We start from the raw sequence: 67,714 nt of genomic DNA on the forward strand, positions 1-67,714 counted from the left end.
ACACCACTGGTACTCATGTCCCAGTCACACTCCTCCATCTACAAGCCTCACCTGGTTGATGTGAGGCAGGACTGACAGGCACGTCCCAAGACAAAAGATCCACATTTGTTCTCTCCAGCGTTTCATCTGCTGCCCACTGACAGCATCATCGTCAGATGACTTTCAGGATCAGTTTCTCCAAGCATCTGCAGAGATCTGGAAGGAGGAGAAGTGGAGAGTGACGGAGATTCTCAAATCACAGAATCGTGGTATAGTTTGTGTTGGAAGGGACCCTAAAGATCACAGGGAAGCACTCCTAATATCTCACCGCAATCTCCCCTCTGTGAGCTTGAACACATTCCCCCTTATCCTGTCTTTACAGGCTCCAGCCAAAAGCCTTTGGGGTTGCCTCCCACCTTGTGGTACTTCCACTCCACTGCATCCTAAATCATCCTGGAGTTATAGAACAGGGCCTACTCAGGGTTCCTAGCTGTGTTCCTAGATTAGTGTTGCTGGCTTCAATTAGTTTAATAACTAATAATAAAAAAACTTTAATAACATTTTAAAAATAACTAATAATAATAAAAAGTTTAATAACTAATAATAAAATTAACAACTAATTATTAATCTTTACATTGGACTAGTGATTTTTGTTAGTTCTTGAGAGACAGGGAAGAGGGCTGAAAAATGTGTCACCGGAAGTGTTCAAAGTCAAAACAGTCACAAAAAGGTGAATAAGAGACAAACCCAGTGTAAGGTAACAGATGAGCATTTGAAATTACTTTTATTAGGATACATTTTTATAGCAAACTTCTGAAGGCAACAGCCTTTACTCAGTTTTTGTACCAGGGAAGGCTTGCAGGAACATGTGTATCTGGAAACAGACTTGGTGGAAAATAGTGGTGAAGAAAATCAGAGGAGATGAGGCCAGATGAGCTAAGAGAGAGCTGGCAGACATGATTTGCACGTTCACAGCAACTTCTGACAATATCCAAGAGCCATTTTGGTTTTATTTCACCTGGGGAATTAAGTCTAAAAGGTTATATTTTGCAAGACAAATTTACAGTTACGAAATTTGAGTTGTAAGTATCAGTGTCGGAGCAGATACTGCATTAATTAGACAAATTAGTCTGAAAATATTTGAAGACCATATAGTTAAAAGTATTTTCACTCTACAGAGGCCCTGGCAGCTTGTTAAATTTGTGTTGCAGTGACATGCACATGTGGGTGATTGAGGTAAGTTCCTGGAGAGAAAAAACATGAGGCACGAGGATTGGAGTGTCTTAGCTCTTTAACTACACAGACAATTGAGTTTGCTCTTAGTAATAAACAAAGAAAAGCAGACAAAGTGAGTTTAAATACAGCTTTTAAAATAGATATATATCATAATCTATTAAGTGTCAGTCCCAGACACTGTGGGAAGCAGAGTAGGAGCAGCTGTTACTCACAGTAGGTCTCTGGGGCACACATCATGCTGCAGCAGCTATCAGGGGCCAGTGCAAGGCCACCACACTGGGCTGTGGACTCCTAGAAGCCCAAAACCAGTCAGCACTAGCAGGCACCCTTCTCCAGTACCTCCCTGGTAGCAGTTTAGTCATTCACACGATTGATCATTCTCATCAATCATGTAAAAATGGTTGTTGATCTAATAGTCTTCAATTTCATGGGATTTAGAATCATAGAGTGCTAGACTCACAGAACAATTTGGATTGGAAGGGACCTTAAAGCTCACACAGTTCCAACTCTCTGCCACGGACAGGGACACCTTCCACTAGACTGGGTTGCTCAAAATCCCATCCAAACTGGCCTTGGTAGGGCTTTGAGCTATCTGTCTGACAGATACTCCTTAATTTTTTACACAGGTGTCTGAAATTCATCACTGTAAATGAAGGCTTGAACTCTCTATCAAGGGCTATAGTGATAGGACAAGGAGTGATGGGTTTAAACTTAGAGAGGGGAAGTTCAGGTTAGATGTAAGGAAGAAGTTCTTTACTGTGAGGGTGGTGAGGCCCTGGCACAGACTGCCCGAAGAAGCTGTGGCTGCCCTATCCTTGGCAGTGTTCAAGGCCAGGCTGGACAGAGCCTTGGGCAACATGTCTAGTGTGAGGTGTCCCTGCCCATGGCAGGGGTTGGAACTGGGTGATCTTAAGGTCCACCCAAACCATTCTGTGATTCTGTGATTCTATGAAATTCGGTGTGCCTTGCTCTGAATTTGCTGTAACAAGCAGCTTTTGCAGTGCTAGTAAGCTGACTACTGCAGAGCACACAGGGTCCAGTGAGGACCTATGCAGATACTAAGAACTCCAGGAGGGGACCATCCAGCTCCCTGTCCATATGCCTCCAGGAACAGCTGGACTTTTACTGCTCAGATGCAGTTCCTGTCTCCTCAATGACTTTTGCATAGCATTTCACACCTGGAATTACTCTCATTCCTGCACCAGTTATAACCTGTGCTCTCCACAGACCTGGGCCAGCACATTTTCCAGCCCACAGGCCAAAAGACAATCCTGTTCTTCTACAGCTCTTTAGCTGGTTAACCATTCTGGTTGACTGAATTCCTGCAGTGGGGATTGCCTCCCGCCAGCGTGGTACATTCCCAGTGATGTAGCATTTGGGACAATACCATTTCAGAGCATGAATTTGCATTTCCAGTGGGCAGCTTGTTCAGATTCTTCACTTGTAAGGACATGTGTAATGGCTAGAAGCAAGTTATCGCCCACAAGGCTGAGAATGACAGTTTCAGATGGATCAAATTCCAAACTGGAAGACACACCCTCCCAGCAACTGCACAGGGAAGAAGCTCTCTAGAATTTCAGCATCTTCTAAACAGCTATTCACTTTTTATGTTGCCTTAACAGGAACAGGCAGAGCTCATAGTCCAAATCAGATAGTGATTTTATATGCCACTGTGTTCCATATACCTCCATCCTCATCTGGCTTTGTTCATCCAAAGGCAGTCAGATGTCCTCAGCACTGAGATCAACTGTTAGCCTTGTTCATTCCCATGAACCCCAGAGTACATTGTAAATGTGTTAGCCAAGCACTGAGAGAAGGTTGAGCCTTTCAGTGTTAGAGAGGCTGTTGTTTTATCTGACACCACTGGAATGCCACTGCCTCTGCCACTGAGCTGACATGTAACTGCCATCGGCAGCATGCAGAGCTCACTGTGCTCTGGGACCCTACTCTGAAGAGTCTGGGTCTTGGATATCTGACTGGGAATAAATATGTGATCCCTACAATCAGACACTCATGAATAGAATATAAATATGACACAGTAAGTACACTGATGTATCTACTCTTGGTAAAATCAGCTTGACAGCTGAATGTCCAGAGGGGTTATTTGATGTTGTAATATGAAAGCAGCATTATGGAAGGATAGGGGCCACCCAGAGCAGTGATTTTCAGCAAGAAGATTAAGCAGAGTTGAGGAGGGTGTCTGTCAAAAGGTGAACTTTCTTAGAGACCCAAGGAGCCACAGAGATCTCTTCAGAGCATCTCAGGATCTGGAACTGTGTCAGTTTGCAGATGATGAAGTTCTGGGGCAAAAAAGGTAGTACCTTTGAAGGTCTGACTGGTAGGGTAGTAACCACTGACAGCATGACAGGGAACAGCCTCTCAAACCCCCTTGAACTCAGCCACACGTGGGCATGTTCAACAGGGAATAAGACAGTGCTTCAAGGCTGTATGGTAGAGATAATTCGTAAGTTCATGACACAATGCCATGTACTGCAACAAAGTCAAGGAAACAATGTATGATTTGCATTGTGTTCATCAGAAATTCAACTCAGACTGATTACTGGTAGACTCTTGTATAAGGTTTGGGTATTTCTGATTCTATTTTCTGTATTTCTAATGTGGGATTGCTGTTCAGTGGAGAAAAGACATTTCCCGTTTCTTCCTTTTGCTTGTGGAGAAAATATAAACTTGCATATGTATGTCTGTGATTCAAAATGTGTTAGAATTAGGTTATTGCTGAAGTCTGCTTTATTGTTTGGTACATCCTAGGATGAGGAGAATCATAGAATCACAGAATGGTTTGTGTTGGAAAGGACCTTAAGATCATCCAGTTCCAACCCCTTGTCATGAGCAGGGAGGCCTCACACTAAACCATGTCACCCAAGGCTCTGTCCAACCTGGACTTGAACACTGCCAGGGATGGAGCATTCACAGCATCCTTGGGCAATCTGTTCCAGTGCCTCACCACCCTCACAGTAACAAACTTCTTCCTTGTATGTAACCTGAACTTCCCCTCTCTAAGTTTAAACCCATTACCCCTTGTTGTGTTGCTGCAGTCCCTAATGAAAAGTCCCTCTCCAGCATCCTTGTAGGTCCCCTTCAGATATAATCTGAGGACAGTAATTCCCCCCCCACACACACACCTCAACTAATCATACAATGCTTTGCAGCTTGAATCTTCCCATTCATACACAACCTAAAGGCAAGTGTAGAAGTAGCAGAAAAATTAACTGGTTGTTTTGCCAGGGTAGCTCCAAATGTACCTTCACAGAATTATGGCAATAGCTTCAAGTCAGGATCAAGACCTGAAGCTTCTCAGAAACTGTAGGTTAGGACTTGTATGACCATTTAGTTGTAGAGAGGATTGGAGGGATGTTTTTAAGAGAAACAGAATATAGGAGACAGTCCATGTGATGACTCAGCTGCCTTAACAAAGAAGTAATTTAAGAAAAATTGTTAGCATGTTGGAAATGGGGCTTAGGTGCCACAGTCACATGAGCCTCAAGTGGCCCTTACAGTGCAGTGACCTGAGCATAAAAGGAGCCCATAGTACAAGATAGAAAAAGAATGGAGGTTTGGGGGGGGGGGGGGGAGCCTGATTTTTTTTGTGGTGTTACAGAAGCAAGGTGGAAAAGGGGGTTTGACTCTTGAAGGCAGAAGTGTACAGATGTAGAGTGGTACATAGAAAGGAATCTGTGAAAGTGGTGTTTTGTAGAATACCTTGGGGTTTGAGTGAAATCTGGGCCTGAAAATCTTAACTGTGGAAGACTTACAGCTGGTAAGTGCTGTGTAAATTGGCTGGGTGTGGTGAGATGGTGATTTTATGCTCTAATGGGAGTGAGGAGCTGCATGACTCTTTTAGACAGGGCAGTTCCCTTTGGTTCTGCCCTGTAAAATATTCCCTAGCTCCAGGCAATGAAAATTCTTGTATGCCTTTGTCATTTTCTGTAATATCAAATGGATGACTAAATGGGTGTGTATAATCAATGCAAAGCCATGGTGCATGACTAATGGTGCTACAGACCTGCTCCTCTGAAGGTGGTTCATGAGGGCAAAGAGAGTGAGATATGCAAGCAAAGTGCAGGTAGAAATCAGTAGCTGGGAAGTTCCAGCTCTTTAAGTGATGTCAAAACCCTATACCATTTAGCACATGTGCTGCTACAAGCATCAGCTCTGCTTCTTTACTGTACCTTAAAAAATTGTGGTCCCCAAAATTCAGAAGATGGTATGCGGGGGATTGTGGCACATAATAAATTGTAAGGCATAGCAGTGGATGTGTGCATTGTATATCTACTAAACTGAGATAATCTTCTGCTTCCTACTTTGTTTTCTGTCCTTATCAGGTGTGTCTCCAAACCATGTCCTGGCACACAAGTTGGCATCACACCTGTTGGCACTTTGGTGTGATGACAGAAAATCATCTTGCTGAAGAATGGGAGTTCCTTTGTGGGGGAAATGCAGTCCTAAATTCCTTGGTTTGTGGCTATTATCAGTGCAACCCCTTGGTAATGTTTGTAATACAAATGAAAGAATTGATCACTTGGTTAAGTTAGTTTCAGATCTTGCCTGATGGGGCTCTACCTTTGTATTACAGTAGCTGGCTCAAAGTCCATGATGGATTTTTTTTCTTTTTGGGGTTAATGAAGTTGGCCAGAAACAGCTGTTTGCAAACAACGTTATGGATTTTCCTTCTCACCGTAAAGCACAGCAATCTGTTGTGAGCTCATGTATCCTGTTGTGTTTATCAGAACACTTCCACTGGAGTCCAGCAGCCATGTAGGATCTCACAATGGCTAGACTGCTTCTTGTGACTGTGTACTACAAAAATAGAGCAGGAGTCTTAGTTTCACCCATTTGAGATCTTTTTAGCTCCAGCAGTCTGTTTGTTAATGATTTGAGGCCAAGTTATTAAACAGCTGACCTCAAACTTCCAATTCTTAATTAACTTAAAATGATTTGAATGTTCGTCATGCAAGGAGCCAGAAATCTAATACAGTCTATAAAGACTCAAAGCAGCATGTTCCCTGCCTGTGCTGAAGAAATCATTGTTACCCTTGCATTTGAAGGGGGAAACAGTATAGCCATGTTTTGGCTTGTTCTTAGATTTCCAGGAAATGTAAACTGTTATGCTAGATAAAAAACAAACAAAAAAAAAACAAACCACAAACCTCTGTGTGCATTGATTATTCCTTTCCTGTGAAAGGAATAGGAGCAGTCTCTTTCTTGGAGCTTACAGTGAACTAATTCCTGTATGTGTCCCTAAAGCTTTTTTCCCCTCACAACTAGACTGTTGGTGGGATTAGTTAAGTGGGAGAGAAACAAACAGCCATTTTTAATAAGCCTGGCTTAACTGGAAGTGTGAACTCTAGTCCTTTATTCAAATTAGGTTTTTAGTTGCTTTATTGTATTAATTTCTTACAGAGAGATCTTTGCATGTGTCAAAGTAATTTAAGTATTGGGTTTCCAAAACTTGCTTCTAAACTTGAAAATTTATTCAGAAAAACTTAAATGTATCTTAAAAAAAAAACAAAAAACAAAAAAACAAAAACCCAAATAAAACCTTACAAGCTGGGAGTCAGGATGAAGCCTGGGTTACACTGCAGGGTTAAGTGTCATTGCCCTGTTGTAAGCTAACATTATTGTCTTCAGATCTAGAAATACTTGGATACCTCCTGGTACCCAACAGTGGAAGTGTCTAGTGGCATGGCATGTGCCTGTCAGAGATCCAATGTTATCTTGCTTTGGAGACTTGCAGGTGCCAGGCTGTGCTTGCTCTCTGATCCCAAGAGGATCAGGCAGAGTCTGAAGCTGTGCCAGAAGAAAATCAAACCTCTGGTTTTAAGCAAGTTGGGGTGTTGTATGGATTTCTGTTAAACAACTGCACAAGAGATGGGGCAGCTCCAGGGGTTGAGCTTGGTGTGAAGTTCCAAGTCTACCACAACATGGAGCTTCTGTGCTGTTGTGAATTGAGCAAAAATCTGGTGTGTTGGCTCCTTCCTGTGGTGTGAGAGACTTTTCAATGCTATATATACACCAGTGAAACCCTTGTTTGACTATTTTTCAGGTGCTGAGCTAGAAAATGCAGCATAAACTATAATCTCAAATACCAAGTATGTTGTGTTGTGTGCACAAGCTCTGGAAAGGAGTGCCCGGGGGGGTACAGATGTGAGCAGGAATCAAACTTTCATGAGTCTGTTCTGCCTCTCTAACATACAATCATTGAATCAACTGGGTTGGAAAAGACCTGTAAGATCATCAAATCCAACCATTCCCCCAGGACTGCCAAGTCCACCACTATATAAAGGCAGAAGTACTTGATCTAAATCCCAGAGCCGTAAGATGAGTATGAAGGCTATTCGGGGCTCAGGATTTTTTGTGCTCTTCTCTCTGTGGCCCAGTGACTTCCAGTTTTAGGCTTGATCTTGTGAATAAATCTCTTGCTATAAATGGATGGGCAAACAGAATTTGCTCAGAAGGTGTGTGTTGGTTCAAATTTTTTTTTACGGCTTAAACATCTGTTTATACAATTAGCTGCTGAGCATCAGTGTGTTCTCTTACAGACACAGCTCTTGCCCACAGAGTAATATCCATAAGGCTATTTTACAGTTAAGCAAAGATTTGATTATTCAGCTGGATGTGATTAAATGATGAAGCTGTGTTGTCACCATTTCTATTACGTTATAAATCCATAGGTCTCTACTTGAGCATGATGTGATTGTGTGGCTTGGCTATTCCACCAAAGATTAGCATTTATCTGGAGAAGGAAATTGACTTTATCGTATGGATTGCTAAACAGAGAAGAGGTTAAAGCCTAACAGTGCTTCTTCCAGCACAGGATGTTTCAGGGTACGCCCTGTTGGCAAATAATTACCAGGAGTCAGCAGGTTGCCGCTCACTATGAAGTTAGAGATTAAAGTGTTAACCAGAGCCTCTTCATAGGTGTAACCATGACTAAGAGAGCTCCTGTCGGCTGCGTGGTGGAGGGAGAGGGAGGCAGGTGGGTAGGTAAATATTCCCGACATGCTCTGAGGTGCGGGGAGTGTCTTGGGTTCCCAGCACTCCCAGTTTGTGAAGCAAAACAGTAATTGAGAGCTCTGTGGGTTTCCTGAAGTGGCAGAGGTAGCTGTCAGCAGTGTGCTGCTGTCATGCCTCTCCAGAGCTCAGTGCAAGGTATGTGAAACTCCTCCTCTGCTTCTGCTCTGACCCTGTGTGCAGGTAAGTGCTGTGTAACGCTGGAGCTGTTCTGCTTGCTGCGCAAAGTGCGGTGTCAGTGGGAAGTAAGGTCCTTTGCAGTCACCCAGAACTCCAGCTGAATTCATTCTGGGTGGTTGGGGTGCTGGAGGGAGGGAGAAATATTTGGTCAGAAGCTGTTGAAGTTGAGGTGGTTTGTGTGAATCAGTTGTGATTGAAACAGGAATAGGAAGTGCTGCCGCTGTTGATCAGCGTGTTCATGGGCACAAGCCTCTGCTGCTCCTCATTCAGTGTGATTGCAAAGGTTACATTACTGACCTTGTCTGCCCTTTTTGGCAAGTAAAAACCATTGTTCCTGAGGGACCTGGAAAAAAAAATAAAAGTAACTTCTCTTCATAATTGTGGATTACTTAGTGTTGGGAATAGACTTGGTACAATCCCTGCTTTCTTCTTGTGTGAAGGGAGGGAGCTTGTGTGTCTTGTCCCTCCACTCAGTTAGGGGGCCGTCTTCACTGATTAACGCTGACTTACTTCTGGTTTCAGCCACCAAAGCCTGTTCTGATCCTGCCTGAGCAGGGGGACAGCTGTGTTTTGTACTCAAGCCACGCTGTTACTCCTCTGTACTGCAGCAATTAGTTTTTAACAGTAAAGGAGTCTGCAAGACAAAAAACCCAAAGAAACCCTTGTTTTCAGTAAGGAAAAATGCAAGTGTTTGGACTAAGTGCTTTCTTTTGGTTAGACCTTTGCTTTTACTGGTGTGGACACGGACGGAACTTAAAAAAGAAACAACATGAAGGCTAATACAATGTGTGACTAGGTAAAGATGAGGAAGAATATTCTGCTGATGCTTCATTTCTCATGTGTGTGAATAAATCCTTAACTTGGTTTTATCTGGTCCAAAATTTGGCTGAATACCAGACGCTTCTGAGCCCGAAACATGACTTGGGTATAGGTGCTATTGTGACTACAGTGCCAAGCTCACTATGCTGTACATGTGTATGTATGAGTAAAGAAAACTGAGCCTTGGGGTTTCTACACACAAAAGGGAGAAGGTTCACCCTATTCTGACTTCCTGTGGTTTTATGACAGCTTGGGGAAGCACTGGGTCAATATGCCTAGGGATCTTTGGGGGAGATTTGTGCATTTAGTTGTTGTTAAGACTGGTGTGAGCTGTGTGTAGTTCACTGCTTGCTTGGCAATAATATAGTATAGAGATGTGCCAAAAAGCACATCCAGGCTCTTATGTACAAATTAAAGTGTTGCTTTCCTGCTCCTGCTGGGCTCAGCTCTGGATGTAGGGTGTCCCTCTCCTTCCAGCCCTCCTCTCTACAGTTGCTTCCTTCTGTCATTGTGTAAAAATCAGTGTGGCAGTTTGCTGTTACCTTTACTTTGTCATTCCTTGGTTGTCCTGTCCCTCTGCTGTCCCCTTAAGCAAATAACTTCAAGATCACTGTACTTACTGAAATGAAACAAGTCCTCTCATCTGCCTCTCCACTAACAGTCTTCCTCTGGAATTGCTCATTTTCTATCTGCCCCACTTCTCATTTACTCCTGTCTTTCCCTTCTGCTTCTTTCTCTCCTTTCAAAAGTATTTTAGGCTTCACTCTTCCCTGGAGCTTTAAGTTTCTTAGTGAAGTCTCAGGCCAGGAGGTTAGTCTTAGCTTCTTTAAGTTCTTGCCTATCTGAGGGGGGATTCTGTGGTTCTAGTCCAGTTTAATATAATGATGAAGACACTTGTCTAACACTAAGCAAGGTAGGAGACTGCTTTGAATAGACAAATAGGTGGCCTGAACCATGTATCATTGGAAGAACTGGAAAATCAGCCTATTTTTGTTAGTTTAAATGATAGAGAGCAGTGGAAAAAAAAAACCATTTCACTTCTGTTTGCTTCATCAAAAGAATCGCAGGAGAGTAACATGGAAGACAAGAAAATGCCAGGAGGTGATAGAATATGTGACAGGAATTTAAAGAGCACTAATGTAAATATACTGTCATTTGTGGTGTCCAGTAGTTGTGCTGGGGAAGTCGCTGCATGTTCCCAACCTGCAGGTTTCTGGGTTAACCAAAAATGAGGGCTGTGAGATGTGTGAGCTTCTAGGAAGGGTACATAGAGTGTTTTATCTCTAGGGTGAGCTGGTGGTGTGGAAATGTTTTGTACAACTCTGAGCAGAACTGGTCACGTCACTGTAATGAGCTTTTTGTGCTTTGCACCAGCTATAGAAGAGGCCACTCTTTGTCTGGGCACTGATGGAAGGAAAAGGGGGAGGCATGGTGAGGAATTGTTCCCATCACCAACTACTGTTCCAGTTTGTTTTAGTGTCAGCATTTTAATGGCGGCTTTTAAGCCATTTTAAAGCTGATTTAAGATATGCCCAAGTTTAAGGCAAATAATTTAGCGAAAGTCATTCCCTGCAATAAAACAGGTCAGTGATTATCATCTTTTGTGTAAAGGTCACCTCTCAGTCTGAGCTTTTCTTTCATATGAATCTGTTGAAGGTCAGACTGTACTGAAAACAATGCTACCACCAGCGATGAAGTAGTGCAGGAGGTTGCTGGAGTTGCTGCTCTACCAGTGGTACTGGTAACTTGATTATTGCTGTTCTTAACATGTTGATTCCTGATGGATGGTAGGAAGCTAAAGTGTACATCCAGTTGTCCAGGTGCCAATGTACATCAGTTCCTCTGCATCATTTAAATTTGGTCTGAAATACTGTGTCATAGGCAGTTGATTCAGATGGAGGTATTTGTAAATTACCTAAAAACAGATTTCAAGAGGTGTCCAGTGGTTTCTGAACTCAGCTTACTTCAGAGGCAAAGAAAGAGCAAGCTTATATTGATTATATACAGTGTTCTCTTCTTTCTGTACAAACTCTTGGCTGTACAGAAGTCCCTGGGGTTATCTGGCCTCTAGGTGTGTTTCTGCTGTGATGGATGTCACCCAAAGGACAATGAGATGTGGGATCCCTCCTGCTTCTGTTGGTGAGCTACTGATACAGTGCTGCTAGAAACCCCAGCTGCTCGCATAAAGCTCAGTTTGCTAGTGCACTCTGGGTTTAGAGGTTGTGAAAAGATGTCCTAGATGTTGTGTAGGGTGACGGTACTGTGTTTTTACACAATTTCTTGTTTGTCCACATTTATTTTAGAAGTTATTCTTGTATGACTATGAAAACTTCAGGGAACTTCTAAACCAGGAGCTCAGTAATGTAGGATCACTTGAATAGAAGCTAGGCACTTACTCTTTAGCTAGCAATGAGACTTCCAAGCTTGGATTTCTTTTCTAAATTGATTTCCCAAAGGCTACTTGGTATTACTACTGTAGACAATAAACTGCTTTTCAGAGGTGTTACACCAGACTCTGTCCACACAGTCTGAAATTGGGCTCAAGTCCAGAGCATGAGGGAGAAAGGACATCAACTGCGGTTAAGTGAATTTTGAATGCAAGTATTTCTTGCATTAAGAAATACAATTAATATCGAGAAATGAAAGATCTACTTCCAGTGCAGCCTTTAGAGATGTTGCTGTTTTCCATGGAGTCCATTTCTTTCCCCTCCCCACCCTCCAGCCTTTCTGTGTGATGCCATGTCTTGGGCTGAGACTAAGTTTTTTAGTGCAGTATCTGTTGCCAGTCTTAAGTCTGAGTCTCTTCAGTTACTTTCTTCAGTCAGCCTTTTCTTCTAGTACCTGAGGGGGAATAAAGGCAGCCAAGACTCCGTAATTAAGCTTATTGAAGAATGCATTGTTGGAGTCTCAAGGGGCTGGCTCACTGCCTACACAATGTGCTGGAATTGCAACATGGAGATCTGTAGATTATATTGCTACATCACTTTAATTATAGCCTTATGCTCTCTTTAATCTCTCAGCTGCTTTCTTTGTGTGCTACCGGACACTGCTGACGATCAGCACTTCTTCTCTTGTCTAGCTCTACAGCCCTGGTTAAGGACTGGTTTGCTGACTCACTTAGGGTTTTTTTGGTGACCCTGGGCAATGCTTTATCTGTAACTAACTACTGAATTATGCCCAGTAGTTGGAGCCCATCTGCTAACGAGTGAAGTGTCATCATGGAGTTGTGGAGTGGTCCTAAAACTACTTGAGAAAGTCCTGGCATATGTAGTACTTGGATAAAGTCTTTCCCTGTGAGGCACTGGCACAGGTTGCCCAGAGGAGCTGTGGCTGCCCCATCCCTGGCAGTGTTCAAGGCTAGTCTAGTGGAAAGTGTCCCTCCCTGTGGCAGGGAGTTGGAACTATATGAGTTTTAAGGTTCTTTCCAACCCAAGCCAGTCTGGGATTACATGGTTTAAGGTGCTGTAATGTACTTGGTGAGGATGGCCTATGGCTTTTTTTACTAGGAGTGGGATATATGTGTATTAGGGCTGAGCACAAAGAGGTCAAAATACGGTGTAGTTAACCCTTAGCTTGAGTGTCTGATCCTGTTTCACTTGGCAAACTAAGGCTTTGTGGTTGTGTTTGCCACTTGATCTTTCTTAGTGGCATTAGTGGCTATAATTATTATTTTAACCTTTTGTTTAGATTCATCTCCTTGGAATAAATGAAGAAAGTGACTATGAAAGCACAGCATCTACCTTCTGTTTCCATCAATGAGGAGAAGTTCATAACCAGGTAAACTATTAAAAAAAAAAAACAAAACCATTTAATGATTTGGCTGCTTTCTTTCAAATCACTCTGTATTTCTTCATTAACAGGGAATCCTCTAGAGAGCTGAGCCTGTAGTGGTAGCAATTCCTAGAACTTGCATTCTGTCAAGTGTCTCCAGAACAAAGTTGCCCTATATAAGGATTTTCAAGAATTGAGCATTAAACCTCTTGGTCTATAGATTTTTTTTTTTTATGTAGAACAGCACATTTAGAGGATATTGAAGTAAAATTCCAAATTAACGAGGATGACCTTCCTATTTTTGGAATCTGTTAGAACTGAACATGAGTTCCAGAGTTTCACTTGAGCTCTACTTGTTTGAGGCACATGGTTTAGTCTGTGGCTACAGATGAGGGATTTCTTGGCAAAAGATCTGCCAGGCTCCCAGCTCTATTCTGTGTGAAGTGGTTCTTTAACCTCCTTGTACAAAGCTTGGAATTGCATTCAAACAGTTTTTCATGGGATGCTTTCCCTTGGTTAAGTCTGGATGGCATGAATTTTTCCTAATGCTGCCATGAGCCCAGAGCTCTCTGCTGTATAGGTCCATCCCGTTTGTAGGGAAATAGCTTTTCCCCTGTTGACCAGAGCATAGGAGCTGATGAGGGGGCTGTTCTCTTACTTCATTTCCACCTCTCCTAATATTCCTGCACAAAGAAGCGAAGTACACACGCACCTGGGGATGAGGCCTGTAATAGATATTCTCACAGTGTAATAGGTATTTGCATCTGAATCCTGACACTTCTGTATGTGGCATAAGTAGTGCTGTGAATTTCTCCCTTTTTAAGTGTGTCAGAGCTTTGCCCAAAGCATGCATACAGTAAATGCATCCTCCTCCTCCTCTTAAAGCGTTGTTGGGACATAGTGACTTTGTGTTAAAGGTAATTAATCTGTGTGAACTTTTATATACTTGGCATATAAAATCATTTGGAAATGTGCCAGGTGAACCAATGTGCTTGAGTTGTTACTGCCTGTTCAAGTAATGATACGTGAATCATGGCTGAGACCCTTCTGTTAGTCATGGTTTAAAGTGTGGCTGAAGCTGCTTTGCCTTGGAAAAAAAAGCAAACCAGACCAAACCCACCAAATAACAAGTGTTTCCAGAATCATTGACATATTCGGTATGCACTTGAGCATACAGTTCCAATGCTGTTTCCAAACTATCATCCCTCATCTGTACCTTTGGTTGGCTGTTACATCAAGCCTCTTCCAGTTGAATTGTGTGAATCTTGCTGATGTGGCAAGCTTGCTGTTTGGGAATTGCACAAGGGCTGGATCAAAAAGGTGGCCAGGGCATTTGGCTGGCTGAACTACTATCTTTCTGAATAACTGCCATAAATATCCATGGATAAGTGTCTAGGAACTGAGAGAGAAGGCACAGGTGAACTGTCCTGTGTTGGCATTTCAAGCAAAAATAATCTGGGCTATATTGTGGTTTTACCACTAGGGCTCTTGACTTTACAGCTCCTTTGTATCCTGCCTTCGTTACTGAACCAAGTGATGATTCTGCAGTAAATGTTACCTTTTTGGGTTTGTCTCTAGGTAGTTCTACCAGTTACTTAGCTCAGGCTTCCAGAAATGGCTGGATTTGGCTGCTGTCCCAGAGCTGTGCTATGAGGAACAGTCTTGCAACACAGAGCCCTTGGCTTTCTGGCAAGCTTAACTCTTCAGAGATGACCACATGCCCCCTGGTTAGGGCAGTCTCTGGGCCTTTGTAATTAAAGATATGTTACAGAAAGGCTTCTGGAACTAATAGGGTGGTGCATGTGTTACTCATTTCTGGGGTTAAAAGAAGGAAAAATCTTTCCTTTCCTCCTGTCCCCACTACACAAGGTCAAACAAGTCAGTGAATCCTGTTAAATCTCTCCCTCAGGGCTTTTGTAATGGCTCATGTGGTTTGTCACTGTTGGGTGCACTAATGCAGGACTGAAACCTGAAAAATTTATCTGACCAAAATCCTGTGGCATTTAGTGGGAAGTTATTCTAGACAAGACCAGAAACTAAGGAAAAATCTTGAGAGAAACAGAAATCTGCTTCAGAGATAACTCTTACCACACCATTAAGTGCTTTTAGCCTGTGATTTTTTTATTTGCTTTAGGCTTTTTTTATTTGCATGGCTTACAAGTAATAAATGGGCCTCAGAGTATGATCTGGGTCTCCAGGAAACTGATCATCCCAACTTTCTACTTGGAAAAACCTTGGAAAATGACAACTTGGTAATCAATAAAATGATTGCCAAGCATACTAGGCTGCAAAGTATAAGATGACCTATGTTTCAAGCACTGCGCAAGCAGGATCAGCAGGTCTGTCACAACATCTGTCAAACAAAACTCCCTCTCTCCTACTTGCATGTTAATCTCACATAGCATCTGGATTTTGCCTGTGTATGAGGCAGAGACATGCTTAATCTTGTTTACCTTTAGCCAATATGATCCCAATTTTGCTTCTATCTGATTCATAGCTATGTCTATTAGAACTTTCCCTTTTGGTGGGATGACCTGAATACAATCCTCATAGTTCATGAGACAACCTGTAATGAGCTGTTCCAGCTCAAAGGAAGAAAGGCTTTCACCAGCTGTATTACTAGGGTTTAAGAGTTGAAGTAATTGTTGAAAATGCTGTTTTGGTGCCCCATGTCTGGTTGATAAAGCCACTGGAAAACATCTTTTGAGAGTCATGGTAAGTTCCAGTAAATAATTTACATCCAATGTGTTAGAAGGAAATGCAGTTAACCTTGTTGAGTTTCAAGGTGCAGCCTTTGTTCTAATGTTACCTGCTAAGTAAAAGTCCTGAGTATCTTTTCCCTTCTCACCATGGAAAAAGGCTCATCAGGCAGGAGGACACTGCCAAGTTCAGTTTAAGTGGAGCAAAGATAGGGAATGCAAGGGGAAACTTTAGACTGGCACACTCTGCCTACCCCTCCACCACAAGCATAGCCATGTCCATCTGAGCCACCTTGGCACTCTGCTTGGCTTTACGTTCATAAGTCCTGAAGGAAGAAGCAGGTGCTGCAGGTCCGTATCCTAAGTAAAGACATGCAGTGGTGAAGTTCTGCTTAGCATTATGCAGAGATACTGCATTGTCCAGGTGCTGTGGGTATGCATTTATGGTAAGAGGTGGCTGAGAAACACAGTCATAAAATACAGAAGAGGGTGTACACTGCTGGAGTAAGACAGTGATAGTCCTGAGAGAGCATACTTTCACTGGAACACTTAAAATCATACATAGCAGTTTCCAACCAAAATTACTTGTGTTTCTCTGTGTAATCCATCCTTCTGTTCTCTTGCACTGGTTTCATAGAATCCCAGACTGGTTTGGGATAGGAGGGTCATTAAAGCTCATCCAGTTCCAAGCCCCTGCCACAGGCAGGGACACCTTCCACTAGACCGGGTTGCTCCAAGCCCCATTCAACTTGTCCTTGAGCACTGCCAGGGATGGGGCAGCCACTGCTCCTCTGGGCACCCTGTGCCAGGGCCTCACCACCTTCACAGTAGAGAACTTCTTGCTAAGATCTCATCTCAATCTCCCCTCTGTCAATTTAAAGCCGTTTCTTGGTATCATAGTTGAGATCCCCTGACTCACTGACTTTGTTTGCTTGGTTGTTTGTTTGTTTTTTTTTTATTTGTTTGTTTTTAAGTTTACAGAGTCAACTGAAGAGCCATTTAAACAGTTTTACTAAATTGAGTCACTATCTGATCAGGGAGATGTGCTGGGCATTCATCCTTGAAGTTATCTTTCTGAACTGCTTGCTGTGATGGACAAACTGATTCCATTCCTAGGGGAGGGATCGCTCTTAGCTTTGTCATCTCTAATAAGGGTGCTGTTGTCACCATGGATCACTTCCTCATGTTTTGGGTGTGTTATGGCTGTTATAGGGAAACAGCTGTGAAAAATTCCTACACATACCACATTATTCCTTTGTTTGTGGTGATCTCTGACTGTTGAAGTAGTAAAATGCTTTTTCTACTGAGTATCCTTCTCGGGTGTGATTTGATTTTCAGTAATGGTGCTAGAAGTCAATTCTTGGGGTTGGTTTTGAGTGGTTTCGGGTTTTGTTTGTTTGTTTGTTTTTTTTACTGAAATTTTGTGTAGGAGCAGTAACAGCGCTTTTGATGGTACATGGATCTTGAACAGTTTCATTAGATCTCAGTGCAACTTGCTGTAAGAAGACTTTGCAAGTGCTGTCTGTTCTGCCGATGGTTCAGCCCTTGTATCTCATGCTAGACAAAAGCATGGAAAGAAGAGTCATTATTTGCAAACACACTCGGTGTTTTCACTCCCCACTGCAAGGCAGGATGTTAAACAGCTTTGTTGTTAGTCATATCAGTTGATGCTTGAAGATTGTCCATGAGGAAGAATTTGGATGCTTCCATGCAATTGTTTCCCAAGCTTACTTATCTCTGCTGGTAGAAGTTGCTTTCTTGAATTACAATCTAAATCATTTTTGCTGTTTAATTGGTGTAACAGTGTTTCATTCTCAATGGTCCTGAAATATGTAACCTGGGCTGCATCAAAAGGAGCGTGACCAGCAGGTCGAAGGAGGTGATCCTGGCCCTCTACTCTGCTCTCGTGAGACTCCACTTGGAGTACTGTGTACAGTTCTGGTGTCCTCAACATAAAAAGGACATGGAACTGTTGGAACAAGTCCAGAGAAGGGCCACGAGGATGATCAGGGGACTGGAGCACCTCCCGTATGAAGACAGGCTGAGAAATCTGGAGCTGTTCAACTTGGAGAAGAGAAGGCTGCATGGAGACCTCATAGCAGCCTTCCAGTATCTGAAGGGGGCCTATAGGGGTGCTGGGGAGGGACTCCTCATTAGGGACTGTAGTGATAGGACAAGGGGTAACGGGTTAAAACTTGAACAGGGGAAGTTTAGATTGGATATAAGGAAGAAGTTCTTTACTGTGAGGGTGGTGAGGCACTGGAATGGGTTGCCCAGGGAAGTTGTGAATGCTCCATCCCTGGCGGTTTTGAAGGCCAGGTTGGACAGAGCCTTGGGCGACATGGTTTAGTGTGAGGTGTCCCTGCCCGTGGCAGGGGGGTTGGAACTGAATGATCTTAAGGTCCTTTCCAACCCTAACTATTCTATGTTTCTGTATATTACTTAATTCTGCCTTGGTCCTCCCTAGCTCAAGTCGCAACTTGCTTTTTGCCTTTGTGGTTGATGCTACTTATCACTTCCACACTCTTTGGATACTGTCAACTTGGTGTTTATCTTTCACCAAAAGTAGTGTGAAGAAAGCAGAGTACTTTGACCAAAGCAGGCCTTGGGCTGTAATTCAAGCAGCCTTGCCCTGAAGAGGATATTCTCCTTGTGTGTTGGTTCCATCTCAGCATGGCACAGCTGGCTTGGGACCAGCAGCTGCTTAGTGGTAGCCAGAAGGTGCTTTTCCCCAGCATCAGTGCCAAAGCAATCACTCCGAGCCTGTATCTGTGCAACATGGCATTTATTGCCCCTTGCCTTGTTCACAAGGGCTATATGTGAGTTTGTCAATGGTGGAGACAGGCATAATTATCTCTGGTGGTTCTTAAATACTGAATTTTAAACACTGCTAGCACCAGTGTGCCTCATGTTGCCTTCCTGACTCAGTGCAGTACTTTCAAAGCAGGATGTTATTCTGCTTTTTGTAATTGCATCCTTAATCTCTGAAATAAAAGATGATGGGCAGGATTATAACCCTTGCTTGTTGGCAGAGGTTCTCTGCAACTCCATCCTTTCTCTTCTGAGCAAAGACTTAGTGCCAAGCTGTTATTTCTCAAGCAGAAGGAAACTGAAATGCTTTGTCTAGGCATATTAGAAGTATTTTGAAATAAGAAATGTATCTGAAAAAGATACAAAAACCTACTGAGAGCCCTCATACAGGGAAAACAACTGGTAACCTGACTGCAGTCATCTGCAATGCTGGTGCATGGGAGTGTTGCTACTGTTTGCTTCCCTCCATGACTGCAGCAGAAGTCCAAAGTACAAGTTATTCTGGGGCAGGGTTATGAACATCACAGCAGACCACAAGTGATTTATTTCCTCTGTGTATCTGGCCTGTAAAGAGGCAGGTTAAAAGTAACCCAGTGTCCTGACACAAATTTACTTCTGGAAAATGAAGTATTAATCATTAACAAAGAGGCAGTGGGTAAGAGATAGGGGGTTTTACAGTGATATGGATGTTAAAAACATGATTCTTTTCATTGTGATATTTTGTTTTAGAGAGCAACTCAGTTCACTTCTGAAGACTTATAACTCTTACTATTCTGACCAAGAAAACCTGCAACTGTCACGTACTCAGGTAAGCACAATGTAATAGCAGGAAAAACTCTAATGGGCACTGATATTGTAGGGAGTTGTACTGCAGATGTTGTGGGGTGCATTCCCCCACTCTTCCACTTTAACCCCTGGTGTATAGTGGTAGGATGACTGTCACCCTATCAAGGACAGACTAATGTTCTCTCCTGGAGTGTGAACCTTTAGTGCAGAAAAATGCTGGGAAGCTGAGCCCCAGAAATGCATCCTCTATGGAGCTGAAGGAGGGCTTGAAGCATGAATCATTTCTCATACCACAGAGTCTCTGTTTTAGTGGTCTGGACTTGCTTCTCCTCCACAAGCTGCATTCCTCTTGGTTTAATGATTTCACCATTTTTCTGTTAAGTTTGAGGGGAAATAAATGATTGTCACTTGATTATTATTATTACTCTTCTTCCCTTTTTTCTTTTCCCCAGCGAGAAGGAAGCAAACCATTTATTGAAGGAATCTTGTCAATATTTTGGGGCATCCGACATCCCATCCGATTAAAAATTCAGGATGAGAAGCAGATACCCTCATTTGTAACCCTAAAGTCTTTGGAGAATGTGGGTTTGTTCCCTAGTAAAAGGTAATGAATTAACCTCCATCAGAAAGAGGCATAGTAGTATTTAAAAACAGCTCATGTTCAATGGATGTGTCTGGCTGCGTATCCCAGGTTCCCCAAAGGTTGTGGTGGTCCTTCAGCAACTTCTGCTGGGCAGAAAGGTGCACCTTTTTTGCATTTTTGCCTGGCTTTTAGCTGAAGAGCAGTTGAGAAGGTGGAGGAAGTTACCTCAGGTGAGAAAGAGTTGCCTCTTAGGCCAAAGCTCTAGCCAGGGAATGAATACTGGCTTTGTCTGTGCAAAGTCTGATGTTAAACGTCCTCAGAAACACACACCACCAGCTGCTCCTTCAGGCTCCTACCTCTGGCATTGCCCATCAAGTCCATTGTACTGATGGGACTACTGCTACATTTGCTGTAGCTTTAAAAACTAATGTAGGTTCTCGGAGTATTTCTTCTTTCTGTTTTGAACAGTATTTCTCAAGCATTGGTTGGTGAGCTTTGAATTGTCTGATGAGCTGAAGCTGAGTAATGTATAATATGGAGGCTGGGCCAATGTTTACCCTGAGTAACTCCCTGATAAATTCTGTATTTCAGAGCTCATTTTCTTAATTATCCCTTGGTTTAGGTTCCATGTGGTACATGTTAGAACTGTGGATTTACTTCTGCCTTCTTTGCAGCTGTGGAGCTTCCAGTAAAGTCAGGGACAGTCTTGTTGCCTGTCTCTTGCTATGGAAGTTGAGGGATGTAAACTGGCAGAAGTAACCATTGAGGAACTCGAGTCTGAGGCAGTTCTGGTTCTCTTGGTTCCCCTTTACCAGGTCTACTGGGTCAGGGTGCATCTGGCCTGTAGAATGGGGTCAGTCTGGCATTTAGAGTTATGCTTTGCCTTTTATTTCTTAAAAATACTTCTGACTGGTGGAGATCTGAATCTTAAAGCAAATATTAATTCATGATCAGAACAACGTGAACCTGTCCTGACATGCTTGAAGGTATGCAGAGCAGCTTGGCTATTTGATCTTAAATGGACTCTTTAAATGCAGGGAACACAACTCACGTTGTTTCTTGGCATGTTCATTGGAGTTAGTTGAGTGTGTTTTAAATATATATATATATATAGGAAATGGATTTTTAATATTTTCCTATAAATTGGTTAATGAATAGTAATCTGTACTGCATAGATTACTACATAGTAAAACATACTATAAATGTATGTTTTGTATTTCAGGGGAATGACACGCTGGGGAGAATTTGATGACCTCCATCACATTAGTGGGGAGACGCTGAAATCTGCTGAAGAAAAGGCAAACCTTGAGGAAAGTTAGTGTTGGTGCTCTTATGTTCACTAAAAACTCTTTCTGTGGCTGCAAATATAATCTGACACATTAGGCCTTCCCTGCCAGCAAAGGGTTATCTTTGTCTCTGAACATCTATTCCATGCTAGTGAAACACTGATGTGTGACTGGTTAGTGAAAAGGTTGCTGTGCGAGTATCCTTTCAAATGGCCACTTCTAGTGGGCTGTGCTAATAATAATAAAGATGATGATGATAATAATGAAAACCTACCATCCAGAGGCTCCTAGCTGTGGGGTTCTGGCAGTGGGGATAAAGCAGCTCATCGGGTTTTTCTGTCCAGGTTATTCCTGTTATGAAAGCCGCACACTGACACCCAGGAGCCAGCAGGACCAGGACTGTGCCACCCTGTCCCGGGCTGGCAGCACCGTGGTGGCTCTGCGGAGCAGGACCTGGCTACCTGCGATTGCCAGGGCAGAAGCAGAAACTCACAGGTTTTCAATTAATGGCCACTTCTATAATCATGAGGTACAAATGCTTGCTGCCATCACCTGAGGTTGGGTACTGGGACAGCTCAAAATTCCCCGCAAGTGGCTGGAGCCCCCTAAGCTGATGGGCACCTCTCCAACGGCCCCATGTATGGCCAGGATGGTGTTGGTGGGCTCTGAACTCAACCCTGCATGATGGGGTCCACAGTAGTCCTGGTACCAAGGGTGCTCTCCTGAGCATGACCTGTGCTTTGTCATAGGATCACAGAGTGGTTGGAAGGGACCTTTAAACTCCCACAGTTCCAGCTCCTTGCCACAGGAGTTCCACTAGGTCTTCCACTAGACCAAGTTGCTCCAAACCCTGTCCAACCTGGCTTTGAGCACTGCCAGGGATGGGGCAGCCACAGCTTCTCTGGGCAACCTGTGCCAGGGCCTCACCACCCTCACAGGGAAGAGCTCCTTCCTAAGGTTTCATCTCAGTCTCCCCTCTGTCAGGTTAAAGCCATTCCCCCTTGTCCTGTCCCTACAGGCCCTTGTCCAAAGCCACTCTCCAGGTTTCTTGTAGCCCCTTTAGGCACTGGGAGCTGCTCTAAGTCTCCCCAGAGCCTTCTCTTCTCCAGGCTGAACAAGCCCAGCTCACTCAGCCACACTTGACAGCCTGCTTTGTCTTAGAGCTGTGCTGGTTCACATCCTTTGTGGTCCTTGCCGCTGTGTTCAGTGGACCTCATGCTCATGCCCTTTTGCTGCTGGTTTTGTTCCTAGACGTCAGTTTTTACTCCAGCTTTTGGATCAGAAACCAAAATAAGAATCAACAGCCAGATGAGAACAAGACAAGTAATAGAACAACTGCTTCAGAAGTTTAAGGTAAGAGCCACTTCTCTCTGAACTGAGGCCCAGGAGAGGAAAACCCAGCTGCACTTGGAGCCTTTCCTAGCACAGATGGGTTTGTGTAATGCCCATGGCCATGCTTCCCTCTAGTGACAGGCCCTGCCCATTGTGTTGTGCTCAAAACAGCTGGGAATTCTGCTCTAACCCCAAGGGTCTGAGAGATGGGCCCTGTTAGATCCGGGCACATGGAAAGCTCCAGACAGTCAGAGTTAAAAGTTGTGCTCAAGATCAGTGCCAGGCTGTCTGAAACTACCTTGTTTTATTATAACTTGCCTGAACACTTTGCTGTGACAGAATGGCTTCATACATTTAGTAAGACTTTGTGGTGTGATACTAAAAAGAGAAGTTGACTTCTCTGAATAACACAAGGAATGGAATTACAGAGCAGGTTGTGAAGTTAAGAGATTAGTTGAAAAGTAATTGTTCAAAAGGGCTGCCTTTTGCTGAATGTGGTTGTATGGGCAAGTGGATCCCAGGGTTTTGGTTTAAATACCTGAGTTGAGAAGCATAGAGTGTCTGCTGACAGTGAAATGGGTCAGTGTGAACACTGCCAGGGATGGGGCAGCCACAGCTTCTCTGGACAACCCGTGCCAGTGCCTCACCACACTCACAAGGAAGAACTTCCTAAGATCTCATCTCTTTCTGTTTCACAGATAGAAAACAGCCCCCATGAATTTGCACTTTATATTATCCACGCGTCTGGAGGTAAGATGGACACTGCTGCGCGATCCCTTCATCTCTAGTGACCCTTCGTGTGTGTGTGTGCAGATGACTGGACTTGGAGTAACAGGGTTCATCCCGGGCATCTGTCCTATTTTGGACAGTGTGAAAGCTGTGTGGCATCATGGCTCTTCTGGAGACCCCTTAGGGATGTGTGGCCTTCCGGTGGAGGGGAGAATCTGAGTAACTGTGGGCTGGTGTAGTTGGTTATGGAAGGCTAAACAGGCCTTTGGTGTTCTCAAGGCCATGTTAAAAAGCTTTGCTGCCGTGACCATTGTTCTGAACAGTGACAGCCATGGCATGCGGGATACTTTAGTGGATAGTTTTGGATGTCTAGTTAAAATGACCTTTTTTTTGGTGGAAAATGTTTACTTCTGCAACATACTCTTGCTTTAGGAAATTTGATCCTTATTAAAAGGAATACCTGAAAGAATGAGAGAGAGAACTGATGGGCATGTATCTTAGATGTCAGAATATGAAGCTGAAATTATGTTTGAAATATGTGAAGTCAGTTTTGTTTTAGGGAGTTTGGGTCAAGCTGGTGGGCCTGGATCATGCTTACGTGGCTACCTAAATCACAGGTCCTTTCTGTTGTATATCTACCTATTTCTTTGACCATGCATAGCATAAGTGAGGTGCCGCATCCGCCTCCTAACATGTGTTGGAGCCTTGTTTGTTATCTAATAATTGCACGTCGATTGAATTCAGGGCCTTTGTCAAGAAAAAAGGCTACTGGTTGTGTGAGGTGCTGTTGTGTGTTCTGTGCATCACCATGTTTCTCTCGAATCCCAGAAAAGAAGCAACTGAGGAGTGGGGATGTCCCCTTACTGCACAGACTGCTGCAGGGTCCCTCAGAGAAGATTGCCAAGTTCTTCCTCATGGACAGAGATGTAGAAGAGATCAGCAGTGATGTACGTATCCCACCACTTCTAGTAGCTCCCAGCATTTTTCCCAGTTAGTGTGGTTGCTAATGTGCATTTCTTGTCTTCTTGCTAGGTTGCTCAATATATTCAGTTTCATCTTCCCTTTTTGGAATCGATTCTGCATAGAATAAATGAAGAAGAACAACAGGAGATTCAACAGACAATTTCAAGGCAAATAGAAGGAAAAGTGGGGTCACTTTGAAGCTGGGAGAATATTCACAATTAGGGGTTGGCTCGAGAAGGGAATGGGTTTCTGTAGCAGAGTCACAGTGCTGCAATTACTTAAGTGAGGCTTGGTGGGATTTATCCTCTTTTACATATTCTTCATAACCAGATGAGATGCTGCTGTTAAAGACTGAAGAATAAATACTGACCACCCATTTAAGGGGTGATTGTTCCAGCAGATTCTGGCTTTCAGTGTCACTTTTATTTTTACTTGGTTTATTTTCTGAGCCTCACACTGGTTCCTTGGTTTCTACTTGCTGCTGTGTATTTCCCTGGACTTGGGCAGCACAGCATTTAAGGGAGCTTAGTGCTAATTTCTCAGTGTCTCTTTAAAACCTGACTTGTGATAAATGTTGCAAGTTCTTGTGGTCGTAGCTCGAAATGCACAACCAGTACACATTAGAAACACAGTGGTGTTTCTGAGCAGGTATATGGGTCTTGAGCACAAAAGCAGTGGGAGCCTGCACCAGCCATGGATCTGTTAGGAACTGACTATGTGATAACCTCTTTTTGAATCAAAGTGGCCAGGAAATATATAGAAAAAAAATAGAGAATGGCAGTTGCTATGGGAAAAGCTTTCGTGACAGTGTTTTTCAGCCATTCAACTTGCCTTGTTAGAGTTTGGATTGAAGTTTTGCAAGATTGTGTTGCTGAAATGCCTTTTCTCTCTCTTTCTCTCTCCATCTCAGGTACCTGAGAGAGAAGAGATTGATATGTCAGCACCTTCACAGTCGAAATGCTCAAAGAACAGAGACCACAGTTTGAGTTGAAGGGCCTGTTGTGAACACCCCACACTCCTGCCTAAGGAAGGTCAGCACACTGGAGTGAGCAGGATGGGACCTCAGAGCCCTGACAGTACAGGGGGGTTCTATGTGCTGAAGCTTCTCTTCATAATTATGCACCTGAAACTGAGCCTGCTCCCCTACAACTCTGGACACGAGTTGGGAACTACCCCAGAAGATGCAGTAGATCCCCCAAAAGACTTAATATAGCTTAAGATAGGGGGAAAATTGCTATGAAAAGCATAAGGCTTTAAAACCTACTAATTTATAGACCATTATGAAAAATCTGGCATCTGACAAAACCGCTTCAATAGCCAGTGTGTTAATTGTACAGGAAATAGGAGAATTATATATATGGGTTTCCTTCTATTAGAGAAATGTTGAATTACGTTAGAAGTAGAGGTAAATGGCAAATGATATTTATGTATCTAAGGTTGCAGTTAAGCTTCTCACTTAAATTAAAACCCCCCAAAATATCTCTGCAAGAGACTGAAATCCCTCCGGCTTCAGAACAGCAGATGTTCAACTTGGTTAAGCTTTGAGCTGTGATTAGAAAAATACAAATGGGAACCTTCCCACCTAATAGCTTCTCAGTTCCTCAACAAAACGATGAACTTATGTCTGCAATATCCCTTGAACTGCCAAGTAAGAGCTCAAACTAAACACTTGAATTTGCTTATGGGGTCCTGGGAGGCACCTCAGATTTTTTTGTTGCTGAAACAAAAGATTCCAAGTTAATTCCTTAGATTTTTTTTAATCTAAAGATGTAAATAAGTGGTCTGTGAGGGGTAGACTTCATGGCCTCAGTGCAGTGTCTGTGCAGTCTACCCTTGTGCAGAGTGCTGGGTCTTCTCCAAATGGGTCCTGCTTAATACTAAAGCTCAAACTGTAGTAATGTAAATAAAATCTGACTTGTGCCTGAGGAATTGCCCTCCTGTGTTAGTTTGTCTCTTTTACATGGTATCTGTGCTTTGCATCAGCTACCTGATGCAGATAGTGAGATAAACACTGTTAGAAGAAAAGAATCACCATACAAGAAATGGTGCCTCTGAATATTATAGAATAAATCAAACATGGAAAATGATATTGTCTGAGATGATGGTGATTTAAAAGTGACAATAACTGAAAGTCATAACTGAAGATATTGTGGTTTGGGCCAAGGGTTTTTTCGAATATGCAGTCTATTATAGTCTTGCCTAGAAAATAATTATGGGCAAGGGAGCACAGAGGGGAGAAATAAAGGTAATTCAGCAGTTAAGATGCATATTTTTAAGTAATAGTTGCCTTACAGGTGCAAATCTAAGTTCCTTGAAGCACCAGAAGCGTGTATGCAGGCATCATGGACATGTCCCCATGGCCCACTCAAGTACCTGTTACCCAAGCTGTTGAGGCGTGAAACTTACCCTAAACCATCAGAGGTCATGAAATGTCAGATCTCTGTGCAGTCTGAAGAAGACCATGGCCAAGTTCTCAGGCAAACCCAAGCAGAAGTGGCTGTTACAGCCATGTCATGGGTGGATGATTTTGTTCCTCTAAGGCCAGGTGAGATTTGAGCACCAGGTGCAATAGCAATGCACCATGGAAATGGTGCTAGAGCAGACATAGAACGTTGTGTGGATCTCTGTGCTTGGTTCTACCTAAATTTCTGTAAAGGCAAGTTGGAACCTGTTTGCAAAGCAATGTTCAGTTAGATCAAATTCAGGAGCAGGGACATAGCTTGTCTGACCTCGCTGAGAAAGGGCAAGTGCTACAGAGATCTTGGCCTGTGTTGTAGCATCTTTCTCATTTGAACTAGGAAAGGGTATTGGAGTATTTTCATGCAGAACAGGGTGTTTCTATTACATATTTATTTTCCTAAATGCTTGAGTAATTGTGTGAAGGTGAAGTTATGAGAACATTGGAATATGAAATATTAATAATTCCTTGGTCTGCAAGGAATTTAAAAGATAAATCAATACTCAGACCATATGGAAAAGAGAAAAAATGTTTTCAAGCAGGCTTTTCAGTCTTCTGTGCGTGAGCACAATTCCTAAACTGAGCCATTTGTGCCACCTTCTGGTGCTGAAATACTTTCATTTCACTTGTCCTGCTGGACAGGGACAGAAGTATGCTGGGAAATGACTATGGGATAATGCATTGACCAACTGGAGCCTGCTGGGTTTGAAGGGCTACTGCAATAAAGCTTTAGCCTTGCTCTGCTGGATACAAGGAATAATTTCTGACAAATACAGGTGAGAACAGGCAGAAAATTTATTCCAAAGGTTTACTGGATATTGCAGGTAACACAGCAGTGAAAAGCAGAGGGGACAGGGGCAAGGGGCCTTGCTTTTGGATGGGGAGCCTAAGCCATTAACCATACAGACAGCAGTGAGAATCTGTCTCTTACTTGTATTTGTATGACTGAGCTTCCCCTTGAGGAAAATCTCAAGTCATCACTGATTTAAAATAAGAAGAAGAGACAAAGCCCCCAAACCACCCCAGATTACAGAGGACTGATCTCAATCTGCATCTCTAAACTGCAGTGCTTGGAGAAGCCCAAGATGCCCATCTGATCATTGGTTGGATATCAAAACCACCACTGATACCTGAGTAAAGCCTTGTTCTGCTTTAGCTGTTGCTCTGCTTATGCCGCCAGTATATGAGCAATAAGTTAGACCTGAATCAGCAGCCAGCTGTTGATAGCTCTTGGCCTGTGGTTCATTATAACCGCATGGTGACCTGCACAGCTCCCCAGTGAGTACTTCTCCTGTAGTGAAATGGTACAGCTGCTTAATTGTTCCTGTGTCATGTGTGAAATGTGTCCTGGTAGAATAGAGTTGGTTTCCTCTTGGTTGTCTCTCTAATTTGCCAAGGTGATTTTGATATTTAAGAATTGTAAAGGGGTTTGCAACAGGTTGGCTCCACCTTGCTGTCAGCCACAAACCTAACAAATGGGTTTTGGTCTGATTTATGTTGTTAATGACAATTTCCATCCATTTAACTTATTCTTTCAGCAGATTTCCTCAAGGTGATGAGTCTTCTCTTTGCACTTAAGGCTTGTATGTTTAAGGATCCTGAACAACTAAGAAATTTAGCTGGCTTTAAGTTACTTGCTTTGGTTTAAATTTTACATCTCCTTGATAATTCTGAATCACTGTGACAGGAACCAGAGCTGAGGTTTGTATGTGGGTTCTTCCCCATATGACTGAAAAGCAGTTCCCCAGCCCAGCAGGTCCTATGGAAAATATGGTTTATTGAGATGCCTCTTGTCCCTTGTTTGCAGCAGCAGATGAACTGTAGCTGGTGTAAAACCATCTAGACTTTCCTAGATTTGTGAGTAAAGAGCCACAAGGTAGTTTTGTGCACTCTGACAAATCACATGCTCCTGTTTATGCTTCATGAACATCAGAAAATATATGCTTGCTGTTAGGTTGGCAAGTGTTGTCCAATGCACTGCGGGAGCTCTTCATGCTGACAACATTTTTTCACTTCTCTTTATAAGTTCTGGACCCTGGAAAAGAGCAAAATATCTATGAGCTAGTCAGAAAGGTGATGTGTTTGTGAATAAGCAAGCTGCCACTACCCACTGTGGCAGCAGTGGGTAGTGTGTTGTTGTGTTTGCAAGCTGTGTACACACAATGTTCTACAGAGTAAAGATATGTTTACCACTATGTTTAATAAACATGTTGTTTTTCCTGTTCAGCTCAGGCTGCCTTTGGAGATGTGATGTTTGGGAGGAGGTAGCAGAATGCTTCTTTGCAGATGTGTGGCTGGCTTGGTGTGTTCAGAGGTGGAAATCACAGGAGAGACTTTTTTCGTATTTTGTCATTTAAAGCAAGGCGAAGGCTGAGGAAAACAGAGAGCCAGGCTTAAGGGTTGTGGAGGGTTTAAGCTTAGTGAAGGAATACATCAGAGAGAGAGATGTGAAGTAGACAAAAGCAGATTTGCTGGAGGGTGAAGAGAAGCTGAAGTAGCTCTGCAGTGTGAGGGTCAATGAGCTACAAGAACATAGCCAAGAGAAGAGGAAAACAGTGGTAGGGAATACAAACAGGGAAAATACTTTGACCCTAAAAGGTGACTACATGCTTTCTCTCCCTACTGCTGAGGAACTTTTCAAAGTGAAATCCAGTTCAGAACTAAGAATTAAAAAATTAAGAGTTCATTTCAGAGCTGTTAGCCAGGGAAAGACCTTTGTCCATGTCCTTCACAGGCCCAGTCCCAGGAGCTCCCCAGAGGAAACAGATGGAGCTGAGCTCTGTATCTATCAATTACTGCATGTAAACACAAGACTAATTAGGTAAGTCATCTAGTGATGAATTAACTGGTGCTGATATCTAATGTGCAGGCAATCAGATTTGCTTTTGGAAACAGAACTGCAGGAATTCTGGCTAGCCAGACTTGGTTTGGCTGTTTAAAGGAGAAATTCCTCCTTCTGCATATACTCCCTGTTTCCATTGTGGGTCAGATGAAGCAGAAAGGACACCTCTTTGGCAAAGCAGGCCTGGGGGTTGTCTCCTCTGCAGCACTGCTCTCTCATGGTGGTGAAGGCAGCCGTGATGGCTGTCAGCTGCTCCTGTGTGATCTGGGGCTTGTATTTGATGAGGTTGATGAGCATTCTGCAAGGAAAGCAGAGCAAAGCAGAGGAAGCACATGGCTTACGGTACATTTCTCCAAAGCACACAGCTTATGGTGCATTTCTCCAACCCTAGTCCTGCAAAGTCCCTCTGTTACTGCCCACTTCCTTTCTACAGCTTTTTCATTTTTATTCCCCACCCAGGTAGGTATTTGCAGTAGGGAGCAAAGACATGCCCAGTTCCCCTGGGAAATAAAATATCTGAAGGGTTTTAGCATTGGTCCGCCTCAGAGAAGCTGTGGCTGCCCCATCCCTTGCAGTGTTCAAGACCAGGCTGGACAGAGCTTGGAGCAACCTGGTCTAGTAGAAGGTGTTGGAACTGGATGAGCTTTAAGGTCCCTTCGAACCCAAACAAGCCTGTGATTCTATGATTACCCATGAATTAAGTGTGCAGGTGTTGTCTGTGTTGTGCATCACGCCAGAGGGTCCAGGAAGTTTGGGCTCACCCCAGCACAAGTTAATGGCCTGGGTAAAAATAAGAAACAGGAAGGTAACAGGCTAGAAGAGGCACGCCTTACTCTTGCTTCTTGTGCTGTAGCTTCTCCTCCTCAGTTGTACACAAGTCTTCACGGAAAGTGAACAGCCCTGGAGTCAGTGATAAGGGCATGTAATGCTCATCCATTTCCAGTTTCCCTATGCATGGTCTCCTGAGAGCATAGGAGCTGCTGCAGCAGTGGCACACACCTGGGTTTATAGGGTCTCTCAGGTGTCTTCTGCATATTTCTCCAAGCACAAGATCCAGCTTTACCAAGAGAAGTGGGAAAAAAAAAAATTATTTACATTTTTTATAGTCAAAAATACAGACTGCTCTTGAAGTTATAAAGAATAACAGAGAGCTTAAATTAAACTTTGTAACGTAGGTGATAGTTTATTTTTGACTGAATGCTGGCTTTTGTCAGTGAAATAATTTTTCAGAAGTATGTCTATGTGGTTCCAGGGACTGTCCTTTGTGCACAGAAACCAAGTGATTTTGTTGTGGTTTAAGCCCAGAAGGTAACTCAGATTCACGTAGCCACTCGCTTTCCTCCCTCTCTTCACCCCAGCTCCCAGAGGGATGGGTAGGAGAATCTAAAGAATGTAAACCCCATGGGTTGAGATAAGAACAGCCCAGTAACTAAGGTATAACACAAATCACTACTGCTGCCATCAATAATAATAATGATAAGGGAAATAACAGAGGGGCAGAATATAAAATTAAAAGGGGAAAAGGAAAACAATAAACACAAGTCATGCTCAATACAACCACTTGCCACCTGCCAGAGGATACCCGGCCCTACCCGGTAGCCATCTGGGCCTTTACGGGTGACTCCCTGCAGTTTCTATACTGGGCATGACGTGCTGTGGTATGGAATACCTCTTTGGTTAGTTTGGGTCAGGTGTCCTGTCTCTGCTTCCTCCCAGCTTCCCCTCCTCCCTGGCAAAACATGATACTCAGAAAGTCCTTGGTCAGAGTAAGCGCTACTTAGCAACAGAAAAACATCGGTGTGTTACCAGCATTGTTCCCAGGCTGAAAGTCAAAAACACAGCACTGCACCAGCTACTAAGGAGGAGAAAAATGACTGCTACAGCTGAACTGAGGACAGATTTCTTCATAAAGCACACTTGCATGGACTTGCTGTCTTCAGCAGGGCACCTGTGGGTCTGTGTGGCTGCTCTTGTTAAGGGGATGGTGAAGAAAATGGGTGTCTGGAGGATGGACTGAACCTTTTTTATGTAGTTCAATTCCAGCCTTAACTTCAATGAGATGGAGTTATGATTCCTTCAGGCATGGAAGTACACCTTCAGGTCAACTCAGCAGCTCAGTGAACATTCTTTTCACTTACCTTTACTCTTGGACCTTGCTGGCAGCAGAATTTGTGACAGGGTTTCCAGAAGTATGACTGAGATCCAGAGGAGCAATACTCACGTTTTCCTCGGCACAAGGCAGCAGCTTGTCCAGGCTTAACTGGCAGCATTTGGAGCCAATCGTAGTCATCTGCTTGGTGAACTTGATCAGCTCTGCAGATGTCAGTTGAGGCATCTTCTTCGTGAAGCTCATGAGGAGCCTGGAAAGGTAATTTTTCTGAAGTCGGTGATGTTGTTTCATGAGGCAGTAGTGAGCAAGCCTCTGCCTTCTCATGTTCAAAGCTCCAGCCAAACCGCAGGGAACACTCAGTAGTGCAACAGCAGGACTAAGCCTGGTGTGTAGAACCTCACAAGCCTGCTTTATTTGTTTGACCTCTCTCCTTTCTCTGACCAGTTTCTTACCAGGTTAAACAAATAGAATTAACAGCAGAATTGCCAGTTACATGTTAGTGGGCCCTTTTATGATATGGTAGCTATGTCTTCCCCTTGTTATTTTTTTCTCTGGGAGCATAGGGAGCTTGTCTAAGAGCAAAATTGGATTTGAGTGTCTTCTTGGCACACTAGATGGGGGCAGAAGATAAGCTCAAAGAAGTTTACTTGTTTTTTTTCTTTTCAAGAACTGTGCTTACTAACCACTGTGGCCAGGAAAGCCTTCAGTGATGGAACAGGCAGAAGGAGCCCATCAGGCTTGTTGGAAGCCTGTAATTCCAGCGTCTTTTAAAGATTGAACACGCACAGGAGGGCAAAAAGCTCAGTGTGTCTCCCCAGAGCAGGCCAGCTGAAGCCTAACTCTATGAGAGCAGCTTAAAGGTTTCGTTAAGTTTGTGTACATACTTTGTTAGGCATGTGCTTGTTAACATGCAAATCAGGCCCAAAGTTCCTGCAGGAGGCTTGTGCCTGCATGTTGTGTTTGTGCACAGTATATGGTTCAGCTACTCTGGGTTTGCTCTGCCTACTGTAATTAGAGTAATGCAAGCATGTAAAAAAGTCTTACTCGTTTTGGAAATAGTAATCTCCTTTCTCCCTGTAAATGTCACAGCTCGTCTTCATCACACTTTCAGTTTCGTAAATATGTTTCTTCAGCTCCTCCTCCTGAAAAACATAAGTTAATTTGAGGAGTTGTTGTAGCAGGGGGAATGCAGAATGCCCCACTCCCTCCAGATAAAGCCTGGATTATCTGTAACTACTTCTTACCTGCTATATGCCACCCATTTTTAATTCCATAGAAAGCCTTTGTCTATCTGAAACCTCTATAGACTGCCTGAATGTAGTACATGTCCTCCTTCAACCACCTTGAAATATTTGATGTTGTAGGACTGATGGAAGTCTGGGTCTGAGACACCGGGCACCTCCTAGCTTAAGAGGTTTACAATGCCCATGCCCATGTTTTGGTCTGTGACAATAACTGTAAGTGCTTTTTATATTTGGAAGAGGGCAACTAGCACTCTTGGAGAACCCAGTGTAGAGCAGAAACCTTAGCTCTAAGCCTTTTCCTAGCATCTCTTTTCCCAGCATCTCTGCCTATCCATGTGAAATTACTTCACAAGTGTTGATTGCAAAGGCTCTGTTGATGCTTTTTCCATAGTGAGGCCTTGAAACATGTGCTGGTTTGTCACAGCAGCTGTGGCTCAAGGCCTGGAGCAGGCCAGTCATGTGGTCATATATATGTTTGAATCCATCAGTATGTGGTGTGCAGGCTGACAGCACCCACCCCTCTGCTGCAGCAGTCCTCTGGAGCTCCAGGCTTGCAGCACTCGTGCAGTAGGTCCTCATATCCTTTACCAATTCTTAAAAGCATTTGGGCAGAAAACTCAGGGTGTCTCCTGGAATATTCGTACAGAAACCTGCAATATGTGGAGTACCAGGAATTAGAGATGAGCCAAAAGAGCTCCCTAATGGTTGTGAAATAATTTGCAGTAACAGACTCAGTTCTCAGTAGGCAATGAAAAGATGAGTTCTGCTGCAGCAGTTACTCTACACAGCAGTTTGAACCCAATATATTTTCATAACTAGACCTGATGTATGTTATTTGAAGTTAATTCTCTGTCTTTGGGACTTGATGCTGTGTCTGTTGCATCATGGAGCATTTGTGCCTACATTTACTACAGGTAGGATCAGGGCTTCATCGCACAAAGGAACATGTCTAGAACAGAAACCAGCTGATCCCGTTTGAATCGAGGCATGAGTCTGACTTAAGTGTTTTGAATTCAACACTGAAGAGTGTATCAAAGCTGTAGCTGGCACCTGAAATCAGAACTGTTGGCTCCTAAATTTTACAGGCATTTCTTCAATTTTGCCTCTGAAATAACAGTCGTGCTCTGCTCCAAATTTGCAGAATGCATTTGCTCTGCATTCACACCTTCTAGGAGTAAGTGGTGGTTTACTAAGATCGACTTGCCCGGTACCCCAAGCCTACATGCTCCCAGAGCAGACAAATCTGAGGCTGATGAGCTAAACTTTTATGCCCAAAGTGTCATCTTGCGGCCAGAGTATTGAAACAAGAAAATAGAAGAGCTGAGGAAGACTGAAGTTACCTGGCTAAGTGTGTGTCCTTTTCCTGGGCAAAACGTTCACATATTCCCTTGTCCTCTATAAACTCCCTGATGTGAGGGGACAGGTCTGCAGGTCTGTCATTGTTTTCTGTATTAACTATGCATTCACTTCTTTGTAACAGAGGCTTTTCACAGCACTGCTTTATTTTGCTTGATAGGATGTCTTGGTTTGTGCAGACGTAGTGCAGAAGCTCTTCCTGTAAAGCAGAAAAGAAATGAAGGAAATTTTGCCAGATTTTGGTCTTTGTAGGGTTTTTTGATCAGTGTTTTTATCTGCATTTTCCAGACAGAGGGGGTGACTCCCAAAGAGAAGAGGCGGCTGATCAAAGCTGTGCCACGCAAATCTGGTACAACAGGGAAGAAAATTCAAGCCCTGTTGATCTATTTGGTGCAACCTCTTGCTTGCTGTGCAAAAGGTCCTCCTGGGTTAAAAAGTCAAATGGGAAAATCAAGCAGGTTTTTAGACTGCAGAGTTAATCTCCAGTTTCAGAGAGCAATCAGTGAAGCACAGGAGGAAGAAAAATCTGAAACCAACACAAAAATAGCATTACATTTCAGCAAACACTCAAACGGTAAGTGAGGTTTACCCTATCATGCATGCAGTCCAGCATGTCTCCGCGGCAGCAGTCCTTGTGCATGTTAGCAACATCCATCACAAGTTTGCTAACAGTAACAAAATCAGCTTTAGGGAATTTTTGGCTTATCTGAGCAAGTTTCCTACAACAAAGAAAAACAGTTATTGTTTCGAATCACAGTGTGAGGCTGTGATAGCTCCTCTCATTTTATTGTGCAGGGGGTATCCAAACTGCTCAGGAATGGTCTCTTCCCTGCTTACGTTAATAAATGTTCCTTGAAGGCAAGAGCTGAGATTGTCAGGGTTGTCTTAGGACCCCAGGCTACTTTCACAGTGAGATGGTGGAAGGAAATGTGGTAGGTGGGCGCAAAAAAATCACAGGAGCAACCGTGTGTCAAAACTAGGTAAGAGAGATGAGTTGTATTTTGCTCACAATTGCTCCAACTTTCGTTCCAGAGAGCTGTATTCCTTTCAGACTTTGGGTTTAGATTTTGAAAGGTAATGGCAGTTTTTAAGGAAACAATGACAGCTGTCATGTCTAAATTTGGATTTCTAATCTGTCTTCCTTGTTAGATGCTGCTTTTGAGCTGCATATGACAAGGACACTGCTGGTATTTGAGTCACTGTGCTATGTGCAGGTGCGGAGCTGCCCACAGCTAACACACAACATCCGTGCTTCGTTTCAAAATAAGATGGACATGGGGAGCACTCACAGAGCCTTCAAGGTCCTTTCTCCAAACTTGTGCAAGATTCCACATGTGTGTTCTTGCCTTAGGCCATCTTCTTTTATTGGCTTCACCACCTTTGGTGCCTGGTAGAAAGAAGATGCAGACTGTGAAAGAGGATAAAAAGACAAGGCAATGCTTTGCACTAAAACTACTGCTGTGATTGTTTTTTAAACAAGGACCTTTTAATAGTGAAAGAAAAACACTGTCCAAGCTGCAATATGAACTGTTGTGCTCGCTATTTAGTTGCTGGCATTTATTAAACAAGTGTTCCATGCTCTTAATCCTTGTCTTCCACTGTGACAGGTAGTGTGCTCTGAATTTCTGACATGGGTTATGTGTGGGGCATGTCTCTGCAGTGCAGATACCCAGACAAGCAGGAGCTGTATCGAGGTGCTATTAACAGGGAAACAAATCAGGCTTTTGTATGCTGTGTAGCACCTCGTCCTCTCTGAGCAGAGCTGGGAGGACAGTGATGCTGCCACAGGGCATGGGGATTGCCTTGAGCTCTCACTGTAAAACTTCAGCTGCCCAACACCCCACATTGGGAGACCTTATAACAGTGTTAAAATACCTAATGGGGCCTCCAGGAAAGCTGGAGAGGGACTTTTTACAAGGGCATGTAGGCAAAGGACAAGGAGGAACGGCTTTAACCTGACAGAGGGGAGATTGAGATGAACTCTTCCTAAGAACTCACCTGTGAGGGTGGTGAGGCCCTGGCACAGGTTGCCCAGAGAAGCTGCGGCTGCCCCATCCTTGGCAGTGTTCAAGGCCAGGCTGGACAGGGCTTGGAGCAACCTGCTCTAGTGGAAGGTGTCCCTGCCCATGGCAGCAGGGTTGGAACTGGATGAACTTTAAGGTCCCTTCTAACACAAACCATTCTATCCTTCTATGATTCTCTGAAGAAGTGGCTGCTATCTGTAGCCTGTGATGGAATACCTGTCTCTGAAAGCATTCCTCCAGGTTATAAGTGAGGTCTTCAGAGCTTCTGCAGCAGTTTTTCATCATCTCGTCATATCGGAGAGCAACAGAAAGGATGGTGGGGGCATAGAGGAAAGGATGCCTTCTGGCCACCTCATAAATAAAACTGAAACCCAGGGAAAAACATCTTTAGTTTCCCAGTAAGCCCCCACATGCAGGAGCAGCAGTGGTATAGCTGCCTCTGCCAGAAATTAAAATGGTAGCAGCTAAAATTGATTGTTTTACTGTCATAATGACGAGCCACATAGTGTGGTGTTTATCTTGGAAACTGCTGATGGTGTGGCCAGTTTCCTGGAAATCTCAAGTTCTGCCAGTTCTGGTTCAGAAGCAGCACAACTTCTGCTTGGCTTTTAAGGACTAAACAGAGGCTCCTGGTTTCAGGTAAGGCCTTTACATGCACTACAATAAACCAGGGCAGGTTGTTTGACATACAGACTTGTATCCAAAGCAGGAGATGGCAGAACAGGCTTTGCAGAATGACCATTGCAGCTGGATGAATTATGTAAATAATTCATATTAGGAAGAAGAACTAGCACAGGATTACAGAGAATCTTAGATAGAACTTGACAGCTGCATTGAAAACTGTGTTTGCTGTCTGAAGGTTCATAACTGTCTTATCTAGGCAATGAATTTGTGACTTACTGTTCCGTTAATAGATGTTGATTCTGTGAATGATTTTTACAGGCAGCTTCTGCATTTGGCCTTTCAAAAGGAGAAATGAACCCTCTCGATGAATTTTTTAGAGTGAGGAAGCAGTCATTTTTTTCAGGATCCTTTTTAGCACAGCAGTCAGTAAACCCGGTAAGATTTTCCTCCTGGCATATTGTATCAAGGAAGATCTTGTCCTATGAAAATTAGGAAAAAGTTAACTTGAGTGAGGATTCCATTTTACTCCTCTGAGCTTTGCAAGGAGGCTACTTCAAGCCAACAAGCCTCAACTTGCATAAGCTGTTTCTTTCTTAATTCCTTCCTGCTTTAACTTCAGTGAAAATCAGACTGACCTCTAAAACTGAACTCTAAAACCTGGGTGATGATTTCTTGAACTCTGGTACTATTGTTATGCCAAGACATGCTTCCAAGTGGAATGGTTGTTAAACACTCTGACCTTACAACATTATTCAGACTCTTTTTCTTGATTACCCCAGCCATAAAGGGACATCTTTCTGAATATCTTTTAGTGAAATGCAGGTCATGGCTGCCGGTACAGATGCTGTGTTATTCAGGATGGAGGGAGGAGAGGGCCTTTGTTTTCCTTCACTGATCTTGAGACACTTTGTAGATGAGAGCCTGGAGAACCAAAGAGTCAGTTAAGGCCAAACACACATACCTAGGGAAGTCTCCTAACATGCCTCTCTGGGAATACACATATCAGGGCTCTGACTTGACAAGTCACTTCTGAAAACAGTTGCCAGATTAGGAACGTAAATGTGCTTACCAAGGGCTTCAGGCAGTCTGGATTGTCCCTGGCTGCAGCAGCAGCACACCTTTTGGCGAGGTCTGTGACATCCTCAGCCATTTTAATTGCTCTGCCAAATGTGCCTCCTTGCACGTACTGAGCAAACATGACCAGGGCCCTAGGAGAAGAACACACAGCATTAAACCTGTTGCTGGCTACCTAAGAAACTAATTCTGTAACTTTTACATGTGAGACAGTAAGAGGATTCATGTCACTGGGGCTGAGTTGGCACAAACGCATTCTGGGCTGGCAGAACTGGTGAGCATTTGACTTGCTGTGTGTTCCAAACAATGCAAGGCTGTGCAGTGGCAGCTAATTTGCAAGTAGAAGCTTTATCTGGATGACTTACATGGCTTTAAAATTATTCTTCTGCAGCTGTAAAAAGCGTTGGCCAATGCTGTTTTTTCCCTCTGAAAAACAAGAGTATTTGAGTAAAAAAATGTTTGCTAAATACTACATCAAATACCTTCTCTTTTTTTTTGGTATTGGAGGCTAGGAGAAAGATGATTCAGTGCCTGGGGTAGTAGAAGTGGGAGTACCAAGGCCTGAGATGTAATTTCCCATCTACTTGTTTCTGACCTATAATACATTAGGGCCAATATAATTTCCCTGCCTAGCACAAATGTTGTGGGGAGGAACACACTAAAACCTGGGGGTGTTCAGCTACTTTGATGCTGCACATGATTAAAGAAGCACCTTAAAAACATCTTTTAACCTTGCCTTAGCTATCTTAAAGTGCACTTGACCACTCTAGCTACTGATGAAGGATTTTCCGTGCAGAAAACATGGGATAAAATAAAAACTACAATGGCACACAAAGCTCCTCCAAAATCCACAGAGCTGCATTCTTCTGTCCATGCTACGAACTGTCTCAGAGGAAAGCATGTGTCCCATCTATGTGAAAATCCTGTGCAAATATTCTTCCTTTGCCACTGCACCTTTATTAATGGGCAAATCTAAATGTCATGAATTATCAAGGTCCTTGTCTGTTTGAGAATACGCAGAAATTAATTTTAAAATAAGGGGCCTGCTCCCAAATCAAGGTGTTACTGTTTCACCCTTGCATCAGTAGGGCTGAGATCAGTGTAAAAAGATCAAATAAATCAAAGAAACAAGCCAGCTTATCCCTCTGAGTAACACAGGGGTGTCAACTGTGATGAAAACATGAGAAAAATAACACAAACATCAGGTCTGTGGTACCATGTAGGGCCATTTTGTGCATTTGGGATTTATACGGGTGAAAAAAGAGCTGACTAATGAAGACAATATGTAATGGGAAAGAAGCGCCTTATTTTAGGCCCCATTTTTAGGCCTTAGTGAGAAATTTGGTCATTGTAAGCTCTCTCAGGAGTCAATGAAGAGAGAATAAGACCCCCTCCAAAGGAAAACACAGAGCAATAGCGTAACTTAGCTACTCTCAACAGCCACCAGCGATGGAGGCAGCATCCCTCTTGGGCCTCCTCTATCTCACTTCCTGATGCACTGCAGAGGGGGCCCAGAAGGCCACAGGCTTCACTTCAACAAGTTTTGGAGTACCTAAAACCAGTGGTACAACCACATTCCTGTGGATGGAATTCCCCTTCAGCAGGCTTCCTCTCAGTAACCACTGGCTGTCCTGCACACTAAATAGATTCTCAAGCCTTTAAGAAGCCACACATCTGAGGCTGATCGCCAGTAAATTGTACAGATTGAGGTTTGTTGTGTACCTTTGACCCACAGAAAACACCAGCATAGAACTGGCAGAGGCAAAGCAAGATACCAAGTAACCATGTATGAGAAGCTGCAGCCATCAGCATTATACAAAAAGATAGAGTAAAAAAAATAAGATACATTCTTACCTATGTCCCGGTAACTTCCAGGCAGGGCTATGACTATGGGAAGGCTCACCAGCAAAATCACGTAAATTACTGTTCTGCAGTTCATCCTGTCAGTTTTTGGCAGGGGCTTGGGGTGAGCTTGGTTCACCTGGGTAAGGCAGAAAGAAGTAATGGGAAACAGTTACTTTTATACTCTCCCAAACGATTTCTGGTTAATCAAAACCCTTTTACTGTCACATGTAACATTAGCCAGTTTGGAATATTCTCACAATATTTAGACATCCCATTATTTGCTCAGGAGGATAAATACACCAGCTTGTTGCAAAGGGTGGACCTTGGAGATCCCTTTTTTTTCCCTTAAGATTTAGACAAATACACATTTTTAAGTTATCAGACTTCAAATAAGAAGTTTAAACACTCCTTGGGCTTTTTGCTGTGCACGAGACGTGGATCTCGTCTACTTGCAAATTTGTTCAAAGGTGATTGCTGCAAAGAAGATGTCTTTGTAACACACTGTTGATGGAAAAAACCCAAATTCAGCTTTTCATCCCTCCTTGCTGCACAAGCTGTCTCTTGCTCCAAGGTGTCATGGTCAAAAGGCTGAATTAAGTATCCCCTATAAGATATTTTGCAGCATCAAAAAGTCTCCAAATTTTGAAACAAAATCAACTCTCAAACTGTAAAATGAAGGGAATAATTCCACTTAATACAGTTATTTTATTTACTTTTGGAATAGGATGCATGACAAAAAATGTCAAATTTTTGAAGACAGAATGGCTTTAGAGAGCCACAGGTATGTGTAACACAGCGGTAGGTGGGGAAGGATATGTGTATTTAGTCGGAAGGATATGTGTATTTAGTCTGAAGGAAGGGGCAAAGACAGAGCTTTCATTTGTTTCCAGAGAAAATGGCAATAGCTGCTTGTTCTGTGCTGCTGGAAGAACACGAGGGTTACTTGCCATCACATGAGATGGTATCAAATGGAAAAGGATTCTGGGCGAGAAGATGGGAGCATGATCACCAGGCCACACCTGAAATCTAAGGGGAAACCATATGCATTGAGGATGACACACTGCTCATGAAGGCTTTATCCGTAACTTAGCTCTGTCTTTGTGGGACTGAGCCTGTCACTGTCTGTGTTTAGCAGAGTTCTCTTAGGATGGGGGTGGCAGCTCTTCTGCCCTATCTGCAGAATCTTCTGCCTTTTTGGAAATAAGGAATAATTCCTTGTTTTGAAGAACAAGAAATTGTAATGAATAGGTTTAAAAATAAAAGATTGGAAGTATTGTTTTATATGCCAAAAAAAAAAAAACAACAACAAAGGACTGGTTCATTTTTGCAGGTTTGCTTTGTTTAGTTTTCATTGAAAACTCTGCCTGCTTTCCTCCTCGTCTTCCAGCAATTGCTTTGTGGTTGTATACATGGAATTTTCCACTGGAACCCAAAACCATTTCAGATTCCCATATTTTTTGGTTAGTTAATAGCAGATTCCCTAAGAAAACTCACTTTCATAGAGCATATTTGAGTCTCTCCTGCTCGAAATATTTAGCTCAAAAATCAAGAACAGTCCTCTGCCCTCCTGGAATCCTATTCACACACATCTCCTATTGCTCTTGAACTGGGAATATACTCGGCTCCTCTTGTTAAATTGTGCTGAGTTTACCACACATAGCATGGCAGTATGGGCTCGACCCAGCCAAATTCACCTGGGAGCCTTTGGCTGGAGTGCTGCAATGTGAGGCTTACAAAAACAGATCAGAGTTTCATATTTGGCTTTTATGGTCTACTTAGAAGCTCAGTGAAGAAAGTGGAAAGTTTTGTCTTAAGATGACCTCTGACAGTATTGGCACTTGTTGCTGAATCTGTGCCTCAGAATTGAAGGTGTGGCTTGGGATTATACAAAACTCTATTACCTGTATAGTCAGCACATCTTTTCCAGCATAATAGCCTGGAGGCAACACAAGGAGGAAATCCAAGTTGTTCACTTCATTGCTGCAGTTGATTTAACAGTGTATGGCTCTGCTGGGAAACCTGATGGCAAGAATTACTCTTTTCAGCCCCTGCAAATGGCTAATTATACCAAAATCCTTTATAAACTTCAGTTTGACCTGAAGATGATGTCCTGAGTGGGTGTATTTTGCCAAAAGTGCAGTCTTTTTTTGACTGTATATGTAATCTGGACATTGATATTTTTAAAGGGCTTTATAAATTCACGGATTATCTATTATGGACTATTGTTAGTAGTACAAAAGAATGATTTGTTTCATGGAAAAAACAGGCAGGTTTTGATGTGGTATTAAAATATACTCATTGTCCAGCCATGCCTCTTTGCTGACCTGTGTTGAGATGATGGATGTGGTGTAACACAAACTGTAATCTGCCTAGGTAAAAGGATCCTGTTCAAATTCTTTTAACTTGAAGGAAAGAAAAGATTGATGTCTGGCTTCTCGCTTTCTTTTTAGTGTCTCTCTCAGGCATTTTGCTCAGCCCCTTAGTCTGATCTGAACTGAACTTTTCCTTGAGCTCTTGTCTGGGGGAGTGTTCACCATGTGGGTGTGTAAGCATGTTGGCACAGGAGATGGGGTAACTTCTTGAAGTACAGGTGGGAGCATGGCCAGGCTCTAAATTGGCAACCAAGTCCTGTCCTTTGGATCATTTGACTCACTTGGCTGGGAATGAAACAACTTTCCTCATGCCTTTTCTGGCAGTGGCTTTCTCTCGCCCGTTGGTCTCTGGGCTTGCAAGGACACATTTGCTGTGTGGGTTGTGTCAGTCCACATGGGTGGGAAGTGCTCTGGGTACTTTGCGTGGTTTCAGTGCTGGCAGTAAGCTGATAAGTTTCCTGGGAGGACTTATCTATGTGCGTGTTTGTAGGTTACGGTTCCATCTCAAGTGTAATTTGATCATCTCTGTAGTATGACACAGTTGTAATGTGTGAGTTGTACTGCCCAGATTTCCACCCTACCTTGCTCCTCTGTTTCCACATAATTCCAGGACCATGTCAAAAGCAAAATACACTTCTATACAGTGAGGAAGAAACATTCTAGTAACTCCAGGAGCTATTGCTTGCCTCAGAGCCAAGCTCTTATATAGCAAACACCTTTGATAATAAAAAAAAGATACCACAACGTAATCATAGAATGGTTTGTGTTGGAAGGGACCTTAAAGCTCCTCTAGTTCCAAACCCCTGCCATGGGCATGGGCACTTTCCACTAGACGAGGTCACTCAAGGCCCTATCTAACCTGTCCTTAAACACTTCTAGGGATGAAGAGATGATCATGAAATGGTTTAATTGGATATGAACTTTTTCTGCCTTAGGTGAGGATCATTTACAGGAGAGACTCTTCCACTTTGTTTTACATGCAATGAATGTCCTTCCAGAAGTCCTGGAAGTAGTTGTTGTGCCCTAAGTGGGACAAAAGATGTAATCATTGATATTGGGTGGTCCCTGGGTCCCTGCAGCCTAGTATTTAGCGTGAAAGCTTTAAAGGAGTGATGTTTTGTAGATGCTGCTGCATCTATGTTAGTTATCAACACAATTTGCCCTTTATTGGGACGCAAAGTCTATATGCCAGCTAATTGTGAGAGTATAAGGTGAACATACAACATCTGGACTGAAAGAAGTCAGACTCCTCAAGCTAAAATCCTTGGTCCCTGACTCACCGTTCCCTTAACTTCCTAAGCAAAACACTCCTACTTTTATCTATGTTCCAAATCCTACCTTGGGTTGATTGCAACTGAGCTGGATGCCACAGAGTACAAAGGGTGACATTTACAACTTGTCTTTATCTGACACCTGCAGGCATGATGGTCTAGGCAAGTGAAACACCATTGCTGAATGTCAAAACAAGTTAACTTAATACAACACAGTCAGTTATCTTGACACAAGGCAAACTCTGGTTGCAGTGACCTGCTGACACAGCGCTTTTGAGTAAGGCAGAGAGCTTGGGGTATTTGCCCACAGGTAAGGAAGCAAAATGCATGTCCTTTTGTGAAGGCCCCAGTGAACTCGTTGCAGCTGCTTTCTGAAAGGCACTGCTCCCAAGACATTGAGTCTTTGGACTCAATGGCTCACCCTAGGTCTAGTGGAGTTTTAGCTTTTAGAGTAAAAATTCTCCCTAGACTCTTGTAGTCAAGAGTCTGGCATACCTTGTTCAGAATTTCTGTTCTCGCAGAGTCATTCTTGGTTGGGTCAGGTATTTTAACACTGGAGTTCTACTAAGATGACTTCATTTGCAGCCTACCCCTCAGGCCCCACAGAGCAGAGACAGCTGTCAAGTCCAAATCTCCTTTTGAAGCCATCCTGCCTGCTATTTCATATCCTTTTTGGAAAGGGATGGGGATATCCCTTGGTTCAAGTCCACACAGTGGCTCTTTATGCCTTGCACTTGCAAGCTCTTCTTCCACTCCACCACGTTTCTGCAGAGGTCTGTTTGAGACACTTTCTACCATCAAGGGCCCTGTCTCTCAGTGGAATTTTGCCTTTCCTCAATAAGCCACCACTGCAGGGGATCACTGGCTCTTATCCCATCTTTATCTCTGCCTGACAACTTTTAGGTTGTTCATGTAATAGGTAAGGTGATGTTTGAAGGTGATTTTTGAACAGCAGTTTGTGAAGCTGCTGTTACGTGCAGTGCTTTAGAAACCATTTCCTAGCATGTCTCTACTTTAGGCTATCAGGTTTGCAAGCTATAAGAAGACTAAAACCATTTTTTGCCTGAGCGGCAAAGAGCCACCAAAGGAGCCTCAAGTCCTCGTGACGACTTGCCTGGAAAACAGCAGCGCTGCTGACTCAGCAGCTGACTTACGGAGGGCGTTGCCAGGAGGGGCAGCACCACTCCTGAACGGGTAAAACACTGCCCTTGGGAGCATGGCAAACAGAGTGGGGGAGCAGAGCATGGCTGTAGCAGTCAGAGTGGTGGCTGGCATGGGCAGGCAAGCAGGGAGGCGAGCCTGTCAGTGATGTTAGATGGTAGCTGTATAAGATGTCAGCAGGTTGACAATTTGCTCTGCATGGTGGCAGAGGTACAGGAAGAGGTGGAACGGCCATGGAGCATAAGGGAATTCGAGGAGGAGATTGCCTGGTAGAACCGCACTCTGCCATTCCTGATAGTATCAAGCCAGCCATCCAAAACAGAAGAGCTTCAGGATCCCCTACCTTCTTGCCATCAGGCAGATGGAAGGAGCCTAGGAGATAAGGGAGGTTGGAAACTGGTTACTGCTCAGAGTAAACAGTGTATTATCCCCCAGCTTGTGTCGTGGAATCATAGAATAGTTAGGGTTGGAAAGGACATTAAGATCATCCAGTTCCAGCCCCCCTGCCACGGGCAGGGACACCTCACACTAAACCATGTCGCCCAAGGCTCTGTCCAACCTGGCCTTCAACACCGCCAGGGATGGAGCATTCACAACCTCCCTGGGCAACCCATTCCAGTGCCTCACCACCCTCATAGTAAAGAACTTCTTCCTTATATCCAATCTAAACTTCCCCCGTTGCAGTTTAAACCCGTTACCCCTTGTCCTGTCACTACAGTCTTTAATGAAGAGTCCCTCCCCAGCATCCTTATAGGCCCTCTTCAGGTACTGGAAGGCTGCTATGAGGTCTCCACGCAGCTTCTCTTCTCCAGGCTGAACAGCCCCAACTTTCTCAGCCTGTCTTCACACAGGAGGCGCTCTAGTCCCCCAGTCATCCTCGTGGCCCTCCTCTGGACTTGTTCCAACAGTTCCATGTCCTTTTTATGTTGAGGACGCCAGAACTGCACACAATACTCCAGGTGAGGTCTCACAAGAGCAGAGTAGAGGGGCAGGATCACCTCCTTCGACCTGCTGGTCACGCTCCTTTTGATGCAGCCCAGGAAGTGATTGGCTTTCTGGGCTGCAAGCACACACTGCTGGCTCATGTTCATTTTCTCTTCGACCAGCACCCCCAAGTCCTTCTCCACAGAGCTGCCCTGAATCTCTTCTCTGCCCAACCCGTAGTTGTGCCTGGGATTGCTGCAACCCAGGTGCAGGACCTTGCACTTGCCATGGTAGTTTGTTCTGGTTATATAGATATGGTGATGTGCAAGAATTAAAGAGATGGGTTCCTACAAATTGTAGAAATGAGCTGGGGTGGAGAGAAATCCATTCTTTCCACATATTTTTGCTATACTGATATTCAACTCAACTCCATTCTTTTGCCACATTACTCTTTTTGGCATTGACAAATGATAAACGCAGGCCAGAAATCATTTATCTATTAATTTTTTATCTCTTTGGAGCCAACAAAATTACAAACACATTATATGCACATTTTCAGTTACTAAATCTTAATGGAACCTTTAACCTTGTTTGTATTTGGAGTTATTGAAAGTGAAGTTGAAAAGCCATAGCCCATGTGACAGCACACGTAAGAATTGTTACAGTGTGTGGGGAGTAGCTGCAAATCGAATGAGAAATCCCCACTTCTTGATAGATTTGTGATATAAGGCTGATTTCCATGCATCAGAATCATCACCAAACCTCTTCCTTGAATGAGCTTAACATGTCCTAATTCAGTAATCTAGACAGGTTAGTTTTACCTGCAGTGAATGACTGTCAGCTTTTTGGATGGTGAATTAAATAATGGGAATGGTCTTCAGAATGTCTGTTTTGCTCCCTTAAACTAAGAGAAAATGTGCTTCACTGCAACTGACAAATGATTCTTGCTTCAATTCACAAAACTGTACATTTCAAATGATGTGTTTGTGAATGACTTGGGGTCACAAGAGCTAAACAAATACCTATGAGTCACAGTGATTGACTGTTCAAACCTTTCAATCATAACAAGATGGATGATTCTTCCTTATCAATTTTCAACCCAGTGTCTCTGAATGTTTCATTCTGAGTGTACTTCTGTGGTTCTGGAGAACATTCCCAGTTCATGAACTTGGCAAAAGAGTCAAGGCCAAGAAAATTGTCCTTATGAAATGTCTTATTATTCAAGGATTATGCAAGGGTCCTTGTTAAAGTGAAACTACCTATCAGCTAGAAAATCATGCTGCTTTAGTGGCATAGAACAGAAATATTTCTCTCTTAGGAGCTTCCTGAAATAAAAGGCATGATTCAGATGGTAGGCTTTTCAAGAGACAAGACTAAAGTCAAAAGCTGTTTAAAAAAAACAACCTCAGACAAGAAAAGAAGTGTCTAAAAGCAGATCTGTTTGCAACTCTGCAAGCAAAGGGATACCCCATCTGGGACTGATGTAAGAAAATATTTATTTTTTTCCTTTGAATAAGATCTCATTGCCAGTCATCTTATTTAGACTGAGCACTTCCTTTGAACGTTTTCTTAATGTGTGATTATAATTGCTGAAGTAAAGCCTAAAATGAACCTCTAATTGAATCAGAGTATTAAAGCCTAGCTAAATGTGTTAGCACCTTTCATATTCTTTCACATCTAGTTTCCAAGAGCAAGAAACAGAAAAAAACCCACGGAATCCCTGCCCTTACATATATAGCAACCATTTTGTGTAGAGAGCACCGCAGAGCTTTGTCTTATGGTAGTCACCAGCAGACGAGGACAGATGCAGATTTATAAAGCTTTTATTTATTATTCATTTTTTCAAAGTGATAGAATTGAAAAGTTTCTGGAAAAGCATGTGGTTTGACAAAACGCTAAAGATTTATGAAATACTCATTCAATACCAAAGGAAAAAAGGTAATGGGCAGGAGAAGTTACACAGAAGTATTTTTCTTCATCTTTCCCCCAGTGGCAACCTAGATTGGAGAAACAAAAAGGATTATTTTGTGTAATAGTAGCACACCAGTAGTACTTCCACCTGCTGTATGCTGTGTAATGGCAGATGGTTAAACCAGCTGCTAGAAAAAGCAACTTCTTGGTGGTTAAAGGGAAGCTGGATGCCTTTTTGAGCTGAAGGAATTAAGTTCTGGGCAGAAGGGTGGGAAGAGATAGGTAGATAGACAGATTAGCTAGATAGATAGATATAGATACATATATAGATACATACATAGATAAATGATACGTGCATTACTGCTGCTACCTACCATGTGTTACACGCCAATTCCTAATGTGGCTCTGCTCTGGACTATCAGGTTTGCACCCTAGAAAAAGGAGTACACACAGTTGTGAGAGAGAAGCCAAGGGAGGAAAGTATGCGGTGCTTGAGCAGGAATTTCTATAAACTTAAACTTGTGACTGTGTTCTGTTTCAAAGGATAATTCTAATGGTCCTTCCTAAGTTTAGAATCTGTGCACTCATGTATGTTGGATATTTTTCAGTCTTGCAAACATAGAAAATACACCTTTAGAGACAAAAGTCATTATTTCCTAAGTCTCCCTAATATATTTACCTGCACAATAATTTGGTTATATATTAAAAAAGGATTCAATCAATAAATGATTTATGATATTGGTAATAGAATCGTCTGCTTCAAATGATTACAAGTTTGCTGTTGGAAACTGTCATTTATAATTCCTGTAAATGCTTTGTGCTTGCTTAGCTATATGGCTACAGATCAGCTCCTCCTGTGGTTATTTCAGATATTGAATGAATGAATGTATCTGTGGTTGATGAGTTTGAAAAAAAAAAGAAAACCTGAATGACTGTTCACAGGACATAATCATCTGGACTCCCCCTGCTAATGTATCTATATTTGCTAGGTGTCTGATAATTGGTCTACATGCACTTTTTACTGGTAATCCTTCAGAATACTGTAAGAATCTGTAGCATAAAAGGAAGTTTGTGTGAGAGGCAGAGTTTAGATTCTACGCATACATCTTTTACAGCTATGGCTTGTAACTCAACTTTCCAGACAAGGCCCTGAAGAACCTTATCTAATCTAAAATTTAGCTGTGCTTTGAGCAGACGACTGCACTACATGACCTCCTGACATTCTTTTCACATGAAACTGGGCAATGACTATAATCTGTATGATTGCACATGTTCTGCTCTGCAGGTAAATTTATTGTAAGGGTACACAGACAAGGGATCACAGCAGTTTGCAGGACTGCTTTCCTAATGCATGGCTTCCTACTGAGTTTCTGGTTTCCTGTGTTTCTTTCCTTTCCTGTTTTGTTTTGTTTTTTAAAGGAGATAGGAAATACCTCTTCTCCAAAGCATGTCTCAATATCTGATTTTTTGCAGCACTTGTCCACCATGGCAGTGAAACCATTAGCAATTGTCTTGATTTGTTCTTCTGTCATCTGGGGCTTGCGTTTAATGAGGTTGACAAGCAATCTGAAAGCAAAGCCACAACATAGAGTTAAAACTACCTGTTGTAGTTTGATTTCCCAGTTTCAAATATGCCATTCTGTACAGGTACTGCTCATTTATGAGGCTTTTTTTTCTTTTGTCATGCCTAGAGGAGTTTGTGCCTATTTGTGGTTCCAAACTCCCAGTCTACCACTTTGCTTTTTGCTATCCCAGTTACAGGTGGGAAAAAAACTTACTGCAATAGCCTTTATGTTGTCTTAATGAAGTACGTCTTAAGATTTGCACTGGCAGTGGACCTACATGAAACAGGTCAGCTAAGAGACAGATTTTGTTTGAAGAAAACACCCTATTTTGCCTCTTCCAAACCACATGATGCTATGCACTGACACGTGCAGTGCAAACACATAGTTCCATCTGGCTTTTTAGCTGCTGTTAGTGAAGTCCCAGTCTGATGACAAAACAGGGTGTTTGTAGCTTCCTCCTGCACCCCCCCTTCCAAGTATTACACTTCAGAAGCTTTACTACAAGTATTTCCTTTGGCTTACTTCATCTGCCCTAGTTCCCGTTCAGCAGGAGCAGCAGTGCACAATTTTTCATCAAAGCTGAACATATCAGGGTTAAATGCTGGAGGCACATATTTGGTATCTACTCCCATGGCAGTGAAACAGGGTCTCCTGTAAGCATAGGAGTCACTGCAGCAGTGTGAAACATTGTCATTTATAGGTGTGGTCTCCTGCCTCTTGCACATCTCCTGAATCACAATGCTCAGCTGGAAAGAGAAGGAAAGAAGGACAAACTTGAGTTTCACCTGCTGCAGTAACAAATGTGGTGTTTGTGGTACAGTATCATAGCTGGAAGTGGAAGCTGTCAGATCCCAACACCTCCTTGGAAATGACATGGTCTTAAAACTTAAATTAAATGTACATTCCTGAACCTGTGTATTTCTTAGTCTGCCAACAGTCTGTCTATCAATCACGCTACAATCAGTAAGTACGTTTCGGTTGTTTTAAGACTGTTTAGCTTTTCCAAATACAAGCAGCCAACCAACTTATTTTTGCTTGCTGAGCGAGAGCAAAGCTTAGTTGAAATTTTCACAAGCTTCCATCAGACAACTATTTAGGCTCTCAATTTATTAAAAATTAACAGACTTCAAATTCTCTTAGGTAGATGCTCAGCTTGGGGTTTATGGAAAATCTTGTGAGTTTACTATCTCACCAGAAATCAAGTTTTTTGAGAACAGCAGAAATCTCCAAGAGTAGAGAGAATAAAGCAATGTACTTACATATCCCTCAGAGCAAGGCAGGCGTTTGTTCTCAGGAAGCTGGCAGCACTTAGTACCAACAGCTGTCATTTTCTTTCCGATTTCCAGCAAGGTGTCAGTTGATACTTGAGGCATTTTCTTCGTGTAGCGGATGAGAAGTCTGAAAAAGTCATATCAAAATGACTGTTGGCTCACATTTGATGAATGCTCTACTGAGCTAGACCACAGAAGTGAAAAAGAAAACCAAATAAATTCACCCAGAGCAGCCAGCACCATTCTTTACAATCTGGAATATTTATTAGTAAGTAGAATCATAGAATCATAGAATAGTTAGGGTTCAAAGGACCTTAAGATCATCCAGTTCCAACCCCCCTGCCACGGGCAGGGACACCTCACACTAAACCATGTCGCCCAAGGCTCTGTCCAACCTGGCCTTCAACACCGCCAGGGATGGAGCATTCACAACCTCCCTGGGCAACCCATTCCAGTGCCTCACCACCCTTACAGTAAAGAACTTCCTCTTTATATCCAGTCTAAACTTCCCTAGTTTAAGTTTTAACCTGTTACCCCTTTTCCTGTCAGTACAGTCCTTAATGAAGAGTCCCTCCCCAGCATCCTCATAGGCCCCCTCCAGGTACTGGCAGGCTGCTATGAGGTCTCCATGCAGCTTCTCTTCTCCAAGCTGAACAGCTCCAACTTTCTCAGCCTATCTTCATATGAGAGGTGCTCTAGTCCCCCAGTCATCCTCGTGGCCCTTCTCTGGACTTGTTCCAACAGTTCCATGTCCTTTTTATGTTGAGGACACCAGAACTGTACACAATACTCCAAGTGAGGTCTCAGGATAGCAGAGTAGAGGGGCAGGATCACCTCCTTTGACCTGCTGGTCATGCTAAGTACTTACGCTTTAAGAAAGTCTGCTTCGCCATGGGTAGCAAGAAGGTCACAGTTGGTCTTTACAACATCTTGCGTTTCTTTGATATGCTTGTTCAAATCCTCTTGCTGCAAACAAGTATGAAATCATTAGTAATGTTAGAGTAGGATGTCCTGGTAACAGTCATACAAATGCAGCTTCTGAGGTCTTCTAAATCTTATTAGCTATAAAATATCCATTTTTTAGCACTGATTACCTCCGGATAGCCTGGGTGTCTTAGGGAGGGCTTGATTCTCATAAGAGTCTTAAGTTCTAGCAGAAATTCAGTTAAAAAGGCAGCAAGATTTTTTTAATTTAATTTAAATTAGTTACCTGTTGGACTTACTTTCTAGACAACAGGGTTCTTTGTTTTCTTTTTTGTTTGGTTGGTTTTGTTTTTTTTTTTTGTTTAAATGCGGTGAATATTTTTCAAGTATAGGATTATCAACTGTGAGGAGAACATCCTCTTTCCATTCCTTGGCCAAAGCTGTCAGTGACTCAATTTGTGCTGTGACTTGTGTGCAATTCAGCTGGAGATTAGGAGATCAAAGTTTATGCTTAGTGTCTGTGAGCTGGCCATGCGGGTTCCCATCATAATCCATGAGCAGCCATATTCAGTATAGGCAGTGGAGCTCACAGAATAATTAATCTAACCAGTTATTAATCATCTTCAGGCTAAGCAAAATCACTTTTGAGAGATGGAGGCATCAGGCAGTTCTGAGGATAGTCTGAAATTTCATAAGGTGACCAATGAAGTTGTTATTTGATCTAAGAACATTCTGTTGTCACAGCCCTGGACTCCTTAGCATCCCAACAGGACACTAACTTTCCCTGGGGTTAGTCACTCAAAATGCTTTCTGTCTGCTCTTCCATAGGAGCTTCTCAACCCAGTTGTTTCATGATAGGTACCGACCAAGCACTGTAGTTATCTGCAAAAAAAGCTGTGCACCTACAGCATTTCCGTAGCACTGGGCAGGGTTGTCTGTCTTGCAGCACTTTTCCAGGAGTATTTCATATCCCTTAGCAACTCTCAGAATCAGCTGTGTGGAGAGCTCAGGGTGTCTCCGTGAGTATTCATAAACAAACCTGAAAGACACACAGGCTGACAGAATCAGAGCTCCCAAACAACGTGCTGCTTTCTTCATGCATAGCACAATAACTTACAATGGCAGTTCCTTGCAAAAGATCAAGTAAATGGATGATAAGCTTGGGATGATGTTTGCTTGTTTTAGCACATGTGTTTTGTCGTTCTGTCATCTGCCAACAAGGCAAATGTGAGAGGAACAAAATAGTACCCTGGGACAGAATAATTCTTAAGCAGGTAATGTATGTGGACATGCACAAAGCCCACAAATAAAAATACTATAGGACAGCGCTGAACAAAAAAAATCACAAAGCATGAATGAGAAACTAGGGGTTCAACTTGGGTCAGAGCTACATCAGACTTCCATGTGGTCATCTCTGCTCTCCATATGCAGTTGAAACTACAAGAGGACAGCTTTTCCAGCAGTACAAAATGTCATAGTTCAGAAAAAACAGAGGCTCATTTGCAGAAACATTCAAATGCAAGCACACATGCTGTTTGCACTACTTACTCTGACAAGAATGCATCATGGCCTGCCTCAAAGCTCTTGCACACTTCCTTATCTTGGATGTATTTTTCAGCTAGTGAAGGAAGATCTGCAGGTTTCTCATCAAAATCTGATTCAATAATACACTGGCTTCGTTCCACAACTGGCTTGGCACAGCAGTCTTTGATTTTACTTGAGAATACATCTTGTTTAGAGCACATATAGGTTATAAGCTCTGCCTAAAGAATAAACATATTATCAGACAAGCTATGAAATAATAATTTAAAGATATATTCATCCCCCCTCTCTTTTTCAGATTCTTTCTTTTCCATCCAGGTCACCTGTTTACTTAGCATTTTGCTAAGGAAATGCTGTTTCCATGAAAGAGAATAATGACAGCAACAGGCATGTCCTCTGCATACTAAGCACTGTGATCATGGGTACAGGGAGAATGTTGTTCCTTCCTTGATCTTAGAAACTTTGAGAAGACAAACTTTGGAATGTCATTGAGTGATCTGTCACAAGGGTATCAGATAGATCTGATAGTCAGGTGCCCAGCTCTGACAGAGAACAAAAACCCCAGAGCTTCATAAAGCCAGCACTGGACACCAGCTGGTTTAAAAAGCACATCTAAATTCCAGTCAGAGAGGCGATATTTAAATCATGTCACTGTTGCACAGTTTTACTAATTCTCCCATGCAAGTTGCTCTCTAGAGTTCCCTGGCACTACAGGAAAGCTGCATGAATGGCAGTACACACAAGAAGACAGCAGAAAAATGCCTGTGCTTTCTTTTGCTTTGTTTACAACTGAAGTGAGTAAATACCATCAAACAATCTCCGAGATAAACATTTTGATTTCAGCCAAACACACGCACTATACTGTAAGTAACATCTCCTTGCCCTCATGATCATGAAGGGCTAGATCCAGAACTGGTGCAAAGCCTAGTTCCAGGAACAAGCTGCTGAGCTGGCTGTGAGATTTTCAGTGGCTGAAGAATCTTCCAGCAGTGTTGAGTATGAATTCCCTGGACTGCGAATGAGTAGCTGCACAAATTATTGTCTTCCTAAACATTGCTCAAGTATGCAAACAGTTTTGACAAATATTTAGCTTACGTTGTCATCCATGCACTCTATCATGTCCCCTTCACAGCACTCTTTGTAGACACCCTTAAGGTCCTGTAGAATTTTAACAATTTCTGACAATGGAGCCTTGGGATATTTCTGGCTCAGGAGAGCAAGTTTACTGGGTGGAAAAGAAGAAAAACACATTTGTTTTAAAGCTCACTGTTGAACAGAAATCTTGTTAACACTTGCGATACTGTAGATCAGCATTGTTGGAAGTAAATATTAATTCATTCTTCTCATCTAATTTCTGGTGGTTGGTAAAAAAAGGGGCATTGACATCTGCAGAAGTACCCAATGCTCATTTAAAATAGAAAGAAACAAGTGTTTGGTTCTTCTGTTCTATCTGAGCTGTCTGTGTAAGGATCACACCCTAGAATTCCCCATGATTGGGGAATGACCTGTAAAGGATCTCTAAGATTGCTTAGCGCAGATGTATATAGTTCTAATGAAGCCTTTAAATCAAAACTGACTATATCTAGTAAGTCAATCCTAGTCAATGTTAGTGTATTAGACAAGCACAGAATGCAAAGTAACTCTCTGTTGGAAAGAGAGTTAATCTTAAAAACATAGCTTTGATAATAACTGTGATACTGCAAATCTGACTCTTTCACTGATTTAAGGCTTGAACTAGCAACTTATTTAAAATAAATAAATAAATAAAAAGCGTGCTAGGAAGTACCATGAGTGCACTGTTCTAACTCAGCATTTGGAAGTGAATTCTATATGCTAGTGTTTTCTTAGAATGATAGGATCACAGGAAGCTATGGGCTGGAAGAGGCCGTAAAGCTCATTCAGTTCCATCCCCCTGCTACAGGCAGGGACACCTTCCCCTAGACAAGGTTGCTCCAAGCCCCGCCCAACCTGGCCTTGAACACTGCCAGGTTTGGAACAGTCACAGCTTCTTTGGACAACCTGTGCCAGTGCCTCACCACCTCACAGGGAAGAATTTCCTCATAGTGAGCAATTTTCCTTGTGATTAGTTTCAGGCCCATGTTAACAAGCCTACTTTTTACAAAAAACTGATTGGAACTTACTCTGCTTGGAAAGTTCTCTCACCAAACTTGTTGAGGATTTCACAAGAATGCTGGTGCTTCAGGCTTATTTTCTTGGCTTTTTCTTTTATGGCACCTGCCTATAGTAACAGGATGCACATGGTCACATTAAACTTGTCACATTTAATGGACTGAGAAAAAAAAAAATCTGAAATTCACACTTCAGATGCACATTAGGTCCTGGTCCAGTTAGCTCTGCTGAAAAGCCAAACCATCTGAGAACTCCTTAGGCAGTCCTAACCAGTTTGCAATCAGCACTGAACTTCCAGTCTATATGCTATGCCTTATGGCACGGTGCAGTTCTACAGACATGCTGCTGTTCACCAAATACTTCAATGTGATTGAAGCCTGTGGCTTCAAAGGAGCCTAAGTTGTCTTACAAAGCACTGCAGTGATTATACAGAAGTCACTGGGACTGAGCTGGAGACAAAAGGAAAATTAGGCTCAAGCCATTCCCAAGGCTAACATGGAATCTTAGCTATAGTTCTCTAAAAAGCAGAGCTCTGTGGAAATCACCTGCTATCAGATCATTGGACTAACTCATGATTAATCCTTCTCTACAAGTTCTTCATACCAAGATTTTAATGAACAGGATTTTAATGAACAAGATTCTACCTGTTTCTCACTCTTTCTCCTCCATTTGCTTGGACAACAAATAGAGCAAAAATAGGGGAGACCTCTTGTACACTTACACACTGGATGGGGTGATGGCATGTTAGGCTGCCAAGAGAGAGCTGTCTTGCCCTCATGCCTCTCTGGTAGCATGCCTTTCCGCTACAGTTCACCATAGATGAAAAACTCCAAGAGCTACATGTTCTTTGGATTCAGCACATCTGCACAATACTCACAGCTCCCTGACAACATGTTAGCAAAGGGACAAAAAGACAAACTTAGCTAGTTTGATTTTTTTTTTGGTGTGTGTTTTTTTTTGATTCATTTAAAAAAAAACCCAAAATATGAATTTTAACTCCATGTTAGTTTCTACAAACCCACATGCAAATGTTTACTGAAAACCACCCTAGGAAGGCAGAATGTTGGAACTATAAACTGTAATTTAACGTTAGCCATTTAAAGCCACTTCTTTCTTTAAAGAGAGCTGTTACTAAGATCAGAAAAGACCTTCATGCAGCAGAACATTGGCTTAGTTTTCACACACAGTGAAAAAATGGATATACCTTTTCATCCAAGCAAGCACCAACGTCACTCTCTTTGCAGCAGCTCTGAAGTACATGTTCATAATCAGCAGCCAGACTAAGGATTGTTGGAGCATACAAGAAGGGGCTTCTTCTTGCAACAGAATAGATGAAACTGTGAGGAAAAGAAAAAGTTACATATTCCAATGACAACAGAAAATGTCCTTAAATCTTTTAGAGCTTCCATAACTTTCATTTTGAGTGCAGAAATGTAATCTACTTTCCTAATACAACGTCTTCTATGGGAAACGCTCTCATAAATCTCAATTTCCAAAGCAGGGCTCAGTAGCCATGACAGGTGGAATAACTCCTTTTACTGACAGCCACCTAGATTGATGTGCATATTTTGATTTTTTTAAATGCATTGTCAGATACTTGAGAATTGTGATTTTGAGTGTGAAAAATTATTCTATGGCCATTTCACCAAGATTTTCTTGCTGATTTTTATTCTTCTGTTATCTTTCTTCATCCTTTCTCATTATGAGAGTAGTTGGAGACTTGAGCAAGTAAATTATTAAGTAAATATTGGAAACACTGTAGTTTTTCAGGGGTTTTCTGAGGAGAAAAGAAGTCCCGCAAGATTTATAGAATGTGATCCCTTAAAACCCATTTTTGAATAGAAAAACTTGTGCTAGCATGGACTGAAAAAACACGATCAGAGCTTTGGCTATTTAACAATTGAGCAAATGATTTACACATGGGGATATGAGGTTGAACTCTTGCAAATTCTAATGTATTGCATGTCCATGCACTCCGTATAGCTTGGAGTTCCCTCTTCTGCACATCTAAATGCTTAAAGAGTGCAAAATGGCCATTTTTCTTACTGTCCCATGAATGACACCCGGTTGTCCTGGTACTCCTTGCATATCACATCAGCAGCTGGTCTCTGGTATGGCTGAATGAAGTCTGGCTTGGCGACTTTAAATGACAGGAAGCACTTATTTCTTTCAGGATCAGCCTTACTACAGCAGTCAGCCATTTCACCATATGAGTCACGGAGCTTTTCGCCTTGGCAGATTTCATCCAGGAAAATAGAGGGCTGTAAAGGAGATGCTGAGGGTCAGAATTATTCCTTATAGACAGTATAATGTACTTATCTGTAAAAGAAAACCCAGATTGGTAAGTAAATACATTTTTTACAGGGATAATATTTAGACCATAAATCAGAATAATCCATTGTTTTCAACACAATTTCATAAAGTTTTATTTTATGTGGTCCAGTATCAAAACTATTACAATGCTTTATTGAAAAAAAAAAATTTAAAATACTCTGTGCAAGACAGAGATCTTCTTTTACTTCTAATCTGACTAAACTGAATTTTCAGATGAATTGAAGCAGAATTTGAGATTCTACTTGATGACCAGGTTGAGGAAACCTTTATGGAGAACTAATGTAGTCATGTCATTTGGTCTGAATGTTAGAGCTCACAAGAACAGAGGCATCTGTCTTTCTGAAGCCTGCTAGACACCCGGGGATCTTCCATACCTACAAACTTCTTTTGTTACCTCATCTTACAGGAGTTTTTTTAAAACTTCGCAAACTAAGTACCTTAAATCAGCACACATACCTTTTCAAGTCATCCGAGTGTGAAAACCCACACATTTTGGTCACCTGATTATCTAGACCTGTATTTTACCGCTGGGGTATTTGTACTAAATGCTAACATTTATTTCCAGGCAATGCTGGAAATGTGCCTGCGTGTGGTGTCTGGGCTCCAGTATGTGGCTCCACAGATCATTTAGGCATTTCTGAAATGCAGTTTCAGAACCCAACACAACCAAGTTCTTTGTTTTAGCACTAAAATCTGAGAATTGCCAATGACAACAGCCACACCTGAAAGGATCAGTTATAAATCCTCAGTGCGGATGATGCTGGTAGCTGCACAGAATGAGGAGAAACACAATACCAAAGGATTCATTGCATACCAGTGATTTTGTGCACTCAGGGGCATCCTCATTGGCCACACACTTCTGTGCCAGATCAACAACATCCTTTACCAGCTTAGACAGTCCCTCGTAAGAACACCTCTGGAGATACTGGGCAAATGTGATCATGGCACTGAAACACAAAGCACATTTGGAATATGGAGATAAGAAACATAACAGCTAACATTTTCAGAGGTGCATCTGGATAGTAAATTGTTCAAATGCCGTGCACAAATGCTTAAATAGAGCACCATGAAGAGCTTAGTACCAGATCCCATATCCTTCCTCTTCTCAACTCCTTTCTAGAAGAAGGTTTTCAGCCTTACTACCCAAGAACAAAAGTCTTGGATAGTAGATTAGAAATAAACCAGAAAAGACTATGATCTGATTTTCCTGTTGCTTTTACCAGTGGTGAACTAAGATGGGTTTTGTCATTTTGTTACAAATACTGATCTTAAGGCTGCCTTCTTTCAGAAGTTGGTATGTTTCTGCCAGGGCCCTCTGCCATTCCCAAAACCAATTTCAAAAGAAAATAATTGAATTGTCTCAAAAAATCTGTTGTGGGTTTGGTTGTTTTTTTTTGGTAATGTCACAATCCAGCATAACTGTGCTCCCATAGGGAACACAGGTTTTCTCATAAAGTTTCCAAGGAGTTCTTTTCCCAGGGAGCATGAAAGTCATAGTGAGTTTTGCAGGTCTTAATGTATTTGTAGGCTTTGTATACTAACAGTAAGGCTAACTCAGTGCCTTCAGTGAGACACATACACTCTTCACTTGCTCGTATGGTGTGTTTTAGTTTCCCTTTTTTCTCCAGTACCAAAAGAGATGGAAAACAATCAGAAAATGTAAGTGGAATGTTCACTTACACTGCCTTAAATGTCTCCTCCTTCAAGTCATTGTAGCGATGGGCAATCTCACTCTTGTGCTCTAGGAAGAAAAGCAAAGAGAACAGTGAGGCTCCCTATCCCTCTGGCTGTGCTAGACCCATTAAGGAATACTTGCTGGGCACCTTGGGTCAGATTTGTAGAAGGGTGCAGCATTCATCCAGCTCTTAAGGGAATAACTTGAGTGAGTAGCATCACTGTTTTGAAACAGCCCAAGCTGATGCTGATCACTTGTCAAATCCCACCGCTGGGCACACCATTCTGGGTAATCTGTGCTGATGTTCTGGGAACTTCAATCTAAACCTCTTTTCAGCCACCTTGAGCTCTTTGATGTCTCAGATGACACTTCTTGTCTGTTTGTCTGTAGACACCTAATGCTTACGTACACTCATCTTTCTGAAGGAGTCCAAGCATATGATTTTTAGGACTTTAATACAAGATTTACCTCTGTAAGCACATACTTACTTCAAATACTCAAAATGACTGCTGTAGCTTACTATTAAGGGTTAGCAAACATGTCCTTTGAGTAACTGACAACACTATCATGTCCACGCTACAAAGAAAGGAATGCAGCAAGCATCAACAGAATTTTCTCTTTTTGAACATATAATTATTAATTTGGCAGATTCAATATTCTGGTTCCAACCAGTGCATATCATCTGTGCTCTCTGAGAAAAGGAAAGCAGGTAAATACCTTCCCTTGGTCCTGGTGGTAACAAATACAGGTTGTAGTTACACCTTGCTCTTGGTGAGAAGACTCCCATGAGATTTCTCAAACAGATACTGAGTCATATGGCTACAGTAATGAATGAGCTAGACTGGGTCAGTCGTCTTGGTCTAGAAATACCATTCAGAAGCATTTAGAAAACGTTAGGAGTAATTCCCTTACCTAATGGAATATACCTGCTTTGATAATAAGCGTTTTGGTGCAGAAAATTGTAATTAAAAGATAATTTTTTTTGCTGCTGTTCACTGGCATTTCCAGCCAGCTCCAGATAACTGAGTTTGGTTAATTTTCACATTTCAAACAAAAATTAAAAATATCAGTGGAAAAATGTCTAAGACTGCCTGCAGGAATATTTTCTTGACAAACATCTTAAGTTTTATAATACAGGGAGAGATGAAACAATGAGGAGGCTTTGGCTAGCCTTCCTATAGCCCAAACTGAGATGCAGATTTTTTTGTTTGACCTACTTATGTGAAAACTGTCACCTTTTACTGGTGAGGAGCTCACATATGAACTACCATGTGAAAGACAGCACTTAAAAAAGTACAGTGAGTCCCCTTTCTCTTCACTGGAAAGTAACAGATGCTGAATAATCAACATCTGTTCATGCCCTACACTGATGCTGCAAAGGGATGTCACCAGACTTTCTCACCCAGTTAAGTTGTCCTGTTCTAGCCATCTCCTCATGATTTCTTCATTTAGTTTCTTTTCAAGTCAATCAAGTTTTTCTCTTCTCTTTGGATTGGGCTTGCAAAAATTGTCCATGAAATTGCATTAAAGACATGAAATTAATATAGCAAAGACTGCAAAAACAACTATGTGGTTCTTTCTTACCTGCCCCTCGAGCGACTCTTTGCAGATTCCTGGATCTGGCAGAACTTATGAGGAAAATAAATGAAATTAATGTTACCCACTTCATGGTTGCAGATTATGATGTGGGTTAAAATGCTCAGAAAAGCTGGAAGATAGAAGAGAAAGCATTTGCTTATATACTCTTTCTTACTTGAATCTGTAAAATATTAACCATAGAGCTGGCACTTGTAGGTTTCCACTTGGCCTGAAGAAGATTACAAAACTTGGACTGTCCTTGCAAAAATGAATTTGATATGCTTTGTTTATTGTGTTAGTTTGGGCCTTTTTGTCCTGAAAAGGTTGAACCTACCAGCACCCAAATAGATAAAGTTTTGCGTAAATTTCCTTATCAAACGACAAACAAGGAGTTCAAGGCATCAGACAAAAGTATCATCAAGTCTAATCCTAGAGCTGTGCTTTTTTCCTTTTTATTTTTTTTCCTTTATTTGTTCAAAAGTAAAGCATGTTGGAATTGTACAGTAACTACTCAGCCAGACAGGACAGAGTCCACATACTCACTTGTAACTAGAGAACTGTAATTTTTAATCACTTTACAAAGATGAGATGGCTCACCCAGACTTTGGTATAAGAAATACAGATTGGTAAATACAGAGCACAAAGATACAGGTGAAAAGCATCTCCAACCTCAACTGGCTTCCAAATTCGTCAAGGAAGAGGAAGTAAAGGTGTGGAACAGGTCCCGAGGAATCTGAACCTCACTATGCATGTAGCTCCAGAGTGGAACAATTTCCTACAGTGGGTCTGTGTCAGTCAGTTGGAACTGACACTTTCACGTTGTACAAGACTGCAGTTCACTTCAAATTTGGGATGTACACCTCAGGGAACATCCAAGAGGAAAGCTGAGTTGTTAGGTCCCATTCTGATGTTCTGTGGGCACTGCTGTTCACCAGGAACCAGAAAACAGGCAAATACCTGTGTAAACATTTGCAAGAGCTGTCATCTCCTAGTTTTTGCAATTCCTCATTTGTACTGACATGCTCCCAAGAGTAATCTCTCCATTAAGCATCACTCTCCTCTTCAAAAATCTCTATTGATAGGATGTAATTTAGGAGATTAGACATGGGAAGAACTGTGAAGGTTGCACAGAGCCCTGGGACACTCAATGTAATTGAACGTTGCTTTCCAGAACACTCAGTGAGAGGCTTCAAAAAACCCCCTGACAAATATAAGGTTGGATCCTTACTGACTGCACAGTGATGCAATTCCATTGTGGGAACACAGCAAGGTATTCTAACACTTCCATAGTCCTTCAGGTTCCTTTTTCTACTGTTTTATTTTCCTCAAGTGGGAAGTTCTAACACAACTCTGTATTATTCCTACTGGGAGTAGTATGAACCCATTGTCTGGACATTTGACAAAAAAACCCACAAAACAACAACAAACCTTTACTTTGTTTCTGAAATTGAGATTTTAAACATGTCTTAAAGAAACCAAATGACATGTCTAAGCCTAAAATACTTGCAGGCCATTTTCATTTGGAAAGATGTCAAAGCAATGCATCTTGTCTTGCAGAAAGACCATTCAGTTCTCCATGAATAACCACGTAACACTTAGATGATTTTGCAGAGTAGTTTGATACATCAAATTTGTACTACCTGTAGCTTTGGCAAAAAAAGTTTACCGTTTTTCCATTTTTTGCACTATCATCTTTAGAGGTGAAAACCAGCATTCTTGTTAGTGATTTAAAGGAATGAGGCTCTGTTCTGGGCATTAAAAAAGTTTTCTGCATAACTTTTGAGGAATGTAGGTTGGGAAGCCATATTTGCAGAAAAGCACCTCAGTGTGGCATGGTTTAGTGTGGGGTCTCCCTGCTCATGGCAGGGGGGGTTGGAACTAGATGATCTTAAGGTCCTTTCCAACCCTAACTATTCTATGGTTCTATGAAAATGAGATTATTTTCAGGTGGTTGTAGCAAAATCCCAACTTTCTGGAGAATGATGGGAATTAGGATGAACAATCTGGCCCTTTCAGATCTGTGCTGCCCAGCAAAATCCCAGGAAAGAGCTGGTTGAGCAGTGTGTATTTGGTTTTACTGCCTATATCCCTCTGCCAAAGAAGAATCCATCACTAAAGCATGGACCTTTTGATTAACTTGTAACCTTCAGGATGGCTGAAGGATACCTAAGTTTTTGCACAGCCTCTTAAATCACTGACATTTGGATAGATCAGCATTCTGAGTTTGGAGACTTCTGCAAGCATTTTGCACTGATACAAAAAGGTGAGAGGTGGAATGGTGGATACAGGGGCTTAACAACACTTTTTCCAAGAGCTCAGATAAAATGAATACCAGGAGCTGACTCAGCAATCCCAATGAAAGCCACTATATAATAGTATAGTGCTTTCCTACAAATACCAGCTTGATTTACCTCCACCATGAACCTGCGGCTTCTTTCAAATCCGTACAGAGCATTCATCATAAGCACCCATTTAGGTGTCTTGCTAATAGCCGTAATGTGATGGTAAAAGGTAATCAGACTGAAACATTGCCCAAGTCCAAGTGGTGAGAAGATGTGGTGGCAAATCATGCCTTAGAATAGTGTGGGAAATGCGGTCAGGCTGCCCCAAGGCAGTCTTCACGAAAGGACATCTAAGGACTGAGAGGGGAAAGGATTTTCTGTCACCTTGAAGTTAAGCACAAGAAAAAGCCTCACTATGCAGTGCTGCATCTTGAAAGGTATCTGGAATTTTCCCCAGCAGCATTGTGCAGTGTTAGCAAGAACATGACTGGTCCCCGAGAGTTAATAGGTAAGTTTGTAATACAGGGTCCATGTTTATTTCTAGATATCTTCTGTTGTCTGTCCTGTACTTCATGCCAACATTTCATATAACTGCTGAAAGAGAGATCTGAACGCCAATGCTGATATTTGTTTAACAATATTAAATATTATACTGAGGTTCCTCTTACCCAATTCTTCTATACTGCACTAAGTACACGTTCAACAAAGGTGTCCCGGTAGTCCAAAAAGGATACATCAATTGTGTTTTAAGACATACTCATTTTCATACACATCTATGTCTGAAGTCACAGCTGGCAACTAGTGTTATTTCAGATGTGGGGGACTAAAGCACAGCAATGCCAAGAGTAATTGACCTGGCAATAAGAAGATGCATCATATTTAAATATTCCATCACAGCATGTTGTGCAAAGTGGAAGCGTAGGTACAAAGTGGATTACTTCACTCTCATATTCCCACTGGAGAAATAGTTCCAGGGACACCTATTTAACCATCTTCTGTTTTCATACAGCCATGCTTCATTCTTCATTCTGTGCTGTGTGCTCTTTTACACCGGATACAACATACTTAGTAAGGACAAGGAGATGCCATGGTAGAGCCATTGCTCTCAAGGAATTCCTGAGCCATGAATTTTACACTAACACTTCCTTTATCAGAAAAAAACACCCATTCATGTCTGTGTTCAGCTGGTTTGCACTTGAAGGAGATTGCTGCAGAGTGGGAAGCATTCAGAAGTTGAAGGAAAAGCTATTCATGTATCACTAATGTTCCTACTAAAAGTTACATGAATATGGAACAAAATGTACTAAAATTTCATGACTTTTTGAGCAACAAATTTGATGTATCATCATAAGAACCACTGCCAGAGTACTTGTGGAGATAAGTCTTTTTCAAAGCGATCTCTCAAAAAATAAGACTGTTACTAACCCTCTAATTTTGTGGCCCTTAAGATTATTTACTGCTGTTTCCTGTTTATTTTAAAGACTAAGAGATTTGTTTGTGTGACTGGACCGTGAGCTACACACCAAACCTCGAGAGGTTCACATGCCAGGATCACAATTACTGCCAGTAGCATGTTTCTGTTTTGGAGGTGGTTCTGTTCTCTGTTTTACTTCGGTTTTTTACTTATCTCATGGTAACAGGAAGGAGGGCAGCCAACCAGCAATTTTTTTTCCTTCCTCAAGATGAAAAATAGCCTCCTGTTGAAGTGGATGGAGCCAGTAAAAAGAATGCTGCTTCTCCTCTGTCTGCAGGTGGAATGATGCTGAAAAAGGCACTGCAGTCTCCTATTTCCAGCCTTGTGCCTTACAGACATGTCGAGTAGATGCTATATTTTTTTTCCCTCACTGGAGTATCTCATTTTTTAAATCACTACAATTATCAGTGTATACCTAAATAAGTGCCTGTAGTTCTCAACATGTGGCCAGGTACCAGAGTTTACTTGCTCTGGTGCATTATATTTGTTATTATCAATGTTTAGCTCCCATGAAAAACAAGTCAAACATCTCCAATAAATATATGCCTTTATTTGAAGAGATGGACTCACAGATATAAAATGAGCAAGAAGGCCTATCTGATGAGCAAACATAAACATGGAAAAGATCTGATCGCTGTGGCAGAATAGGCAGAGGCCTGCTATGGTATAACTGACAGCATTCCAAGACAATGCCTATCTGCTGGCCACATCCTCAGCTCTGACTGAACCCTTCATCTTGGATCATCAGTCACTCCTCTGCAGGTTTACAGAGTTCTCGCTCATTAAAATAAGAATTTTTAAATCAACCAGAATGACTATTCATATTCTCATAACACCCAACTCCAATAAGCTCAACTTGTAATTTACTTTCTTACTCCTGCAGTCCTTTTCTGGAACAGATTCAAGACCAGAAGGCTACATCCTGAACACCAAAACACTTTTGCAAGCCTGAACTTCATGCCAATATCCAGAACACAGAAGTGAGTAGCCAGAACATGCAGTATTTGGTGCCTAATTCAAAGTGAGAAGGAAGACCTCAGGCAGTGTGTATTTTCCAGATTGCAAAATCCAGCTTCAATTGGATAATCTGGCTGCATAATTTGACACTGTGCCTTTCAAAGTCCATCTCAAGACACATGTACACGCATATATATATGAATGCCTTACATGTTTTAGGTAGTCTGCTAATTACCTGTTAACAGGGCATTTATCTTGGCAGGGGTTGAAAAAAGGTTGTTTCGCACCATTCTAGCATTAAAAGACTTGCAAGTAGATGGAGGAGAAACCAGCGCAAGTCAGTTGCCTTTGTGCACCTTGATGACCAGGTCAGCAAGATACAGGCTGCCTGTTTTCCCAAGCTCTCTATTGTCAATATTACTGTCAGGATTTATAGCTTCATTAGAGTGAATTCAGTGCTGCCTTCCCTGCATAAGCAGGTATCTGTCGGACACTTCCTTTCAAGTGTACAGTCGGAATATGGCTTGTGCATGGCCTTCTGCTTGAATTCTTCTGCTAAGCTGTTCACCTCTTGGTTATTTAGTAGGCTTCAGCCAATAAACGCGTTCCCTGTTCTTCCTAGTTTGTCTTTTCCTTCACTGGCAATGGTAGTGATGCAAAGACTGCCAGCATCAGGCTTCGAGTCAGCTTCTTCCTACTCACTGTGGCATCTGTGTGTCTGTGTTGCTGTGCTTTACACTACAGTGCTGAAAAGTGTACCCAGTAGTTCAACTTTACTGTTTGACTGGCTGTGATATAGCAAGATGTGACTAAATGTCTGTAGCCAAATTGCACCGACTGGCTCCAAACCAGTCACTGCAGTACAATGTCCACTGAAATGAGAGGTTGCTTTGCTTACAGTAATCACTGCATCAGTGTCTGACAAGACATATCATGTCCAAAAACCTAAAAATGGTTTACAGTAATGAGATAATTTATGTACATTCCTAATGCATACTGAGCTCTACTGAGAATGTTGCACATTTTCACTGTCTGGCCCTGGGTTTACCTGTATGTGACACAGGTATTAACTGGGTCTTTTACCTCTATTATAGTTATCTGCATGTAAGAAGTCAAAATGGCTCTAATGTATATTATCGATAATGTGTGTTTAATACTATATTGTTTATATATGATGCCTTTTTTTTCACCTACAGAACTTCAAGTCACCATAGGATTCTGGTAGCAATTGTGACCCTCTCTGATCAGAGCTTATTCTTGTTCTTTACAGTTTCTGCCTTCAATCTCCTACACAGTTGCTTTAAATGTTGTTTTCCCTTAGGAAGAAAAATGCATTTTTGCATGGCTTTCTCTGTGTGATCTAGGACTGCTGTGTGAGAAATCATCTATATTCACCTCATAGTATCTCATATTCCAAGAGCATTATAAAACAATGTTCAGGGTCTGGGGAGGCAAAGTGTAGGGTACTTCATGACTACACCTTCTGATAATTTGCAGTAGTTTCTGAATACTCTCCTTCCCCTCTGTTCTAGTGGAGCTTACTACACATGCAGGTGATAGCAAGACTGCAAGATCCTTCAGTTGCATGTGCATTTTTCTGTGGGTATTAGTAAAATTGCTTTACTGTTTAGATGATCTGTGTCTCTTGCATTTCCACCTTCTTTCCACCCATCCTGGGTGACAGGCTGACACGAGAAAAGAACCTAAAATAAATATTTTTTAACAAAGACTTTGATATAATGTAATAATATCTTTTAGATATGGGATATCTTGTCTGTTGGTTTTACCTGCTGAAAACAAGCTGTGGGTAAGTTAGCAAGTATGTCATATGTGGTGCAGCACTGAGTTAGAAATCACCTTGTTCTTCCATCTTCCCTACCTGTATCTATTAAAAAAAATCCTGAGTTCATACCTTGCTACATTTCTTGTCATGTGTCTTTACATCCAAAATATTCTCTGTTTCAACATGAATCTCTAAACGTTTGAGTGCTGTCCTACTTTTCGAGTCCTGTACATTTGATTCCTTGGGCATTCCACCATCCCTCCCACCTCATCTCACAAAATCCCCAATATGGTGATGTAGCTGCTTTCCTGATCAAATGACAGTTGCCAATATCATCCTTTGGGAGCAAGTACAAGAATGGTTTTGTTTTGCCTTGGGAGGTGATACCTTACTGACTATGGCATTGTATTTTGACTCCTCTATCACTGAATTGCTTGAACCTACCCAAACATAGAATCTTCAGTACTAGGATGGCTATCAGCTAGCAAGGTCTGTGACTTCTCAGAATTAGTCTCTTTCTTCCATCTCCCCATGACTTTTTCTTCTGTCAGTACGAGTAGGTAAACTCCAAAGTAGGTACTTGGCTTGATCATTGTATCCATTTCTAGTTACAAGGTACCTCAAAAACCCATCAGAGTGATGTTCTGGTGTGAGTGAAGTGCACATCTAATTACAAAAAAGATGTAGGAAAGAATTAACCTTGCTGCAGCATTAGTTCATTAAGCCCTAATGAGAAAGAATCTTTCGCTTCAGTATTCTCTAAACATTTTTTTGATA

At 42.2% G+C, this 67,714-nt stretch overlaps 3 protein-coding genes and 1 long non-coding RNA gene across 6 annotated transcripts; 2 read left to right on the top strand and 2 right to left on the bottom strand.

Moving 5' to 3' along the window:
- The first annotated feature begins 8,231 nt into the window (after positions 1-8,231).
- RASSF6 (Ras association domain family member 6) lies at positions 8,232-26,131 on the top strand. 3 transcript variants are annotated; one of them, XM_062627775.1, is made up of 12 exons: positions 8,235-8,385; positions 12,085-12,208; positions 12,934-13,023; positions 19,257-19,335; positions 19,766-19,917; positions 21,119-21,210; positions 21,527-21,711; positions 22,434-22,535; positions 23,213-23,264; positions 24,072-24,190; positions 24,276-24,373; positions 25,117-26,131. In XM_062627775.1, exons 3-12 carry the CDS (start codon positions 12,953-12,955, stop codon positions 25,190-25,192), a joined length of 1,026 nt encoding a protein of 341 aa, XP_062483759.1. In that variant the 5' UTR covers positions 8,235-8,385; positions 12,085-12,208; positions 12,934-12,952; the 3' UTR covers positions 25,193-26,131. The 3 variants fall into 3 exon arrangements, with proteins under 3 accessions (XP_062483757.1, XP_062483759.1, XP_062483758.1); XM_062627773.1 differs by lacking the exon at positions 12,085-12,208 and having other exon boundaries at positions 8,232-8,430; XM_062627774.1 differs by lacking the exon at positions 12,085-12,208 and having other exon boundaries at positions 8,238-8,385.
- A 1,534-nt stretch (positions 26,132-27,665) lies between these two features.
- On the bottom strand, positions 27,666-39,915 carry LOC134168281 (alpha-fetoprotein-like). Its single transcript, XM_062627776.1, has 14 exons — positions 39,793-39,915; positions 38,304-38,364; positions 37,934-38,072; positions 37,141-37,343; positions 36,457-36,604; positions 35,506-35,603; positions 34,806-34,935; positions 34,201-34,415; positions 33,378-33,510; positions 32,661-32,758; positions 31,728-31,866; positions 30,340-30,563; positions 29,672-29,804; positions 27,666-28,699 (listed from the first exon to the last, which is right to left on the bottom strand). The coding sequence occupies exons 1-14, from the start codon at positions 39,875-39,877 to the stop codon at positions 28,655-28,657; spliced, it is 1,851 nt and encodes a 616-aa protein (XP_062483760.1). The 5' UTR covers positions 39,878-39,915; the 3' UTR covers positions 27,666-28,654.
- Positions 31,808-35,743, top strand: LOC134168284 (uncharacterized). Its single transcript, XR_009966482.1, has 2 exons — positions 31,808-31,874; positions 34,505-35,743. It is a non-coding gene; the product is annotated as an uncharacterized LOC134168284 (long non-coding RNA).
- A 7,401-nt stretch (positions 39,916-47,316) lies between the features above and the next one.
- On the bottom strand, positions 47,317-60,605 carry ALB (albumin). Its single transcript, XM_062627772.1, has 15 exons — positions 60,448-60,605; positions 58,869-58,929; positions 58,003-58,135; positions 56,901-57,115; positions 56,059-56,191; positions 54,866-54,963; positions 53,820-53,949; positions 52,731-52,945; positions 52,089-52,221; positions 51,127-51,224; positions 50,247-50,385; positions 49,510-49,733; positions 48,856-48,988; positions 47,797-47,853; positions 47,317-47,508 (listed from the first exon to the last, which is right to left on the bottom strand). The coding sequence occupies exons 1-14, from the start codon at positions 60,530-60,532 to the stop codon at positions 47,803-47,805; spliced, it is 1,848 nt and encodes a 615-aa protein (XP_062483756.1). The 5' UTR covers positions 60,533-60,605; the 3' UTR covers positions 47,317-47,508; positions 47,797-47,802.
- Positions 60,606-67,714: the final 7,109 nt, after the last annotated feature.

This window comes from Pezoporus occidentalis, unplaced genomic scaffold (assembly GCF_034315485.1).
Source record: "Pezoporus occidentalis ecotype Australia unplaced genomic scaffold, CSIRO_AGI_Poc_V1 ctg307, whole genome shotgun sequence".
In the NCBI taxonomy this organism is placed as follows: Eukaryota; Metazoa; Chordata; class Aves; order Psittaciformes; family Psittacidae; genus Pezoporus; species Pezoporus occidentalis.

Bases quoted from the DNA above. Each gene is read 5' to 3' on its own strand.
- RASSF6 (XM_062627773.1), top strand. From the start codon at position 12,953: ATGAAGAAAGTGACTATGAAAGCACAGCATCTACCTTCTGTTTCCATC. The intron at 21,712-22,433 runs GTACAAATGCTT...TTTTGTTCCTAG, and splicing joins GCCACTTCTATAATCATGAG to ACGTCAGTTTTTACTCCAGC. The intron at 24,374-25,116 runs GCAAATAGAAGG...TCTCCATCTCAG, and splicing joins ATTCAACAGACAATTTCAAG to GTACCTGAGAGAGAAGAGAT.
- LOC134168281 (XM_062627776.1), bottom strand. From the start codon at position 39,877: ATGAACTGCAGAACAGTAATTTACGTGATTTTGCTGGTGAGCCTTCCC. The intron at 32,759-33,377 runs GTGGGTGCTGTC...TATGTTTTTCAG, and splicing joins AGGACTGCTGCAGCAGAGGG to GAGGAGGAGCTGAAGAAACA. The intron at 31,867-32,660 runs GTAAGACTTTTT...TTACCTTTCCAG, and splicing joins GATTACTATTTCCAAAACGA to GCTCCTCATGAGCTTCACGA.
- ALB (XM_062627772.1), bottom strand. From the start codon at position 60,532: ATGAAGTGGGTAACATTAATTTCATTTATTTTCCTCATAAGTTCTGCC. The intron at 52,222-52,730 runs GTAAGTAGTGCA...TGTGTCTTTCAG, and splicing joins CATGATGCATTCTTGTCAGA to GTTTGTTTATGAATACTCAC. The intron at 51,225-52,088 runs GTAGGTGCACAG...ACTTGTTTGCAG, and splicing joins CCCAGTGCTACGGAAATGCT to CAAGAGGATTTGAACAAGCA.